This window comes from Apteryx rowi, unplaced genomic scaffold (genome assembly GCF_003343035.1).
Source record: "Apteryx rowi isolate R43461 unplaced genomic scaffold, aptRow1 scaffold_574, whole genome shotgun sequence".
Lineage (NCBI taxonomy): Eukaryota > Metazoa > Chordata > Aves > Apterygiformes > Apterygidae > Apteryx > Apteryx rowi.
This window is the reverse complement of record NW_020450843.1, coordinates 1-72,089: the sequence shown is the minus strand read 5'-3', so window position 1 is coordinate 72,089 and position 72,089 is coordinate 1. Positions and strand designations below refer to the sequence as shown.

The 72,089-nt window shown below is 38.2% G+C and overlaps 2 protein-coding genes and 1 long non-coding RNA gene across 3 annotated transcripts in view; 1 reads left to right on the top strand and 2 right to left on the bottom strand.

The window, feature by feature from the left end:
* MYBPC3 (myosin binding protein C, cardiac) overlaps positions 1-11,895 on the bottom strand; it is a 73,758-nt gene extending 61,863 nt beyond the window's left edge. The window contains exons 1-2 of the mRNA XM_026082398.1: positions 11,752-11,895; positions 1,739-2,005 (exon numbers count right to left, since the gene is read on the bottom strand). Coding sequence (XP_025938183.1) covers positions 1,739-2,005; positions 11,752-11,776 — 292 coding nt within the window. The 5' untranslated portion in view covers positions 11,777-11,895. The remainder of the gene's footprint in view (positions 1-1,738; positions 2,006-11,751) is intronic.
* A 10,948-nt stretch (positions 11,896-22,843) lies between these two features.
* SPI1 (Spi-1 proto-oncogene) lies at positions 22,844-43,024 on the bottom strand. The gene is made up of 5 exons (XM_026082399.1): positions 42,702-43,024; positions 35,854-35,947; positions 28,863-29,050; positions 24,387-24,543; positions 22,844-23,691 (listed from the first exon to the last, which is right to left on the bottom strand). The coding sequence occupies exons 1-5, from the start codon at positions 42,744-42,746 to the stop codon at positions 23,375-23,377; spliced, it is 801 nt and encodes a 266-aa protein (XP_025938184.1). The 5' UTR covers positions 42,747-43,024; the 3' UTR covers positions 22,844-23,374.
* Positions 43,025-43,142: 118 nt separating this feature from the next.
* On the top strand, positions 43,143-58,685 carry LOC112973934. Its single transcript, XR_003256109.1, has 3 exons — positions 43,143-43,179; positions 43,540-43,616; positions 57,761-58,685. It is a non-coding gene; the product is annotated as an uncharacterized LOC112973934 (long non-coding RNA).
* Positions 58,686-72,089: the final 13,404 nt, after the last annotated feature.

Below are 72,089 nucleotides of genomic sequence, written 5' to 3'. Positions count from 1 at the left end.
ATTTGTGAAAATAGTATTGGATAATCCAGTCACTCTTCAACAATCTAGTGGGGTCTGAAATACATGACAGTACCTGTGAATGTACAAATATGAGTTTCCCCACTCTCAGAAAGTTTATGTCTAACTTTTATAACAAACTGTATCTGTGTCTTAAGAGGAAACAGTGTCATTTTATTTTTTTATTTTTTAATACTTAAGCATAAAAATTAGAAGGTATCCCATTGGATCTTGTCCAAACAATTTCAACTCGTTTTTTGCTAGAAAGAACTAAATGTTGCTCTAACTGTGGAGCTGGCATAAGTGCTCCCATAACTTGGGTGCACAGCTGTTTAGGAAAGGCTTATTTTGAAGCATCAATATATAATGTATACAGGAAAGGTATCTATACTTGGGCATTCTGATACCCCTATCACCAAAGTATGGTTTTCAGAAGTGTATTGCTTTGAGACAATGATCACATTTCTGTATTCAGTAACTCTGCTATTTGTAGGCTGGCTACATGTAATGAGCTCTACCTGGAACTAACCTGAAAGACAGTGAGGAAGATATAACTAGGATAATGTGGACCTGTTCACTTTCTGGATGAGAAAGCCAATAAGAATATACTTTATATGCTCTGACAACTATTAAGATTGAAGGGGAAATTTGAAGTGCTAATTGCAAAGCCTTCTGTAGTCCAAAGACAGCCATATTAGGATTGCCCTTTATTTAGGAATTTGTCATGCACTGTTTTTTCTTCTTGAGCAGGATGTCTTGTCTCCTGAAAATTTATTCCTATTACATGTTCATGAGTATCTTTTCAGCTGACCAGAAGATCTCACTAAAGTCATGGTACAGTTGCCAAAACATGCAATGATAGCAATGGGGAGGAGTTGATATAAACAATCTGAGGTTAAAGTCTGTGACCAAAATATAAAGGGAAAATACCAAAAATTAAATACCAAAAATGCTTAATGGACACCAAAAATTTTGGAGGAAAAAAGAGGCATCAGGAAGGTCAAAATATTTCAAAAATAAGTGATTTCATCTATCCTCAGTGTCTTCATACATTTTCCATAAAATATTATTGCAGGAATAGTGATTGCTTAGAGAGTTTAACTCTTTGTGTTTCTTCCCATGAAAAACCTGAGGAAGTGTTTTCATTTTCTATCTAACTGTTTTTTAGTGCATACAAAAGTAATAATAGTAGGTGATAAACAAATAGTACAAAGGTTACTCTTCGTACTGGAGACCTTCTTAAGTATGAGCTTTTATTATCAGGTAATTTTGAGACACTGTGGGAACATAGGAACTCTTTAAACACCATTACAACATAACTTGGATGATGTTGTCACTTTTTTCAATTTTATATTTAAAGAAAATAATCTTAAGCTAGTTCAGGCTAAGTTAGATTAGTTTTGTTTTGCTTTGCTTTGCTTTGCTTTGCAACTCCTCCTGTTTTTACAGAGAAGAGCTTGAGACATAATCTGAGATTTCCTCTGTGATCTTCACTGTGTGGACTACTGTCATGTGGACCAGAATGTCTTATCCACAGTAAATGTATTCCCCAGCTTAATATTAGTGAGTATCTTTCAGAAACCTACTACAGCTTCAAAACATTTGGCAAAACAGACATATTGCTGGTGGAGTAATCTTACAATTTTAAGTTAGGCTAATTTCCATGGGCCTCACTCATGAAATTAGAACAACTAGGACTGGAAATACTGAGGAAATTAAAATTGTTTAGGAAACACTGTACCTGGTTCTTTGACCTTGAGTTCAAATTTGACCTTGGAACTTCCAGCTATTACAGCATATGTCACATCATCATCTTTTCCAACATTATTGATGGTCAGTGAATGCTTGTTTCCTTCTGCCTTGATGACATATTTCTCACTTTCAGTAATTTCCGTGCCAGCTCGCTGCCACTTCACCTTAATGCCAGCCTTTTCTGTCTCCGCTTCAAACACAGCTGTGCTTCCGGCTGTCAGCTCTGTTGTCTTTGGCTTCTTGGTAAATGCAGAAACTAAAACAAAGAGAGAGGACTCACTAAAATCTGTTTTGCAGTTGTGGCATATCTGTTGTAGTCAGTGGTTGTGGCTGCAACAGCTGTCTCCTTTCTCTCCCACCTGCCCATGCAAGATACAAATTACAACACTTTCCACAGAGAAGTTGTGGAATTGTTTTTGTACATGCTGAGTTCTGCCTCTGATTGAGATGACATATCTTCTCCACATTTTCACGAAATAAAATGGAATGGATTGAAAACAGATCGCGCTGTCCCTCTTCTCATTTCTTTCCCACTAATGAGTTCTGATTTTTTCTGAGTGAATGTAGTGATCTATGACAAGATGGTATGATATGTATTCTTATATATAAAGCTCTCTGCAATCATTTATCATGCAGTTTTATTTAGAAAGAGGAGTCTCTCTTTAATTCTGTCCTAACAGTTGCATAATACTGCTGTTAAGCAGATACAACATTGCTTTGCAAGTTTAATAAGGCAATGAAGTATCCCTGCATGTGTGTGTGTCTGTGTACTTGTATTTAGTCTTGAATTACATAATCCTTTGGAAGCGAAAGTCAGCATATGTACATGTCATTACTGATTAAGACCTCCATCAGCAAAGAAGTTTACCATTTACTGATATCAGTGGAAATCAGTGAGGAGCCTAGATAATGATACGGCACTTAGATGCCTTTGAGGGCCTGGACCTAAGCTCCACACCATCCGCTATAGTGGAAGTCATTATGATGGTCTGTTCTGAGGAGAAATCAAGCATCCATACTGTTCACCTTAACCACCGTCTAGTGAAAAGACAAGCTCAATGAGACTTTCCTTTGATGTCAGAGAATACAATCCTGGTTATTTGGTTTAAATAACCAAAGGGAAAAAAAGAAGTTTTACTAGTTTAATAGTTTCTAAAAGTAGTTAAACTTGGAATTCTGGTTATAAAGTTTTATGTCGAAACACCTAGAATTCTAGATTATATGTAACTTTGTGGTTAATTTTTGATGTTTGGGTTTTGAAGGAAAAAAATCTCAAAGTAGCATTTTCTTTCTATGTTGAATATTTAGTTTAATATGTGATTACAATGGCTTGGAGTCTCTTTGGAGATTATCCTTTGCTTACTTAGAGGAAGATGGTTTTTTTTCTGTAGGAAATGGAAGAATTTCCGTAATGCAATAAATCAATGACCTCTGCTTCAGGATCTGCTCCTCCAACAAGACTGCAGTTATTGTAGTAACCTGTGTCCTGATATATTACAATAAATTAATGATTCATCTGTAGCACTTCTGTTTTGGCTAATCAAGGCTTTTGTGGAAAGAGAAGCATATTTTTATGATGGTCGTTTCAATTTTATTCCAGCTAAAATAATATCCAGTGTTGTTTGCATTCATATGTTTAGTTCAGTATTAAAAGCTGTATGTACTTGCCTACATAGAATTCTACAACAACTAGTTTTCTAATTAGTTACAAGATGGATCAAAATATTTCCTCTATGTGTTAAGAAGCACTTGGGCTACTGATGAGAATTAATTAAATGATTAAGATGGGATGAAGAAGTGTAAAGCTTCTGTTTTGACTCCTATATAATCAAAGTAGCACAATAGATGGGAATGTGGAAAGCAAGCCATGTATCCTGATTTTGGCCACTAGTATCCTAATCTTTCTCAGGATCAAGTTTTTCAGAGGTAACTTATTTTACTGAATCCTTTATCCTGATTTCTTTATTTAGACTTTTTAAACTTTATTTTAAAGCAAATTTCCGATTTTATGTTCATATTTTGGCCTTAATGGCATTTGTTATCTTTTTGCTAATTGCCAGAAACAATGTTCATGTACAAAAATACAAGTTATTAACGTTCTGATTCATACACTGAGTGTTTTTTGTGAATCATTATGACATCTTTTTGTTAACTTTCCTCTTCAGAACCATACTTTTATAAAATAACAATAATCCCATCACATTTAATTTAATCTGTCACATCTTTTGCAAATTATCTGTGTCTCTTCTACTTGGGCAGCAATAGTAACTCCCCTAAACACAAGAACAATGGTTATAATTAGCTTTACACTTTTGATACTGCTTTTTAAAAATGAAGGGAACATGGTGTGGAAATATTCTAAAATAAATGGTTTATATTCATGTTCAAACAGGTGCTTTAGTATAAATTTAGTATGAATGTTATATGACTAATAATACCATCTGTCCATTGCACAAAATCTGTATTCCTGTACCATGTCCTCAGATTGCATAACTTAATTGACTTCAGTGGAGTTACACCTGCAAATATTTTGCCTAATGGCCTTCAGACAGTAATGATAGTACAGTACACATTGTCTGTGTTGTTTTGCAAAGGATTCAAAGCTGCTTAAACATTAATGGATTAAAAATGACTTACAAATATTTTTAGAATTTAGTGTGTATTTTATTTTGCCACACTTTGTTGTATAAAAAAGCCTAAAATAGGTTTTCCTCTTTCTCTCCCCCCCCCCCCCATTTTATATATTTGATGAGAAAAGAAAGCTGGTTTGCACCTGGGCCTAATAGGCTTGACTGAGCTCCTATTGTAGTCTTCTGCATGCTTTTCTTCCATGTTTAGATACAAGTGTCTGAATTCTCCTCTGGGAGTGGAATGTCCCTGCATGCTTTTATTTGAGTTTCTTCTACCCTCAGGCCTGGTATCCAAAGTGCTGTAATTGTTTTTAAACAGAGCATAGTCCCTTCTTCTCAGATGCCTGTTATCAGTTGCACATCCTCTGATACAGTATTGTACTTTAGTAAATACCACAGCTTGATACTTTGAGGCAGGGTGTCATGAATAATTGCACAAGAGTTATTGTAGACAGCAACTTTCATGGCTAGAATTCAAAAGACATTTAAAGGCGGCTAGACTATCACACAGTGGGGAGCCAGGTCAGTTTGCAGCCCACTCCTGAATTATCTACCAGCTGGCTCCTCTCCCTTTAGCTCTAGAGATAAAGCAGCAAACAGGCATATTTTTGTCTCTTGAGTGCTATCATCATCACTCTTCTATTTAATCACAAGCGAATCCATAAATAAATTAATTACTTAACAGCAATGTGGCCTGTAAATGTTCCAGCCTACAAATGGCACTGTTTCAAGACATGCATACTTGGAAGTAACTCTGTGATCTGCTGCACACCCTGCAAAGCGATTAGGTTTCTTACATTTACTTTAGGTGACTCAACAAAAACAGATTGTTGGCCAGAACTAAATTCACGGTGAGAAATCTCCACCACCACATCATATTTCTGGCTTTTGGGAAATATAAATTCATATGTAGGAGTTTAAAAGTAAGTTTCTCCATCTTTTTTTCTCTCTCTCTGTTCCCTGGCCAAAAGACTCCTTTCAGCTCCCACTTAAAATGATTGTGAATACATCAACTAAAGCATAAAATTGGACAAGCCCAAAAGCTTCCATGAGAAATAAGACATGCAAGAACAGTTCCTGAGAACCCACTTTCTCACAGGTAAAGGAGATTCTAAGAGTCATTTTCCTGCACTTGAGGTTCAGAGTCAGTGGATGACAGTGTCCAAAGTCGTGGCTCTCTGTATATCCATCTGTATTCCCTTTCATCCTTCACTGTTCGTATTTGAAAAGGAAAAATCAGGGATGCATAACAGGGGACTTTAGAAGAAAGTACTTTGTTGCACAAGAGAGGTTGCTGAACAAGTATGTGAGGAGAATCCCATCATTTTTAGTTCTGGGTGAAAAAATGGGCTCCTTAACAGGAGAAAGAGAAGTGAGAGAAAATATTTAACTCTCTGTCAGGCTGTTAATATTTCAGCTATTCCCAATCTCTTTTCCTTCAGTGTAGCTGCTACTTTGAGTATATACAGGGTCACCATCTATTTTTATTTTCATGCACTCGGTCACACCAGTCTAATGCAGCTGTTTCCCCATTGGGAATGTCTCTAAACACCACCACTCAAAACTTCTTGTCCATCCAGAGAGCCTCACTTTTGCCTGCTTGTGTCAGAAACACATTCCCCGTTTGGAAGTCTCTCTCACTTCAACATTTGGTTTCCACCCAGATACGTCCCTCTGAGTTCCAGATATCCATCCCGTATTCAAAACACTCTTGGACGCTACTGCCACTGTCAGTGTGGAGAATCCAACAACTGCTACGCCTCTCGTGATGTTGTGGAATGTCTTACACCTCTTAGGCACTGACAGATCTCAGGCAGTATCACATGTTCAGCTGGACTCTGGGCAAACGTGCCTTTAGGAGCCATTGCGCTGAAGCACCGGATGACCCAGTAGCCCATGTACTCTGCCCCCCTTTTGTTAACACTCTGCTTCCCCTTCAATTCCAAGCCACGCTGCCTAAGGGGAGAAAGAGGTGACATTATTACTAATATACTATAGCAGTTCTGGGGGCAGGGCAAGGGCACATATGAGCCAGCAGTGCTGCTGATGACAGAAATTATTGAAAAGGTTGGGAGTGATAAGAGCTGTGTGTATGTGGGGAGACTTGGAACTGCTGTGGGGAGTTCATATGGGAAGAGAGGAGGAACATGGAGCTAATGAAAGAAAATGGGGCTAAAGCCGCTTTGTGGATGGCTCTAACCACTCATTTTTCAGCACTCACTTCTCATATCCCAGACTACCCTAAGCACTTCTGGCTTCCATCGTACAAAGAACTTCATATAATTTCTGAATAATGCAAAACACGATTTCTACCCCAGGCAGAACAGGAAGCTGGTGGCATGTGGTCTGAAGTAGTCTTGCAGAAAATATTTCTGTGCCTCATGCTGCTGCTGCTACCCATACTTGTATGTGGTAGCCATCCTTCAAGAGCATTGTAGTAACTGGAGGTGGTTCTGTACACATGAACCAGCCATTTGTGTTTGTAACCTAAGTTACAGCTTCATTAATTATTAATAAAATGCTCTCACTAATTGGAGCTCCATGGGCAGATTGCATTTCAATAATAATTCATTAATGGAGCTATCAATTATGAGGCTGAAGGAATACAAAATACGTATGCTTTTGGCCAGATCAAACTAGAATTAAACCATTTAGGTTCCAAAAACAATTTTCCTAACTTTTCTCCTAAGTGAAGTCATGAAAGTAGTATTCTGCATTCCTACTACTGCCATCTGTTAAATTTTCATACTGAATTTTCATGCTTTTGTGCTTTTTCATATTCATTTTCATGCTTTCTCTCTTACTTTCTGACCTGCTCTGAAGCAGCCTCCTTCTAACATCCACCAGTCTAATTTACTGTTCTCCTCCAAAACTTCCTCCTGCTTTCCTATGCAAAGATGTGGAAAATGGTTAAGCTACTACCCAGGCCACTAGCCATTGTAGGGATCATTGTTTTCTTTGCTCTCTCATTTGCTCTCTCATTGATCTGTCTGTATCCGTTTACTGGGGTGTGTGTGGGGGGTGTGTGGGGGTGTGTGGGGGCGTGTGAGAGAGAAAGAGAGAGAGAAAGAGGCAAGCACTGCTTTTTTGTTGTCTTTGTGCGTTTTAGGAGCATCAAATAGCTCCTAAGTAGCTCCTAAGTACTGTTGTATCCGTAATAAGAATAAAAGTTAGTTTTAAAAACTAGAAGACACACTCCTATTTGATGATTGTCTAGAAAAAAAATGGAAAAGACCTTATATGAAATAATGTTTAAATAACTGGAATCATTTTAATTGCTAGCCACATTCTCTAAATAATTTGGCTTGTTAAGAATCACAAGCATGAGATGGAAACCTTACCTTACAATCACTGAATTTCAAAGTATGTGTGATGTATCTGAAATCAAAGTGAGGAAGTGTGGATTCTACAGGTATTATTTTCATGAGAGTGATAGAGGAGAGCCATTCTGTTTTTTTGTGTTTTTTTTTTTTTTTTTAATTTCATGTTGCTTTTCAGAGTGGTGGCTCCGACTTCAGCACTTCACCATTATTTGGTTTGTTGTGACTGAGATATGTGCATGGAGGAGAGGGATATAAGCACTTTAACTGAATGTGTGTTAGAATAAGGCTTTGAAATGATGTTTCTGCTTTTCTGAAATAAAAAATACTAAAGATTTTTTTTATGAGAATGTCATGTATCTGGTTGAATGCACAGGCTACAAACTCTGGCAGAATTTGTGATGAGTATAATTAGAAAAAAGTAGAAAGTTAAAGTTTTCTCCCACAGAACTGAGTTGGCTTACTGCACATTCAGTGTATTAGGTAGTGAAATATGTATATGGCCAACACATTGAGTTAATATTAAGAAATGAGCTGTTAGCTTTTGAACTTCTTTAATTTGTTAAGGCTTCATGTTGAAAATTTATCTTTACATTAGTACTTATTCTTAGCATCTAGTTTTCCTTTTATACCATTTGCCTTTCCATTGAGTTAAAAGCCAAACTGTGGATAAGCAGACCAGTAATGGAGCTTGTAAATGCCTTGCTCAGGAGCTATATAAAGATGCTGTGCATTCCTTAATCAGGAGCTAAGTGGCTTCTTGCAATTACAAGCTTAATCATTCCTTGATCCAAAAGCTATTGAGCTACTCAGTCTTATCATGCTTTGCCTACTTCAGCAGCTGAGATTGTGAATTCCTGTAACATGAGCAACTGGAGAGAAATAGTTTCACTAACCAGAGTCACCTATCTCTCTATTTGTCCATCATACTTTCTGTAGAATGGGGGTGATAATGTTTGGCTTGTCTTGAGCCTTGAATTACAGAAAATGAAAATATATCTTTATGAATTATTATTTATTTTTGTATTACTGTGGTGCACAGAGGTTCTTTACTGGGCTAGATGCTTACAAATGTAAAATGAGGAGCTTATATTCAAACTAAAATTCTACATCCTACTCGTTATTATGCAATATTGTTTATTACTACAGAATGCCAATAGCTGCTGGGCACTTACAGATAGGCTATTTATAAACCCCTGATAAAATTTCCTAACCTGAACTGCAAAATCTAGACTCCTCAATTTATAAAATATATGAACAAAAATGGACTGATTTTCAGAGATGATGACTAATGCCAGACTTCTGTTTTTCCAGATTTAGTAATGCCCACATTTCCCATTAAGTTGTGTTTATGTACTAAATTTGATGTTTAAAAGGTCAGCTGTTTCCTCTTATTGTCACAAAATATTGTTACAGAAATGGTTGAGGTCTTTTAACCTTTTTTGGCTTTTTCGCAAGATAAAACAGATCAAAACCTTCAAAAAAGTCAGCCTTTGAACAGAGACAACTGTGAAAAGTTTAAATGAGAGAGATAAAAGAACAAAAAGTTTCTGCAACTGAATTCTGCAAAAAGTGCTGGTTTTCAATGTTTGATAGTTTGCTCTGAAACGGAAATGTTGCAGATATTCTAAATGCTGTTGCTGTTGAGGAGTGTATAGATATTCTGGAAAGCCACCCCAATTTTTCTGGTATTCTGTAAAGAAATAGGAAGTGCCTCATCCTGAAGTATTTTAGTTGGGCAATTTGAAGTAAAAGAATGTCTGTTGGGAAATGTTTTACTGTTTTAGTTTAAACATTTACAGATTTTTTTTCTTTTTTACATAGTGAAGGGGTTGTTAAAGAGCAGATATAGATAGAATATCTCTGATCATTCTGTGGCCTGAAGGATTTTCCCTTACTGATACACTGGATGCCCTAATTCCAGTAATACACACTAGAGATCTCATAGAGTTCTTCAGTGTTAAAACTACATGATATGAGAAAGGCAGGAATCATGATTTTTTCAAGAATGAACTGCTTATTCAGCCCTCCTGAGATCATGCTCAGCATTATCCTATCTTGAAATGGTTCAAACTATATAAACAACATGAAATAGAAAACCAAAGGGATTCATATTTCTTGGGAGAATGCAAAGATCCTGTCTAGAAGTTGTGGGGCATGTGACTGGTTCTGTCTCACTGAGTGGGTAATAAGAGCTTTTCCTCCCCCTGCTGTGATAATCACAGTGTTTGGGCTTGTTTGTTCGTAAGAATTGCGTAGGACTAGTGATGTTAGACACCTGTTAGATTTCTTCTCTTTGGAGAAATAAGCTGGAATAATAAGGTCCATTTCTCTTCACCATTAACTAGCAAAGGTGGGCAACTTCACAGTCAGAGAAGCCATTACCTCCCATCCAGAGAAGTGCAAAATGTTAATTTGAAGTTTTTAATCTATGTAAAAGGAATTTACAAAGGCAAAAACTGACTGCTTTATCAAAGGTAGTTAAACCATTAGAAATCAGAAGTAGCAATGCCTAGGAGATTACACTGTCAAATTTCACCTACTCAGTCACACTTCTTTTTGCCATCATTGGCAATCACAAACATTAGATGTTTCAAGAAACCTCAAATATCGTGTGATTTAAAAAATAGAATAAGCCTATGAATATCTTCTGTTTTGTAATTGGTGAGCCTTTACAGCTCATATTTTCAAGGTTTTTTCTATATTCATGAGGTCTGGTATATACTTATTCTTTATATAAGATTCCACTTTCATCTGATTCCAGAAACGGCAGCTCTAAGAACGTCAAATGATGTGATAGTTGTGATAGAAACTGAAGGATTGGTGACACACTGTTGCTTCGGAGTTATATCATAGAAGGGACATAGAGCATTTTGTTGAAATGAGCCATGCTTTAGTGCTTTGCAGTTCTTAGTGAGAGACATGGGTTGGATTTGTGATCTATCTCTGGCAGCCTCTGATTCCAGATATTTGGTCAAAATGAAAGATCTTCCTAACAAATGTAGGCTCTTTTGTTGTGGTAGGCACAGCAGATTTTCCCTTGGACAAGCCTAACAGGAGATCAATGCCTGTTCAGTCTTTTTCAAAGTACACAAAGGCCTACATGACTAAGTATCAACAGCTATTATTGACTAACTCTGGAAAGGGTATGTTGTAAAAAAAACATGTACCTTGTACTGTACATTCAGGTATTAGTGATTCTGAGCACTGGCATCAATGAAATGAGAGTCTGGCTCTAAAAGTGAAGAATCCCAGATTTAGTACAATTTCCTCCATCACTGTGTACTGTATATTCACTTTTCAAACGATCATAATTTACCTTTCGACATCTTTTTTTCAAACTTAATTGTGGACATGGAATGTTCCTGAGGCATCTTTCTCTATCCACACACAAGTGTTCTGCAGGCAAACTCTCCCTAGCTCTGCTTCCCACCGTCTCTTCTTCCTCCTTCTCAGACGCACAGTGTCCTTGCACCTTGCACCCCATTTTATACTTTCTAGGCCTCCCCTTCTGTCCTGTGCATGCATCTTCTGAGTGACTCCTTAGTTCTTAATTTTAAAGAGAATAAGTTCTGAACCAGTTGCCATTAGCTTTAATTTTCTTAGAGATTTCACTACCAAAAAATACAATCAAAGGTTGCTACTGATACTTCTTGGAAAGTATCAGGAAAAAAAAAAAAACAACCAAGAGATATTTATACTGCCCAAAATGCCCAAGAGAGAGACCACAAGCTTCTTTCACAGCGCTGAAGGTGCCTGGGAGAGGAGGTGAGAAACGGAAAGAACCGGAGAATTCAATGTGTATCACCTCTATCCTCTCCCCTCATCCAAAGTCTCTGGAGATAATTTTGTGACTGAGGGTTGCCGAACTAGTTACTGATTTCTCTACAAGATCACTCAACATCTCATTTATAATATGTTTATAAACTATTGTCTGTTTTCTCTATTATTTTGTTATTGAGGAATCTCATTTCTCTAGTGTACAAAAGCTAGCCCAAAGTTTTTGTCTGTCAAGCTGTTCTCAACTTTTGTCTGTCAGTTGTGATCCTTACCTGTTTTCTTTACAGGCTCTGGCATCTTCACTTCGTTTCTGCTGAAGCTCCCAGTTGTATCTAGAAAGCAGGATCTGAGCTGAACAGGAATGAGACTGCAGGGCTTTTGAGACCCCCTAAAGAAACACTGAGTGGAAGCCCCCATCCTGCTCCTCCCCCTTGATCCCCCACTGTTGTCAAGTACAGCACCTTATCAACAGCAGGACACACTTGACAGGCTACATCAGCCAGGATAAATATAGCCAAGTTCCAGGAGCCAGAGAGCTCAAACCACCCAAGACTGGCTACCACTGATCTGTTGGTACAAACCGGAGCACAATCTGATGCTGCTGCATGTGCATAGGATACTTTTTCTGTCCTCACATATATATATAATTCATTAAGAATTCCTCCACTGCTCATGTTTATAGCACATTTTGTAAACTAAATTTGACAATTATATATCCTGTATGCTGGTTCTATACTTACTGTATGTATTTGCTTGCATACTTGCTGCCTGTTTCAGGCTCTGTTATTGTTATAATTGGGTCAGACCTGAACAGCTCTTCAGAGAGCTTTTTTCTTTCTTTTTTTTTTTCTCTTCTACTGAAGGCTGTGTTTGTAGAACTAAATGTGAGCCTTCGGGAAGGAACTTATTTTTTCAGAGACACTGGTACATTACTGACATTTGCAGTCACAACTGGAAAGCATGACACTACTTAAATAGTTTCAGTCATCCCATCCCATCCACCCACTTGTTCTGCAGCATAAATCTCTTGAAAGCTGGCAGGTCTTTTTTTTTTTTTTTTTAAGCACCATTTGAAAAATGGTTCCAGATCTTTATTAGATACCTCTAGAAGTTTTAATTTTGCTGAATTACATAGAAAAGATCTTAGGGTATCTCACCAGGACATTATTCTGATGTTGCCATTTCATGCTCCAGTCATTGCCACTTATTTATTCGTGCATTTAGCATACATCAGAATAGCAACTGTGGACAATCATCCCGTTGTTGACTTTGTGGCATATCCATTTCCTGCCGCTTTTGTCTCTCATTTTGGATTTTGAGCTTTACGAGAGAAACTCTGTAGGCCCCACATTTAGCACATTTTAGCTGCCTTTGGAATTGAAAAAGAAATTTAACTGTGGTTTCAATTGTTCTTGTTGTACTAACCTGTACAAAAATGAATCTACAGGATTTCTGCTTTTCGCAGGGAGCTCAGAATAGATGGGTCTGCATGCAGCCCATCATTCACTGTACTTTGTATCTGTCCTTCACATCTGACTCTCTGGGTAGACTGAGAGGATAAATGTGAACATGCAAGAATGACTGCTGTTTTTCCTCTCCTGATTTTAGGCCAAATACTTCCTCCCCTTGCTTATATAAGGAGTTTTTTACATATGAGTAAGAAAGATGGGCAGGATGTGCCTATGTACATTTTCCATTGCCTCTGTTTCTAAAGGAGCAGAATTTAGTGTGATATGGTTTTGACCTACTATCCTGTGTCTGGGGCATTTTTCTGAGAATCGGGAAATCTAAGCTGTTTTCTTTGGCTTGAACTCTTTCTAAGAGCTTGGGTCCCGGAGTATGAAAAATCTGTCACTTGTCTAGTGAAGATCATTATTATTTTCTTAAATATTTCTCCCTGTTAGAGAGCTGCCATTAACCCCTTCTTCTCTCCAGAGCTGATCCCTATCGCACTGTTGGAACCCCATCAAAATCCCTTCATTAAAGAGAGTTGTCTTCTTACAGCCTTAGACAATGGAGACACAACTAATATGACTTGATAGAGAAAAAAAGAAACAATACAGAGTATCCAGAGATAAACTGTGGTCAGAGGTCAGTTTATTTGCCTCTCTAGTATGTATCCTTGAAATAATGTTTACAAGGAAAATTAGCTGGCTAGAAGCCACCTCTGCAATATTTAAAACCTGAACCTCTTGTAATTGCCATCAGAATGCAATTRTCTTCCTCAGCAATTATATTGCCTAGAGAAGTTAGTTTTGCTACCTCATTCTTTCTCCCTCTGCTATTAGTGAGGAATTATTTTTACTAAAAGCCTATATGCTTATGCCTTAAGTTCTTGACTGATAAAATACATAATATTCTGAAGTTTTTTGCTTGATCTGGATTCAAGAGATTGTTCAGGCATCAAGGTTTTTTACAGTTAGCATCATAAGCCTTTATTAGCACCAACTAAAATAATGTAAGTGGAAATAAAGCCATTTATATGGCTTGAAAGGAAATACATACTTATACACAACATCTTTAAAATACAAGCATGTAGGATTTATCATATTTTCCAAACCTGTATTCTTTCTGTAGGGGTGTCCAGTAAGAGATGCTTTAAAGCAAGAAGTGAGACCCTGGAGTAATGAAGTGGGGGTCAATTCATATCTAACACAGATCTCCTCCTGAATGCTGGTAGGGATTGATTACATCTTGAATATTTCTTTGAAGTTCTTGGAACTCTCAATATTCTTGATTCACCTGAATACTCATTTCTTTCTCAACAGTTTCCTATTGTGGTGATTCCAGTGTCAAAATACATGTTGTAAAAATAGGAATTCCATTGTTGATTCTGAATGTCTTAACTTTTAATTTGAATATCCTGTTCTGGGAGAACAGAAATTATCACTCAGTGTCTGAATGTTGTCTGTACTTTTATCACAGCACCTCCTATTCTTTTAGGACAAAAAATAAAGCTGTGTAGGTCTACATAAAACACTTCAACATCTGATGATGGTGTGTATGTAACAGAGATCGCTGCCTCACTTCCAAAGTGATGTAAGGGTCCTCTAGGGTAGACAGGGAATTAATCCTGCCATCTCATGGCTGATAGAAGAATTGCATGTCAATGTTTCCCTTTGGAAATGTATGGGATGCTCTAAACCATGCTTCCTTTCAAAGGCGATACAATCATACATTAGATTAAATTCTGAGGGTGAGTTATTTATGGATAGTAACTGTTTATAAGCCGTTGTTTCCTAGGGAATTTGAAAGAAGTTTATACTAATCTGAAAAATAAAGTATAATAGGATAATAGGTCACCAAGGATATATAATAAGATGATGAAGTATTCCCACTGTGTATTAGAATGGAAAGCTAAACAATATACTCTGCATTTCTGTATTAATGCTGGGAGTGGAGTGTACAGGAGTTCATCCCTATGGTGCTTTCTGGGAATTTGTAAATAGATTTATTCTGTTCCATAATCTCTCTTGCTTATTTGTGACAGATGCTTAGAAACTTTTTTAGGTTTGAAGAGTTGTGGAGTGTTATAAGTGCCTGGGAACCTTTTCCCAATGCCTTTCATGTTTCCCAACCTATAAATATATATCTCTGTGTTTAAATAGTTATCTCTTACTTAATGTGAGTGTATCATTTTCCTTTTCAGGAATGGATTTTTCACCTACATAAAACACCTGCCATCTTATTTTCTTTGGATCTCTGCTCAGGATTTCATTTAATCTATTCCATATCCTTCTCACTGTAGATTTGATTCTCTTTGTAAACATTTCGTGGGTGTGGTTTTAATTCAGCAAGCTACAGAAGGGCTTGAGGAACTTTAAATGTGGACTTCAATTTGACTACTTTGTGCTCAGAATTAGGCATATTTGATACAAGTATTGTGCTGACTCAGTCCCTTAGCTGGGTATTCTCCCTAGATACTTTCCAGGTTTTAGAATCAAGTTTAATTTTGAGAGGCTATGAGTTACTTCTTCTCTTAGTGAAACAGAGCAACAAGAATTATTTCATCTGAAACAGGGAAACGATCCTATTCCACAGTTATAACTTTACAGTTTTTGTGATTTTAAATATATTACAGTACTTAAAACATGTCAGCTTGTTCAAGGCAGACCAAAATGAATGTTTTCCCTGCTGTTACACTTTTGGTTACCAGGTGGCAGCATTGTAGTGTTAATGAACTTTTTTCTAGTATTTTCTATATTTTGTTTATTTATGTAGCCACTTTTAATAACAAAATTGTTATGCAAATGAAAGATATGATAGGGATTGCTTCACTGTCCCAAAAATAGATCCATGTATGCAGTGGATTGTGATAGCTTCTTATCAGTACACCACAACACTAAACAATTTTTAAGAAAGTATGTGAAGATTCATCCTCTGCTGAAGTGAAACTAATGTGTGAACATGTAAAGAAACATGTAATATATATCTCTGGAGTTTTGCTGGAACAGTAAATGAGAGGGAAAAGGGTGTCCTTTCTTGTCAGAAAAACAATCTTACAAGTCTGAAACTACTGTTCTGTGCCTCAGACAGTGGCTTTCGTCATGTATTTCAGAGTCAAGTTTAAAAAAGACAGTAACAGATGACCTGCAGTGACAGGCTGTGTGATGTATCTTCCTGATTTTGGATAGGTACAGCATGGCTTATACAGAGAAACACAAGGATTTATTATTTATAGACAAAGTTAGCAGCACCTCCTTCTAATAAGACTACCCAACTTCCCGTTAAAAGAATATGTTTTTAGRTGGTTACGACTTTGACCAAATTTAACTATTCAGGCAGAAAATATATATACTGCTTGTCTACTTCAGGCATTTTTAGCTTTTTGTTTCTGTCGCACTGTCTGATTTTTTGTCTCTGTCTGTTTGTCTTTCTGCCTTTTAGGTTTGTTTTGTGAAAATATCACCTCAGCAATGCAGTAGTGTCTGAGGACAAGGTTAGTATAATTAACTTGCAGTTTTCTGGGTTGCCGGTTTACTGGTACAAATGCTGGGATAGCTGAGCTGGCTATGTGCAGAGCACAGGTCTAGCAGGATTCATTTGCTCAAGTGCTGCACCCCATGAAACCAGCTAGACTGTTTCCAGGAAGAACTTGGTGTCTTAGTACTGCGCTTTTGAAACACGAAGCTCTGGGGCATGTGGTGCAAAGGCACTTGACCTCATTGTCAGAACTTGGGTCTCTAAGCACTTACTAGACCTGAGTTAATGCTGATCCTGCTTATTACAGTTTGCTCCCGCACAACCATTTTATATCCCTACACTGTACATCTCTTATTTTGAATCTTTCTGGACATTTGATGCTTAAGTAGCTTTTAGTTCAGGGGTGTACATTTGACTGGCTACATGAAAATCAACCTGAATTGCTCCACATTATAAACTATAGAAAAAAAGGCAGTTTACACATGCTCAGTGAAAACTTCTTAGACATTATCCTCTGAAACTTTTGACTCTATCAGTTGTGGTCCACTATAAGGTTCAGCAGGTTTTTCCCTGCATTTGTCTCGGGGCTGTTGTGGGGCTTGAGTTGAATCCATGCACTTGAACTGAGAGAAAACAGCATATATGTCTTGTGTTCCAAATAACATCTCTTTCAGTCTCAGATAAAATGGAAGGGAAAGCTGTGTGATCTGAAAAAAGGGGGCAAAGAACTGGACCTTCAGGGAGAGAAGGGGACAGGTGTGATAGAGTGGGACAAGGAAATAACAATGTGTGGTTGAAGGTTAAGGGTGGGAAGAAGAAAACTGAGAATAGAGGTTGTGGGAGGGGTTTGAAATATATCTTCAAAGGACAAGGATATTGAGTGGGAAGCTGGGATACAAATGGGAGGGAGGGAAGAGAATTGGGAGTTAGTAGCTGATGAGACTGAAACTGTAAGGGAATGTGAGATGGGAAAACTAGAAATGGCTGAATAAATGTACTGGAACTGAAAACCATTCACATAAAGAGAAGCCAGGAGGAGGCATATGTGAGAAAAGTTGGTATGAGAGGAAGAAATAAGACTAACTGACAAAAGTTGAAAGCTGACTTTGAGGATAAGGCAAGTGGGGTCTAATATGGACATGTCTGGTGGCTGAGTCTAGAGACAAAGAAAAGCTGAGTGAAGACCTGGGAGTGGGTAACTGGGACTGGCTGAAAAAGGAACCAGGAACAGAGTGATGGTGGATGGAAAAAAGTGAAAGACAGAATGTCTAAAAAAGAATTCTATAATTATGTTTCCAAAAGCAAGCACTTAAAACTCAGGAAATTAGTTAGCTAAACCTAAAAGAAACCCAAACTGATTTGTATACGCAAATGCCCAGCTCAGCACCCAAACATTCTTGACTTTGCATAAAGCAGGGGCATCCAAGCATTCTGCACAAAGGTGTCAGTGGTCAAAGGGCTTCTCACAGAAGAGCGCTACTGCTCTGCTGCTGGGGAGCTGAAACAAAAACTCAGAGGGAGCCTTTAAAGCACAGAAACTGCATTCCTTCCTACCACAAAGCCGCTTCCCCAATCCTTTGCATAACCTTGGTCTCCCTAACACCTCCTCCCACCCTTCCTTCTCCTCCACCACCTCCTGCTAAACCTTATCTACTCTACCACATCCTCATTCTTCTCCTCTCCGTAGACTGCTCTGCTCATTCTCACGTACTCCTTTGGCTCCTCAAGAGTAAAAAGTAACCCTGTGGGGAACCAGAAGCATAAAGGAGGGTGTGTGTGGCTGTATGAGTGGAGAGAATGGAAAGAAACACAGAATTGAAAAAGAAGTTGCCCTGAGAAACCTGATCTAATTGGCCCTGCTTTGAGTAGGGGGTTAGATGAAGTGACCTCCAGAGGTGCCTTCCAACTTAAGTTATTCTGTGACTCTGATGTGAGGGGTTGTGAGGGAAATAAATGGGGCTAAAGCAGAAACAGCTGAGTTAAGAGAGAAAATGAGGAAGAGTGTCTGCAGCTCACCGCTGTTTTCATGTTCTTTGGAAGCAGTTCACGTTCCCCAGCTCATGGAACAGGACTGTGATGAGACTTGAGTTATATACAGGCATCCCTCATATCACAGGCGCAACTGAACCAACTGAATTGCAACATGCAAATTTGCTGGAGAGGAAAGGTGCAGCTTAGTGAAGTTAGCTGTGTCATCATGGTCTCCTGGAGCAGAGAGCTTTGTTTACTTGAATTGTAGGATGAGATTGTAGTGGCTTCATTAGAGTTACTTTATTTACTGCAAGATTTTCATTTTTAGTGTTTTAGCTGTATGGATATGTGAAATGATGTACATATGTTTTGAGTATTGCTTAGAACAAGGAAAGGTGAGGGAGCAAGCTAATACACAAAATAAATGAGAAAGAAATGCAAATTCTTGGAAAATGCAGACTGTGCCCGTAGACTAACTGCTGTAGTCTGTGTCATATCACAGTCTCTTTTATCGGTAATCCATACGTTTTAGATTCTTAAGAGTGGGATCCCCAAGGAGAAGATACTGTTCTGGGCTTTGTCAGAGAAAAGTATGAATTTATTGTAATGTCATGAATGATGAAGTCTCTTCTCTAAATTTACAATGTGCAGCTAGATAATAAGCAAAATTAGGGGAATAGATTAAATAAACTGAATTGAATTGTGTCATGTGATATATATACTTGTTATAAAGTTGCAACTGTTAAGGTGAATTAAGCTTGATGATTATGAAGTGATTTTTGTTGTGCAGAGATTTGAATGAGAGAAAAAATCCCTATAGACAGAGATGGCAGAAAGAAAAAAAAAAGACCAAAGGATACAAGTAGAGAAGCTGAGGCAGAAGGTTTACTGAGGCAAAAAAAAGCTGGCAAAGTACAGAGCACAAGCCCTGCTGTAATAGAAAATGGGGACACATTTAGTACAGGGCTCTGGCAGTGTATGGATCTGGAAGTGAGACTATGGAGATAAAATTTGGTCAAGGAGGAGACAAAAAAACAGTAAATATTAGAATATGTGTGTGTGTGTTTTTGAGGGAGTTTTCAGGATGTGATAAATATGGATTATCAGGCAGAAAACAAATGGCTTTAACTGCAGTTCTGTCTGATGCGGATGAGTAGCAACTCATAATTGAAGATGCCTGAAACTTTCTTGGGCTGGGTAGAACTAATAAAGACAGGCTATCTCTGTGTATTATTATGATCCCTCAGTACAGCAAGTGCAATTTTGTTGCCTTCCACACCTCTAATAGCTGGTTGGAGGGAGTCTAAAATACTGTAGGAGTTTCAGTATTTTGGATTTAGTTCTGTAATAGTTTTCTGAATAATATCTTTCTGCAAGGATTGATCAGGAGCTAGTCAGCAGCCAATAAAGCTGGTTTGTGTCTTTAAAGCAGGTTGCAAAAGTCATGTGTAAGTTGAATATACAGCTGTAGTTGAATGCTTACTTTGAGAGAGGGATTGGTGATCTCTAACATCAGTGGGCTACAAAATGTTCCAGCAAGCTTGTACTAATCATGGGTCATCTTTCCAGATAATGACCTGACCTACATTTTTCGAGCACCTCTGCCTGTCTGTGACTGGGCCGTTTCCAGAGAAAATGGTGTTCTTGGTACTCTGTAATTTTCCTGAACTGGTGATTTCATCACATTTATTTTGGTATTTTTCTCTAAAATAGCCAAACAGCTTCTGCTTGCATGTGCAACTGAATGATGATAATTCAGCTTGATTAGACAGCTTACTTTTCAGAACAGTTCAGTTGGATGAGATACAAATGGCACTGTGGCTGAGGAGCATCATCATTTGGTCTCCTTCACAGCTGCAACACATGATTATTCAGACTCTTTATGCCACAGATGAAAAACCTAACCAGAAACAGATGGAGGTGGAATATTTTTAGAAACAGTATTTCAAAGTTAACAAGAGGAAGAGAAAAAGATTTCAACTTTGGAAATAAACACAATTTTAAACCTACTTGTTAAAGTATATTCAATAGGATTTGTAAAAATGTTTTAAATAATGCTGTCCCCAGAAAATTTTTTCCTCAGATTCTTCCATTTCCATTTCCATGTTGCTTGAGGCCAAAACCAGTATTCAATGAAAAGCTTTCAATTCAGGTACAAGCAGCTGCTCTAAAGTAATATTTTAAAATAATGCACAGACTTCAGATCATTCATTTAAAGCTTCTTGATGTTTCTACTTGAGCATTTATTTTAATTTTGTATTATTTTTCCAGCATTTTATTGCTTTCTATGTTGGACTTCCTAGGAAAGCAGGAGACCAGGTCTCTGATATCTAAGAAGGCTCTTTGACAAGCTTGAAATGAGTTATCCTCATATGATATCCTAAATATCTTCACAATTAGCTCACCAATTAGCTGTTTTTAGTCATCATAGTTTTCCTGCAAGAGGAAATGATCCTTCTCCTCTGAATTAATAGTGCCAGAGAATGATTAGTTCTGCTTTTCAAACTGCATTTGTGATAAAGATTTTTTTTTATGAAGAGGGGAATTAATCATCTAGTTTTCTTGAATATCAAATCTGCAAATCTGGTAAGGGCAAATGTCTTTTATCTCTTGCTAGTAGCAAGTCTGTAGGGTAGAGTCATCTTTAAAACCAAGCAGAAAAATCTTGAGATTCTAGCTCAGCATCTTGAGTTTCTAGCTCAGCACTGAAGAAACTCTGTCTATGTCAGGGTTGAGTTGAGTGCTGTTCCCCTCTTCTTCTGAGGGCTGTCTTAGGACCAAAAGAGGTAGCATCTTCACCTTCCATTCTACAATTGCAATATGGATGCATATGGAGTTTATAAGAGTCTGACTTGGTGAGTATTACATTGTATGATATGAGAAGTAGATTGTCATTGTACAATTTTAAAAACAAAATTTCTTCTTTAATAGTTTCTTCTTTAATAGAGCAGTGGGGTTGTAAGATTTTTTATAAGATGGAAAGAAAATTTCTGTTTATTACTGCTGCTTTTGATAGAGAAAGTTCTGAAGTCCTTACCCAGTTTTAATTCTCAGCTGTTTTCTGGCATTGGCTGCTGTATTTATTATGTACATAAATTAGATTTGGGAAGTACCACATTGTGAATTTTTTTTAAGCAGGAGCTTCTTGCTGTTTAGGTCCAAGGAGTCATGGTAGCCCAGTGATGTCACCAGACTTTTAATTCCGCAGTGAGATGGTTAGTGTAGATAAAAGTGATTGCATTTAGATATAACTTAGAGAACTCAGTTCTGCTCATCTTTCCCCTCTTTCTGTGGGGAATACTCCTAGGAGCAGGCTTGGAAAAGCTCCAAGTTACTTAATCCATTTCTTTCACATCATCATATTTGGCATGTTCTGTTACTGTTTAATACTGTTGAACAAAAACCTTCTCTTTATTTCAGACCTGTCTATCTTATTTTGCCTCATATATTTTGGAATTCAGTCTCTCCCAGCTAGCTTACAGATTTTTTTTACAGCTTCCAAAAATACAGTTCTTCTGTTAGTATTGGTCACAAACTATGAATATATGCTGCATGTCGTGAATATAAATAGCTTGTGAATTATTTGTCAGGTACTTCAGATGTGTACTGGAGTTCAGGGTGAATATTGTGTTGGTTTCTTTGATGGTCTGTAACTGTGTAACTACACTGTTGCAATGTACTTGTAGAAATGGCAAAAGAAAGCTTCATTCATTCAGTCATGGTGACATTTCCTGATTTCTGAGTGTTTAACCACAGTCAAGAAAAGTTAAATTAAGTTAAATGTTAAAATGTTAATTTCGTCAGTGTCTTGACTTTGTTTTCTTTTCTGTGTTCAGTTGCACTGGGTAACTTTACCATTGTATCTTAGGTGTTGAATTCGCTCTTATTTTGCATTCTGGGTGTAATTTATAAAATGCAGTTGTTATTAGTGACTATTAATTGCTTTACAGTAGGGCCTAAAATCCACAGTTAAAAACTTAAAAACCTCTGGTGCTAGAATTCTGTAAAGACATGATTAAGGAATAGTTATTTCCCAGAAAGGTTCATCAGCTAAAAGCAAGATATCACTGTGGAGGTAGCAAGCAAGAGGAAAGAACAGGAGCAGGAAAAATAGTGAAACCACAGAAGAAAATGAATTAATAGTTCTATTCTAAAGAGGATAGAGCTCTAAATGCCTTTCTTGGTATAAGAGAACAGAAATTATTCAGTTGGGTAAGTCTTTATTTGCACAGGCAAAAATAACGACAATTTCTATTATATATATAATAAAATTGATTAAGTACTGTGGCCTCTTTTACAGTAATACATCTCACCTATTTATCTTTGCTACTTAGTCCAATAGCACTGGTGATGTTTCTAAGGAAATTTAAAAGTAGGGACAGATGAAATACAGATAAGGCCCCATAGCCCAGTTTGCTTTCTGTCCACATAATGTGTTAGCTATATCTGTATAAATGAAAGCACGCAAGATTTGTTTGTGAAGTAATCATTTATTATGCAAACACCAGGACTTCATTATATCAAATTTTATTAAATATGTACATGTTATTACTATTTAAAAGAACAAGTATCATTCCAAGATCTGCAAACTTCTCTCTAGCTTTGAGAGCTGCGGCAGAGCCTGTATTAATGCTAGTTTGAAAGCTGTAAGCTCATGCAGTGTCACTGTGAATGACACAGCACCACCTTTGAAGGCAAAACTTCATCAGCTGTATTCTTTAGATACAAAACAATCAAAAAATATTTCCTGACAATAATATATTTGTACATTGTTTAAATTTCCCAACTCTGTCCAACTTGTAGGATGGAAGCAAAGAATTCTGTCACCTTTAGGATTCTCAGATGCTGAAGAAGGAAATTCGTACCAGAAACATCTGATGGTAAAGGCCCTTTAAAGGTAGAGAAGAGGGCACAGGAAGCAAAGAGAAAGTTGCGTCCATCTCCTCTGCTGATATCCAGCCAGGAGGTTCTAAAATTTTTCTTGCTCAGGGTCCCGTGGCCTCAGTGAGGATAATGCTTCCTATCATTGACCCCCCTTCCCATTACCTCACCACTAAACTGGTAGGTCAACTTCTTCTTGACCTTCTTGACCTCCCCTGTCTTGCCGTAGTTTCTCAAAGCTCGTGCCATCTTCTGGTAGGTCATTTTCTTGCGATTGCCTTTCTGGATGCCCCAACGATGCGCCAGTGCTTCTTTGTGTTTGGATGAGAACTGGAAAGTACCCTTTTCCTTGTCCACCCACCAGATGCTGTCCTTCATGTCTCCACTGCGAAGAAGGTCCAGAAGGAACTGGTACAGACGGATCTTTTTCTTGCTGCCTGTGTGAGAGTTAGAGGAGAAAGGCAGTGGAACATAAGTGTCAGTGTATAGTCTCTGATGAAACAGGGGAATTGATATAGTTCATATAACTGTTCCAGCTAGCTTGTGAATTCACCTAACTTCTTCAATCTGCAACATTTATAACACTAGACAGTGTTACACTGTGAGGACCTGAAGTGGGTTTGTGTACCAAGAAGAAAAATGATAATAAGGAATTCCAAAGATCTAAACCTTGTTTTGAAGCTAATTTACTAATTTGAAGCTAATTGAAAAACATTGCTAATTTGAAACTAATCTGAAGCTAATTTGGGCAGGTTGTACAGAACCTGACTTTCAGGTACTGAACAAACAGAGCTTAATATTTTTAAAAATCAGTTTCTTGACCTCCTTGCTTTGGTTTTCCCATCTGTTAATGGAAATGGGAGTAGAAATGGCAATAGTGAAAAGGAAGCCTGAATAAGCAAAGCAGAAAAAGGAAGTGGGAATGCTTGAAGAAATGAGATTTGAAATCTAGACACAGTTATGCTCATAAATGATCCTGAAGACAGGAAAGTGCGAGGAGTCAGGGAAAGTGAAGCTTTGGGAGTGGGGCAAAATACTAGCACAGCAGTTCTACAGCTTTATCCATTATCATAATAGTAACATAACAGCTGCTCAACACACAGCTCAGTCAAGTCCTGCAGTTTTTACTGACCTGTTTCTCCATGCATAATTCCAGGCCCAGGGTCCACACCATCAGTCTCCCCATCTGATACCTCCAGTGGGGGGCTCTGCCTTTCTATGTCCTCCTCATCAGAACTGGGCTGTGGTGGAGAGGGGTACGGTAGGCACATCCGGGGCAAATAGGAAACCTTTGGGAGAGAAGAGTAGTAGTGGAGGGAGGAGGTAGTGACAGAGAGTGGGACATCAAAAGAAAAAAGGAGATGTCATGGAATTACAGAGAAAAAGGGGGAGAAAGTAACAGGTATGTGGGATTATTTAGGGTAATAGCTAGTGACTTAGTTGTTGACATTTAAAATAAATACTAGGCAGCTAAGAAACCCATCCAGCTAACAGTTAACGCTTATACATATACAAAGATGCATCTTCAATAAGTCTTTACAAGAGGGAAGGAGGAACAAGGTTGTGAAAGTCAGAACTTTCCCATATGTTACATCCTATGCAAGTGATATTGCCCCCTCCCCCCATAGCTCCCCAGTACAGTAACCTTCTCTTTCTAATTTAGATGGCATTTCCTTTTGTTGGGGGTGGAGATAGCTGTATTGCTTATGTAGGAGAACCCTAGAAGAAGGTGATAACGGTCACACATAGTACCAGATTTCCTAATGGGCTGAGAATCCACTTTTTTTTCTGGTTGAAGACACTGTATTCGTATAACAGGTGCCTTTGCCTGATACATGGATTACTGTATGAACATTCTCCTAAAATGAGATTTTGTAGGCAGGCCTTTTGGGGAAAAAAATGCTATATTGGTAATACTTGCTTTGAAAATATTGTAATTGCTTTCAAAATATTGCAAGATTCCTGCTGTATAGGATTGTATACCAAGACAGCATTTTTCCAATGACTTTCTGATCCCTGTTACCTATCCCCTGTGCAAAACTGCTTTTGACAACAACTTTTTTCTAACATGGACTTTCTGGAAATACTCTTAAATTTGGCAGAGCTGAGCAGCTCTGCCCTAGCATAGCCACTTTGACTGCTTTTGGCTCTATTGTCTTCTTTTTCTTTCTAGGATATAGTACCTTCTGACAGCAGTGAATCCCTATAGCATTGCATCCAGCCCTGGAGCAGGGGTTATGCAGATCTGTCAGCTTCTTGTCTTGAATTCCCTCCTGTGGAGGGGAATAGTTTTCCCACTAAGATAAAGAATACATCATACTGGATCACATTCTCTTTTCCTAAGTGGCTGTCTGAAAATTCCCTGCTGATGGGGATTTCTCATCTGGAAAGCTAGCAAGCCATCTTCTGTGCTAGATTCTCTCACCCTTTTATAGGGGACACATCAGGAGCAATGTGGAATATACTTCCACTCTGTAAATTCTCAGTTTCTTTCTGTTTTGTTAGGGATCATGACTAGTTGCCATGAGTTACTACAGCTCCTTATTGAAGAGTCAGAAACAGATCAGCCTGTGGGAGAGGGGAATAAGGAACCCAATTCCTACATTAAAAAAAACAACAACCCCAAACCCAGGAGCAAATAAAATGTGGTTCTCATGAAATGTCCCAGATCGATAGTCCTAGAAGGCAAACTCCTTTTGAACTGCTCTTCTTCCCTCCATCAAGAAAAAATGCTTTAAGCATGATTCCCTTCACGCAAGCTTAGGCACTGAAGCGGGGAGTGGATGTTCACCTCATGACTCACACTACCCACCCGATATTAGGCCTTGCTGGGTGGTGCTTTTTAGATGAGCTTTGCACCAGTTTAAAATGTCCCAATAAGGAGTGCTCAAAGAGCTGGTTTAGGGGTGCAGCAGCTGGCGGTTAATGAGTTGGCAGATTGGCTGGAGACGAACATGGCAGGAAGGCCAGGATTGGGTAAGAGTGTGTGTAAGCTTCCTGTCAGATCCCCAAGAGTGAAACTTCAGCCCTCACCACAGAGTCACCTTTAGCATTTTACAGTTAAGAAAGCTGTGGCCTCAGAGTTGGGAAGGAAGGGAGAGACATTGCTGGTGGGGGAAGGGAAATGAGATGGTGAGACAATGTCTTATGGGGGAGGGGGACAGAGGTTGGTGCCCCTGGAAAGAAGGTGGTTGTGGAAACTCAGAGTGCGTTGAGGGGTGGGGTGGGAGAAAGGAAAATGATTCCTCCAGGGTGGAGGGTAAGGTGGGAGAGCGCTGTGGAGGAGGGAGGAGGAATGGTGACTCCTGAGCAAAGGAAGGTGCAGATACTGAACTGGGGAGCTGWCTGAGCTTCACCCACAGTCTCTGCTGTCCTTATCTGCTGCATTTTTGGTTACAATTACTTTCCTAATGTCTGAAACTCAGCGTAGGTCAATACATACAGTGTCCTGAGAATGTTACACAAAGAGTTGCAAGGGACCTGCTAGTGTGTTTAAAAGAGCCAGGTTATTAATACAATTCTGGAAAGGGAGAACTTGAAGAAATTGCTAGCTACTTTCCATATTCTGATGCTGTCTCAGCCTCTGTGGCATCTATCTGTGGTTTTCCTCTTTCTATTTCTCATCACAGTTTTCCTACCTTTTCTTTCATTCTCCTGTCAGAATAGCTGTTCCTTCCTTCATTTATTATTTGGTGAGGGCACCTGTGGGCAGGCTATCAAAACTTTTTAAAGAAATCTTGTCCAGGGATAGTTTGAGCCTCAAATTTGATTTTGAAAAATAATGTGATATCAACAGAAAATTGGAGAAATATCTTTGCGTGTTCTTCCTTTATTTGCAAACTGTAGTTCTGATATTGCATGACAGCCAGGGGCGCAGTTAGTAACTGGCAAATTCAGCTGAGGATTAAAGCTTGCTTCCTGCTTCTGTTTCCCTGAAGATGCCTTGAATAATAGTATGTGTTGCCTAGGGTTGTGGCTGAGACACACCAGAGTCCGAACCTCAGAGCATGCTGAGTACCACTTGCATGAGTTGCTATAGGTTAAAGTAAAAACCCAAAGATCCCCAGCTGGTGAGGAAGAGGAGACTAGCGGTGAACTGACTACTCATATCATCTGCAGCTTGGCATGGGGTATGGGAGAGGGAGGGCAGGGCTCTTTATTCTCTATCTTTCATCCTGAAATGAAAGGTAGTAACTGAGTAGCATGAAGTAGGATAAGCAAAACCACCCTTTCTCTTGTTTTCTGGTGATGCTTCCAAAGAAATCCATAATGGGGCTAGTTTTATTCTTGGCCTTGGGTTGGATGTAACGGTTGGTCATTACGTACTAGCAGTTACACTGAGCAACTGAAATGGCTTGAAGCTTCCCACAAACTGCTGTTCCATGAAACATTTTTTATATTTGTAACTTTCTGTTCCTAATTCTTTGTTTGTATCTGCATCTTATATTCTGTTGCTGATTTTTTACTGAGCAAAAGGTGACAAGTTTGAGGGCTTTCAGTAAGTCAGTTTCCTGTTGATAGTGTAACTTAATCACTCAAATTTTTTCCGTATTTGTTGTTTATTAATTATGTATTTGTATACAATTTCAGTTTGCTTTGAACAAAGAAACCCAAAATAACAACTTCATGAAAGCAGTTTCTCTGACAAAGCCTCAGCCATGGCACCATTATAAGCAGCACTGTGATCAGTAAACACCTCTTTCTCTGACCTTGGTCCTACTGTATGTCTTGTATTCAGCAAATTATCAGTAGCTTGCCTGTCCTGGGAAACTCCTTAGCACAACATCACATCGCTTGCTCATTGTTCCCTGTAATGAGTTTGGGCATATTCTTGGGTGCCAATGGTTTAAAAGGGATTCCCACTCCCACTTTGTGCTAGCATATTTGCAGTACCAGGGAACTCCTTATAATTTCAGCTTTAGTGTGTACTCAGTGGCACTTCCATGACTATCTTTATTGAACAGTGGAGTTCATTTTTTTACTGGGAGATGATTGTCTCCATTTAAAAACTGAGTAGTGACAAGGCAGTGTATTGTATCTCATGACTTATCTACTTTTAGGTAGAAACATAAGTAGATTGTCCTCAAAATGGTGGTAAAATTGCCTGTGACTTGTCTTTATTTGTGTTTCATGTAGGATTCTGTGTGTGTGAAATTGTGAGGGCTGCTTGGAAATATTTAAAGCTTTCCTACTATTTTGGGGCTCAGAATACTTCCTAAGAGTCACAGATACCTTCTCTATAACAGTGCACAGCTTCTCAAGTCCAGTCCCTCTGCAGAATTTCAAAACTGCTGATTTTGATTCCAAATTAAACAAAATTTTGAAATTTCAAAACCCCCCACAAAATGGAATTGTCTTTTTATGCACATTTTGAGGAACATGACCCATTGAATAAGGGGCAACCTGTGAACCATCATTCAGATGAAAAGAATGCTTAAACCACACTTTTCCTCAGAATGAAGAGTTTTATATTAAGTACTTGTGCAGTAACAATTCATATAATTCATTTCTTTGACACCTTTGGCATAACAATATGCACTTCCTGATGCACCCTGTTCCCTGCCCTTAACTATCACCATAAATTCTGAGCAAGAACTGGTAACCATACCTGATGGTTGAGTCCAATGTGTGTGGCTGGGATTGCAGAATCCAGGACGTGCATTTGTTCAATCTCCATGTGCCTGTAGAGCTGTTGCAGCTGGGGAGGCTGTACGCTCTGCAGTTCTGTGAAGTGGTTGTCTCCAAAGGTCTCAAACTCACTGTGCATGTGGTGTGGATGATATTCCCAGTAATGATCTAAGGAAAATAAAAACAATTTGTATGTCATTACAAAAGTAAGAAACATTGCATTTATCTGTCCTTCATTGCTTCCTACTCCTGTTACTGTCCTTTCTCCCTGTCACAATCCGTAGATATCCCTATAGAGTTTTCTTTTCCTAATCTGCTAAATGCCTGTGACTCGCAAGTGATACTTAGACAGTTTTCATTAGGAAAATACTCTTAGATGGAACCGTGATAGATTTCAGTGGTAATATAGCATAAAGTGCCAAAGGGGTTAGTGCTGGCACCTTTCGCAACAGGAGACCCTGTCAATCTTACATTTCCCTTCTCGAAGCAGCAAATTCCAGTCTTTTATATATTGTCAGATTGTCATTTGAATCTTCCTCATGGTATAGAAGTGCAGAAAATTACAGCTCTTTCTGCAATTATCTTCATCCTTTGTTTTAATCTGGTACCAAAGTTTCAGGAATGCTGCAGAAAAGGCATGGGACTTTGCTTGATTTTTCCTCTAATTTTGTGTTGTTATGTTACACATTTTTCAGTACCAATATCAGAGAATAAAAAGATAAAAACTGTTGGGAATGTCCTGGGTACACTCTTGTACAGTGGGGCAAATGTCTGATGCAGAATTTTCTCAGCTATTTTTATCTTTTTATTATATTAGAAATGTGTGAGAAATTTAGATTCTTTTCAAAGACATAAAAAAGCACTCAGATAATCGGTGTACTGTCTCCTGATATATTTACTTTGAAACTAAATTCCATACAATTCTCAGTTTTAAATTTCTGTTCTATATAAACCTCTCCTAAATTTTCAAAATTTCATATTTTTTGTTCAAAATTTAAAATCTGTTAGAGGAAATTTGAAGCTTTGCAAACTTCATTTGTCTCATACAGTAGCTGCATGCATAATTATGCACATGTTTGTGTGCACTCTGTTTTTTAAAACCAAAGTCAACATCACGTCCTCTGCTCTGACAGAGCTTGGAACTAGTCTTTCATAATTTAACTTTTCATGCATCATTTTATGCATAGTCAGAAGTTCTTTATGATATTCAGTGTAACATTTCTAATTTTTATCTCATTATTCCTCATTTTCTCCCCTTATATTATTCTAAATTATTTCTGTCTCACCCTTCACATATTTTCAGGTTGCTATCATGTATCCTCACAAACTACACTTAATCCAGTTGTATGTGTTTACCTTCTTAATCTTTCAATATAAATCAGTACATTCAACCCCCTAATCATACTTGTGCTCTTGTCCAAACTCCCTTCCATCTGTTGACATCCTTCTGATAATATGATGGACAGAACTGAACATGTTGTTCCCAGTGCACTTGTACTGAAGATATAAAGGGAGGACTAACTGTCTCATTCTGTAATATGATGCTACTGTGTGTGACATTATCTGGATACTGACATGCTGTGAATATTTTTGTTTTTGAATACCAGTTTCATTCTTTTTMTCAACTTCTGCCTCCTCATCCTTCCCCCATTTATCTTTCAGATATTTAGGCCTAACACACTGAAGATTTTGAAAAGCAGGAAAGTGGTTTTGAATGTGGCTTCTCTCAGAGTGAACCTGATGTCTCAAGATGACATGTTCATAATACAAACTTTTGTATCTGGGAAGTTGTAGGCTCTTTTTGCTGCCTTTAGGGCTCAGGCCTGTAGAAATGTACTTGTTGGAGGCTTTATCAGACCATTTCCACACTAGGGCTTGCTTTTCTGCCCTTCCTACTTTTTTTGTATCATGGATAAACCAAGTCACTGCATGTGAAAGGGATGGAAAGGTGTTTTTAAAAGTGCTCAGGGAGTTGCTGCATTGACTTTGTAATTTCATTGCTTTTTTATATAGTGCTTTCTGTGGACTATATATGGATTTTATAGCCAGAAGTTATAAAGCCTGGTAGCACTTCTTCATGTGTTAATGCTAGAGAGAAATTTTGTTTTCTCTGGGAAAAGAATGGATCTTGCAGGATGCAAAGTATGCAAGTACTTTTACATATTATATTCACATCTTCTCCAACCCAAGGAATGGCAGAGTGTATGTGAGTCTGAATCCACAGGTAGTGTTCTGGTAGGAGGCTTTGGGCTCATTCGGTCTGAAAGATATTTGTGTAATTAGAAGGCTGAGCTGCACTAACTCATGCTTTTGCCAGGTTAAACTACTGCAAATTACTCTACTTAGAACCACCCATGGTGGCAACATATAGTTATTCTTTGGGCCAGTAGACAGCCAGCCCTACATAATAAATTGTTGAGAATGCATCGCAAGAGTACTCTGTACTCCTGTTCCTTAGACTGATCTGTTTGTGCTTCTTGTGCAGAAAATCCTCTTTCAGATGGCAACATTTTTTCTCAAAGACCACTTCTCTTCGGTGATCTACTGCAGCAAATGAGAACCGTAAATAATCTTGAGGATGACCAAGCCCGGATAAAACTCTCTTGAGGCTGGAGAGTGAGTAATGTCAATAACAGTTCTTCAGCTGTGGAGTTTCTTTCTAGTAGTAGCTAAGGTGATCAAGAGACAAGGCAGTACATTTCCAACATGTGTAACCATGAGTATTTGTGCATGCTCCAGTAGTCTGCTTTTGAGTCTTCTTAAATATTTTTACGAGCAGGGATGTTTTTATACTTCAAGATATCTCTTAACTTAGTGGAGCCTGTGACAAGACTCTTGCTGCCTCTAGATTTGTCCTTTTAAACTCTTGCTTGGCCGTATTTACGCTTATTTGTGTTAATCTCTATGTAATAATTAGCCTACTCATTAATGAATTTCTTTTCTATTGTATAATACGTTGCTGAAGTGCTATAATAATACTTTAATACGATAATACTAATAATACACCATTTGGGGACTTAAAGTGACCGCATAATACTTATATGTTACAATGTCAGAAATTACTTCAACACAAACTTACATCCAAATAATCAAGTTGTGACAGGAGAAAAGACCTTATTTCATTCTAAATTATGTATAATTTCAGAGTGATCCTTGGGAAAAAAAAAGTTGCTTTAGTGACTTTAAAAGAGAAATTCCTCATTCTGTCTCCGCAAACCACTCTACAGTTGCACCACCCTGCCTAATTTAGTGCACATCAAAACACAAACAATTTATAAATATCTGCAGGTATTGGAGTTACCAGCTGCATTGCAGCTATTTCCTTCTACCTTCTGTGTTAGTGTGATGTCAGTAATTCGTTGCAGTTCTTTTCACAAAAATGTAAAGGTGGAGGGAAGAGAAAGGAAAGGAGAGAAACATTCTAGAAATGGAAAGTGTCTATTCTTTGGGTCAAGGAAAATGTCACTAAAACCCAACCTATAGCTACACAATGGAGTCATTATGAGAAATTTCATCTGAAGTGAAAGAGGATGTGAAAAAAATCTCTCTTATAGAGACATCGAGATCATGTTTGTTTTGGTCTTGTATGTAGTGAAAGGTTAGAGGAAGGACAGTCATGAGTTCCGAACTCCCTCCCATGACAGAAGGGGTGTTAGCCTGCTGGGAAGCAATAATGGATCTAAAGGCATTGTGTTAATATTCATCATAGAGGTAGATTTGCACTCCAGAAGTTAGAAAACAGCTAAATTTTCTTGGACATTCTCTGTTCAAGAGAAATTTCTTTCCTCTTGTTTTAATAGATAAATAACATCATGACAAGCAGTTAGAATATGAAGTAGGCTTGAGAAAAGTATTAAGTGGAGCAACTGGCTAAATCTGCATCACGCTGTGCAAAACCATGCAGAAATTCATGAGACAGCTCTTGAACCGGAAATGTGATCGCTATGTCAGCACAGCCCTCTGCCTGATCTAAGATCACTGTATTAACATGGCTATACTTTTGAGGTCTGAGCTAGTATCTCTGAATGGTTTTGCTCCTCCATGCCATGCAGATATTCCAACTCATTTTGAACTAAGAGAAGGTTTTTTACACAGTGCCTCACTGCATGGCTTAGATGTTCCCACTGTATTTTACCTGTCTGAAAAAACAAGCCAAGAGAAATCCCATAGAGGAAATGAGAAAAATATCGAAGGACACTGCAAAATCCGTGTCTTGATTCCCTATAGAACCACTCTGTTGAGTGAAATGCCATGTTTCTAGGCAGTACAGCAGTCTTATGCAGAATGACAATAGAATCTCATTAGCTCTCACTTTACTAATTAACAAACTTTATGATTTTAATAATGCCAAATGTTAGAAAATCCATGAGTCAGGCCCCAAGAAATCTTGAGAATGACTTTAAAATAAGGGGATTTTGGAGTTCTTTCTATTTGCCATATGGTATTTAAGGCTAAGGTTCACATGTTTGGATTTTCCTCCACTACTATGTGGGCTAAAATCCTAACAAGGATCTTAAATGGTCGTATTACTACAGGAGGTGGGATGAAAATAAAAACCCAAATCACAAAAACTAATAAGTTTCATGAAACTAGCAACAAAATGAAAAGTGGCCGACATTTAGCTTCATACAAATAGTGATTTTTTTTTACTAAACCAATCATGTTTAGTAATAATTTAGAGACAAAAGTGCAGTGGAATTTTGTAATTACCAAGATTGCATTAGTGTTACAAAATGTGCTACATTACATTTACAGTTTTACTAGCATACAAGCTCAGGGTAGGGCATGAACACTAATACATGAACACTTGAAGTAGCTTCTGCTCACATGCCTGTATCTCTGTTTATTACAGTATTTGCAAAATAGTTAATCTACAATATACAAAATAAATGCAAACAATGCATGTTATGATTTAGCATGTGGATTTTTTACGGTTTATTTTTGTTAGTTAAATTTACAGATTCACTTATTTGCAATGATCTCATAGCTATCAAATTAGTGCCATTCTGCTGCATGCACTTTACTGTCTAGTCAAGTAGATGCTTGACACTCAAGTAGTCACTCCCCTCTGTACTCCTTAGTTTTTCATTGTTCATTAGACTGAGCAATTCAAGAAAGACTATGGCATATAAAATGTTTGGGCATAACCAACTACATTACAGAAATAAAAATTCATAAAAATTCTTAAAAAAAAATTGTAAAAATTCTTCTGTAAGTAAAAATTCAGTTGAAATGTGTAGATTGGGATTAAGTTGCCTCTTCCATAACCACTTGCTGTAGGAGAACTTTAACAACATTTTTGGAGTCTTTTGACTAAATGTAACAAAAGTTTAGGAAAAAAAACAATTATTTTTGTCTTGAATGGCTGTTTAGGTGCCCTCAGCATTCACATTGAATAGAGTACTTAATCTACTTAATCCACATAGGTGGCTTTGAGTTTTCTGGTGTTCATCAGAAAGAGTTAAAACATGCTAGTGATCTGAGCAGCGTACCTTAAGAAGAGCCTTCCAGTAGAAAAATGGACAGTAAGCCAGATTGGACTTCATAAAGTTATGAAGGATAAAGGGGTGTTGTTGCCTGAGGTAGCCTAGATTTGATGACAGAAGAGTTCTTTTCCAGTGCTTTTTCCTTCATGGCATCTTTTATATTTATTGTTTAATTGTCACAATTGTCCTTTGAGATAATAAATGTTATCCTTATTTTATGGATATGGAAGCTGAGGTACAGATTATAATGTAAAAACCCTGAATTTGCGTATGGAAGTTGCTGGGTTTGATCAATGTGACTTGACAGAGGCCATGAAATAACTTATAAAAATGAAATGAATTCTTTGTCTCCAGGCCCTAATAATTTCTTATCTGTTTTTTGAATGCAATGTCGAGAACAAATTTTTTAGTTAAATGTCCAGCCTATTCTGAAACTTGTTGTTCTTTAATATGGATTCTGCTGCCACAGATAAAGCAGTGCTATGCTATGAAGTTGTTAGATGTCTTAAACTAAGCAGTGATGGGTCTAGTTACTGTATCTGTAGGAGTCTCTAAGGGAAACTCCAGGATCTGCCATGACTGCCATGAGTGATACAGCAGAACGGTGCTTTTCCTTCCTGAGTCAATACTGACCCTGATACTTCCTGGGTGGTGTTGCTGGAACATTGTTTTGCACAGGAGAGGAGATTCACAAAGCAGTGTTCTCCCCTCTGCATTGATACAGAGCCTAGTGCCCAGAAGACTTGAAGATACAGAAGACAGCAAAACTTACTTCAATACCAACATTAATTTGAAATCGCATATATAAATTGAAGCAATAAATAATCATACAGTATTTTTATATTGAGCTAGGTTTATATACAAACTGTTACAAGGAAATTTTACATAGATATAAAGAGAGGAAGTACTTGGGTGCATTGCAGGAAGAGTGAAAGTTTAAGCTAGGTGTGGCAGCATGCAAAAGAGATAAAAAGAAAGAGAAATATATGGAGTTGAAAGTGGCCAAATGCCAGAGAAACAGAATAAAAATGCAGGAACAAACAGAGTATTTAGGACCTAAGTCAAAGAAGAATTGGAGATGGCAGCACAAGAAGAGAAGTACAGTATTGCAAATCCATGTCCTCAAAGAGTTCTGAAATAAGCAGAATGCTTTTGATCTGCAGAGAAAAGTTAAAACACAGCAAAGATAGTGAAGGACAGAGATCATGAGATCCCACCTTCTTGGCAATACACTGAATGTCCTGGAAGTTCCTTGCATTATTCAGTGCTTTCTAAAATTCTCTTTCAGAGAGGATTGTGTTGTGGTTGCTGGGTTGGAATGGTGTCACTAAACAGAATGAATTATTGTAGGTTTCTGATTTGAAAGTATGTGCCTATATATTATAGATCAAAACAACATGTTTGTTCTTTTCCTGAATGTCCTAAATCTCTTTCCTGCAATATCCCATGAGACTTTATGCTCCAAGGAAATATTTTTAAACTTACCACCATGACTCTCTCCATCACTGTTGAGATACTGGTAATAGTCATGGGGCTGTCGGTAGAGGTCTGACTCATAGGGTACCATATCTTCAGAGGGCTGTAAAGAGAAGAGGAATTTTTGGAACTGTAAGCTTAGATAAATCCCTTCAAAATCATTCCCATCAGTTAGGAAAGGGGGCGTTGCCAACACATTTTCTATTGCTAAGGGAAAGAATGGGGAGGCTTCAAGATTTATTGAACCAGCAGGAATAAAAAGCTTGACACCAAGCACTGGCTTGCAAAAAAAAGAGAACTCCATCTCCTTAGACCTAATGAGAGAATAGTTTTCTGCTGTCTGTATAGCAGAACTTGTCCTGTGGTATTACACAAGTTCTTGACATCCCACCCCCCAACCTTCTGCAGATGTTAGAGTGCTACCTCAGACATCAGGCCCAGGCCAGGAAGCTGTCACACTAGCACATCAGAGAAACCTTTTCTTTAGTTGTGATGGACATTTACTCTTTTTCTTCCTCCTGTACACAGAAGAGCAAGCAGAAACGTGTCTTGCCCGAGAGTGTTATTCTGAGTGTTTGTAGGTGGTCTCACTAAATGGTGGCAATTTTTAATTGCTAATAAAGGGAGGGTAATGATGACAGAGGGCATGAAAACATTTTATTTCTCAGCTTTTGTACAAGATAAACTAGATAAATTTGCTGGTTCAAATCAGCTGCACAGGGCTGTTAGGTATGCCCAGAGAAGACTTAGAAAGTCCAAGTGATGTGGGGCAGAAATGTGACCTTAGATGCTTAGTGGTAGAATGAAAGTCTTCTCTTACTTCTTAAAACAGGTGACATAGGAAAACTGTCCTGCCTGTGTTCCTCCCTATGCCTAGCAGTCCAATATGAGCAGTTTTTAATTTATTCTGTTGTTTCAATAAAGGTGGTTTATCTTTAGTTGTGCACAACTTTGTTGCTTCATTTAAAGTTTGATTTTGCCTTTTTCCAAAATGAAGAATTAGAACAGCACAATGGTTGTTCACAGGCTTTTCTAAACTTTTCTCCAGTTAAGGTCATTAAAAGATTTTCTTTTGCTATTTGCCAGGACCAGCTCTAACTATTTCAAAATAGTTGTTGTTGCCCCTTCCTACACATGCCATAGTTAACTGTGCCACCCGTTCAGAAGGCACGGTGCAATAAGCTCTAGAAACACATCCCTTTTCATTGACCTGGTCAACTGCCCAGTTTTCTGCAGATGGGCTGTTTTGCCCACCACTGCTATTGAAACCCAAAGGAGAATGCTGGAGACAAAGGAGGCTGTATTCAGAAGGCTAACAGCCACTACCAGAAAGATCATATGAACTCTGAAAGTGCCAATAAAATCTGGGAAAGATAAAAATCTCAAATCCTCATCTCCCTTCATGAATCTGGCTCATTTTTGGAACACAGGATTTTTCTAAGTTTACGCTACGGTGACGGCATGCTAGAAAAGCAGGCAAGCTTCTCTTTTTCTTGCTCTTTTAGTTTCCTTGAGAACATGAAACCTAAGGCAGCAGCTACTGTTAAAATCCAGCTAGAGGTGGAAGATAAGCAGCTGGCAAAAGCAAGAGATTTCTTTTTGGTGAAAACCAGATCAGAGTTGCCATTCCTCATTAATTCTTCTCATTTAATTCTTCCAGTTAACTCCTTCAGTTCATTCTGTTGCAACTGCAGGATTTAAAGATTGTTATTTTCTAGGGATGTCATTTCTATGATGACATTGAAGAAAACAGATCAATAACAGGAAAGAGTTCTTCCCAGACAATTAAGATATCAGAACACAAAAGGATAAAAAATACTCTTAGAAAGTACTTGGAAGCTTTTTAGAACCCCACTGGCAGCTGTGTGCTTTGTTAGCGTATCATGTTAGAATGTACTGGTATGAGTATCTAAAATGTCATCACTTCCAGAATGAATTGAAATGAACACTAAAGAGGTGTCAGATTCTCAAAGCTCCAGGAGCAAACTCTTTGCCTAGCTGTAAGCTCCTGATACATGTGGTGGTAGATAATTGTTCTGCAGAGAACATCAGAAAACGATAACCCACAACAAAGACAATGTAAGAGAAAGACTAGATGAAAGGAGATAATCATCATTTGCTTGTATCCACAGCAGAGTACCAGACTCCTCTTATTTCAGATCTCAAGAGGGAGTAGGTTCAGTCTCTCTTTCCATATCAATATTATTCTAGTAAAATCACCCCTCATCTACACAGGGATTTAATGGAAAGTATAGCCCACTTTCCAGATTTTAGAGAGGTGATCACAGGAGACAGTACAAGCATACTGTCTGTCCAATGCTCCTGTTTTTCCTCTACATATTTTCTTTGTGTTGTTTCTAACCACAGCTTGTCATATGCATTCAGTCATCCTAATTTGTTATACCTGGGGTGTACTTTGATCTCCTCCAATAAAAGGTGCTGAGGCATTCTTCACAGGCCAAATAGGAGGATGAAGTTCTGAATGGAATTTCTAGTTTTCATTATCTTTGCAAATTAAGTAACCCCACTCCCCCATTTCCTTTCCATAAATATATGCTTCCTGTCAAAATCATGTCAGCCTGAAGAATGTATGAAATCTCTGCCTTTAAAGGATATGAGTCTTCATATTCAGAAATTCTAACTTGTCATAGCTCAGAGGAAACCACTCTTGCTCTGTGAAAGGAGAGACCTCAACATCCAAACAGAAAATGCACATCATATAATTTGGGAGAAATGGAGGTAAAAAAGTCATATAAATGTATATCATTTGAAAGAATAATCTTTGTTTCCTTTCAGCTCAAATACTAGAACTTGACTGAAATTGTACAAATTCTCCATATCTAAATGCATCAAAATTTTTAGCTTTGATACATATTTAGCCAAAAGTAAACAAATTTCCAAAGAAATCATTGTCCAGTCAATTTAGGCTTGATTTGCCATGTTTAAAATTTCCACTGCTGCTCCTGTTCATCTACAAAAGCTCTATCACTTTTATATCTTTACAGAACCTTAGCTTGGCAGGCAGGCCAAGTAGCAGTCCCAAAATAGATAAGAAAGGATATCTTACTTTCCTACTTGCATTTTTCCTTAGTTGTCTCTTCTTCCCAGATTTTCCATATTCCCCCATTTCAGTCCAATATACTCACTAACAGCCAATATACTCTCACATGCTGAGAACTGAGAATGAAGTATTTCTACCATTCAGAGATTATTATTAATGGTTCAGATGAGTATTCAATGATCAGAGCTAAAGGAAGATGTGTTAAATAGTTAGACTCTTAAACAAAAGTGATTTCCTTAATATTTACAGATATTGCTAATTGCAGAGTTGCAATACTCAGCATCTAAAAATCAGTCTGCTTTTGTATAGATCACTGTTTTTTACATACTTAGTTTTGAAAGTCTGGGACTTAGAATCTCCTTATGGATTGTGGGGATATTCTTTCTAGAATTTATCTTCTGTTCAGTGATCCACTGGATGAAATACATGTATGTATATCCTTATTAGCTCATGTAACCTTGACCAGTGCATCTCCACAAAGGACTTGAAGTGGCACCACTTTTCATCTTGGTGTCTGATCTGCAATGGTACAGCAACCAATATGGGAAGATTTGTAATATATATTTAAAAGTCTGTGTATCATATTTTCCTTGATTATGCTTATCCTATGAGGGGGTGGGATGTTTTCCTTCGTTCATTAGAGAAACCATATCCAAGCCTGTTTGTAATATGTCTCTCTGATTCTTCTTCCTTTAAGTCTTACTAAAAACTTATTTTTCTCTAGTAGAGAGAAGAGGTTTCACCATGTGCTACTGTTGCCTTTTGCACCAATCATTTCCCACCAGCCCTGTCCTTCTCTGGAACCTCCCCACCCACACATACATTTCACCGTCTTACTTACTTGTAGCACTTCCATGACACTCATTGAACTGTTTTGTTTCCCCAGGAAAAAAGCAACAAATAGATTATGCTACAATTTAGTTGCTTAGCTGATCTTAATGGACATTTATGGACATTGTTCTAGCAATTGTTTTCCTGAAAAAGAGTGACAGGAACCTTTGTTAGAAACTCATGGCTGTGGTCTAAAGTTTTCTCCTTTCCTACATGCCCAGAAGTGCAGTACATCATTATCAAAAATCATGTTCCAGCCTCAAGCAAGAAGTCAGCAAACAAGTCTTTATCTGTCATTGACTGGTAAATGGAGAGTTGTGTCCACCTTCCTTCTTTGTCCTGAAAATCTAGATGAAATCGTTGCAACAAGCAAAAAGCCACAAAACTATTTGGACAGAGCTTAGTTGGCATTGGTTAAGAGAGATACAGGGGATTCAACTGAATAACAATCTGAAAATTCTTATTATTCACCAAGACTTTGTCAGATGATTCCAGGTGATTACAAATTCACTGAATTCTGATCTTTTTTTGTTACCCTGACATAACTATTCATTGGCATGTGATTCAGAAATACTCCACACAGTTTCCAATGATGTGCTGCTGAGACAAGTTTAAAGGCCAAGATTAACCTTATTTCCTTGGAAAAATTTAGAGTATAACTATTTTAGGAGAGATGAGTATAAATATTAACATGGTCACTCATTGCGCCAGCCTCACTGGACCACCTCGGAGATGCAGTCATGTGGAACAGAACACTTCTGAGGTGCATTTTCACTCTCATACAAATATATCTCCATTCAAAGCTGAGTACTACAGGTGGCTACTTAGGGATTCGCAGATAATCTGAAGGCCTCTTTAGATAAAGATGTTTTCTGCTCAGTAGCATGACTAGATCCTATCCTGTATTAAAAGATGGGCCCGGTTTGCAGGACTTTTCCATATTAAGTTCTTAATCTTCAGAGAAAGATGCAGTAACTCTTAAACCATTTGAGCGGCACTTTGCAAACGAAGGTTAAGAGTTTCCTCGCATAGTCAAGAGGAAGGCAGTTACCGACCCACCCTCAACTGAAAGGGGAGGGGCAGAGGAGGGAAGTGTTGCCTCACAGAAACCCTGCGTCTAGAAACAGGCTAATGTTGCCCCTCTGAAACAGGTCCCAGGAGGCCCAGACTTTTATAGTGATGCCATGTGGGGCTCTAACTGTCAGTGCTCAGAGCAAGTAAATGTAAAACAATTTTGAAAGCACAAAAGACAGTTTTCATTTTTGAACATTTTAATCACAAAAAACAAAAACAAATTGCCCTGTCAAGTGTTCCTATAAGATGTAATTGCATTTTCACTGCCTGTTGTCTCATTCACCTGAACAAAGTCAGCCAGAATTCTTATCTGCAACAAAAATTAGAATATGAGCCAGACCGTGTTAGATTTTCACTCCATTTAGTCAATCTATGCACTGAAATTCAAGAGTGAAGAAACAGACCACAGAAGGTGGCTATGAGGAAACGAGTAGAAAGAAAATTAACATTAATAATAAAAATAGTGGGAGATGCTAGTGGGGGACAAGATTTTTTTTTGTTTTTTTTAAGCTCAACAAGTAACATATTCAGAAATCTTTATGTAATTTTTTCATCTTCTCAGTTTCTTTTCAAATTCTTATCTGGACATATTTACAATAGATCCACTGGGTAACCCGAGTATTTAAGAAAGAGAAAGAAGTTTTTTAGGTCTTCTCACCCTTTGGGTGAATAATGGATTTCATAGACACAAGTTGATGGACTGCTAGAATAATGGATTTCATTAAAATAACAGGTATTTTTTCAGTCAATGTGGATACAAAACATGAAAGGAATTCAAAGGGCCATCTTTCTGTAGGGAAAATAAGGAAACATGCCTTTAGCCTTCGTTAGATGGGATAAGATGAAAAGAAAGCATGATACAAATTTTGTTACAGTACTCTTGGAGTTGCATTGTCTCTCATTCTCTTTTCTGAACACACACAGCAAATACCATATGTCATCTATCATGTAAAAAGCCAAGTAAAACACCTTATCTGACATCTTTTCAGCTACTACGGAATTAGCAAATCCTGTTAGGGCCTACTTTACCCATTCTACCTTGAGATTTCCCATTACAGTTTGTCTCTGAACAGCTGGTTAGTGAGATTATATTCTTCACAAATAATAATCCCCAAACTGACCACAATGTAAATTACAGCAGTGTAAAAATGCTTCAGAGTTAAAGAAAGAACAGAAACAGCCATATAATTGTACAGAAAATTTGTAACTGAGAGAAGAGATTGAAAGACCCAATTAAGGGCCATGTTATTTCCCCCTGCCCCACTTCACCACTTGCTTTTTACAGCCTGAAATAGGAAAGTTTTCAACTGCATCCATATGTGTTCAAAATAATTTAAGGTTATTTCCTGGCTTATATTTTAAATAAAAGTCACAAAATATAAAGTGTAAAATATGATAGAGAGAAGCTGAAGCTAGAGACTAGAATTTTGTCATTACAAAGAACACAAAGACCTGAAGTCTGCAAAATGTAAAAGCAGCGTTCGGCAACTCTTCTCTCATAGATTGGTACATATTTAATACATAAACTATGTCCGAGTCTCAAGACTAATTAATAATTACAACCTGAAGCAAGACTCAGCCTTATACCACAAAGGCGGTACGGAAGAAAAAATTTTACTGACTTGCTGTACATATACCCTACAAAAATACCATGAGTTTAATCTTTGAAAACAACTGGAGATCAAAATCAGATACAAGTTTAGGGAGGAAATGTTAATTTCCCGTTCATTGCAATGTTGTCACTAGTTTTATATATTGACCTGAGCCCAACTTCCTGGCAATACAAATACAGACCAACAGAGAGACATTCTCAAATAATAAAGCCGAGTTTACTTTGTCTTTTGCTACTGAGCCCAATCATCCATATTAGGAATAAACCCCAGATACTCACAGGGGGAATGAGGGGAAATCCTTCCATTTTGCAAGCTTGCAACATTCAGCCAACTTCTGAGTGAATTTTTCTTAATTCAGTTTTCAAACATCCAGAATAACTGACTTTTTAAAAATCACATGAAACAAACAAACAAAAAAACACAACAAAAGTGAGACCCTTGGACTCTGTGAAGTCCCCTTGCAGTAAAGGATCTCAGGATTGGAGAAAGACCCTAACAAGTTTTCATAGTTTGCCCTAATAGGCTCTGAGGTGAACTTCTTCCCGAGTTGTATCTGAAGTTCCTGATTTTATCAAATGTCTGTAGAAGGGAGATAGCCCTTGGGTCTATCAGTGCGCTGTGACATCACAGCGTTTAGCCGGTTTGCATAAATCTCATTTCAAGGAGCTGTGGCTCTGTAACAGGAAGTCTGCCCTTAGCCAGATCTGCCATGGGCAGGTGCTATAATCAGCAACGCAGAGCCCAGGCCTGCTACCAGTAAGCAAACATATGGGTACAGTGTTCTTACTGACTGTGGAAGACTATGTGCTTCCCACTGGAGACGAACCATACTGATGTCGCTGCTCTCTGGTTTAATGATGTATCATAGAGCTACAGTCCTGACAGCTGCTGTGAGGATATGCACTGGCATAGACTTGGTTTAATGATAGTCTTGTGCTGGAATTAAGTGGCAATAAATAGCAGAAGGGAAAAAAGAGTATACAGTCTCGGTTATAACAGTCTTAGGTTTCTACAGGAAATTAAAGCTGTGCCAATGAGACTTTCTTCACAAACTTTTTTATAGAGTGAAACAATTCAGTGAAAGCCACCGAATCCTCTTATTTGTTGCTTTTCTAGGTCCTGCAAGGAGAAAGCAAGTGGGCAACAAGTCCCATGTCATGGCCTCTACTTCTCCTGGAAGAGTTTCTTTAACAGTGAGTAGAAAACAGAGTTGTAGACATCTATCTCAAAAGTCGGATGCTGAAATTTCTTTTTCTTCTGCTCTTCTTCTTATGTGGTGTTTTCGCATCTCCTTATCCCACTGTTTCACTTGCATTTAGCTGCACTGAACACGTGCCCTTCTTATGAATGGTTCTGGCAGAGGCGTGAGTGAGTGGGCCACAGTGCAGGATTGGCAGGGTGGGGCCTTGCAACAAGGGAAGAACTCTCTCACTCTGCAAAATGCCTTTTTGCTTTGCAGTTAGTTACTAATATTTTGGAAAAGTGAAGTTTCTTTGTCTGGGTTGTTCCTCTTCAATCTATGCCCGTGTGCCACAGGTTCTGCTTTTGAAAGTAGCCTGTTCACCACTCACCTGGGTCTATGTCTGAGGGGGAATTTCAGCCACTACAAACTTCCTCCCTCATACACTGGTAAAACCAAAGGCCACTCACAAGTTCCTCTCGTTCCCCACCCTGAGGAACCCCACAAGCAAACCATATTAGCAATGGGATAAGATTGAGAACATGATGGGAGATTAACTCTTGAAGCCCCAGACTGAATTTCATCGGCATTAGTTGATCAGCATTTCAGTCTTATTTTACTGGTGCCAAAAATCTTGACATTAGCCTCAAAATGAATAAACTGCTAAACAGTCCACTTTTGTCTCTGAGATGATTCTCAAGTCTCTCTTTTGCTACCAGCCTAGCAGTTACCAGGTCTACCTGGGGGAATAGGAGAGAAACAAAATAATACAATCCTGACAATAAAATTGAGTAAAAACAGAGCAGAAGGGAGTGAACAATAGCATACGTAAATCTTAAAATGGGTAATTGGATAACAGATGATAAAAGTAATTGTGGCAATTGTATGTATATTAAAAAATGTATTCTGAACAGAGAAGATATGCTGTCTAACTCTTAATACACTGAAATGTACCTTAAACAGCTACTGGAAGGTATAAAAATGTAGTGTTTTCCAGAGAGGGTCTTCTATTAAAGTGTAACGTAACTATATTTAATACACTGGAGGATATTTTAGTGCTGTCTCTTAGCACAGGAAATTACCTAATAAGGATACATATTTTGCACCAGCCTTACTGTACTCAGGGAGTGCTAGATTACCAACTTTACCAACATTAATGACCAGGAGTAATCTTAGCATACCAAAGTTATCTACATAAATAATCAAGTTGATTCTCTGTGTAATGAATTAGAAGAAAATAAGATACCATAAAGCTTGAGGAACAGCAGGAAGTCCAGAAGTTGACTAAGTTTCCTACGAAGGAGAGTATCTCCCTAAATGAAAATGCTAAGAGTTAAGTAAAATGCTTGTTTACAGTATTATATCTGTATAGGAACAGTACTAGTAACAATCTTGCTAAAATTCAACCTAGATTTAACTGGGGTTTTATCCCATGTTTGTCATCATAGAATTTTCTCACTCTTAAAAGAATGCCTATTAAAGGAAATACTTTTGGCCCAGATCCTTGCAGTGCTCTATTTGATGATTTACACATAGAACAACAGATGAAATTACCAAATTATTATATAGTAGAGAGCGGCTTTTCAGATAGAGCTATAATATATCCTTGAACTACAGAATCTCAAAGAATAATTTCACTGTTGTCTATCAAAATGCTCATCAAAGATATCCGAGTGCATATGAATAATTACTAAACTTTTTATATATCTCTTTTTTAACCTATCTCAAGTCTTTTTATCACTTTTTTTCCTCTCTTAATACCTTATGTCTGAAATTACATTAATAATGTCTATTGTTTACCCAATGCCTAGCAGTTCACAAACCAATATAGTTCCTATCCTGAGATGCTGTAAGGTTTTACTTAAAAAATAATATTGAAAAAAAATATGGAAAATATTCAAACAGGTAAATGAAGGAGAGTGTTTATGCAAATGCATTCATCACTTACTGCAGCGAGATGCTTCCAGATTTGTTTGTTGTAATTTTAAATACTTACCTTTATTCTAAAACATTTTGGTATGGCTTCAATGGGGGGCAGATTAAAGAGGCAGATACTGATTTAAGGAATTACAACATGTGCAATAAAGTTGCATGGAAAACAGTGTTAGTGATGCTGATTCAGGCAATAAGAAGGTCTGACAGAAAGCACAAAGGTATTTACAGGCGATGAATGATGGCAGAGCATGTAGAGCAAGAAATAAATGACATTCAGAGATGAAGAGAACTGTGTAGAGCCTTGAAGATGAGGACCAGTAGTCTAAACTTGATGTCAAAGCAGAATGGGAGCCAATGGAAATACTCAGAAAGGAAGGTGGCAGAAGATGAGTTTAACAATAGTGTTTTGAATAAGCAGGAGGCAAAAGTAATTCTACCCAAGATACATGGATTTCTAAGCTATACTCTGTATCATGTTGCTGCTGCTCACAGAGTGCAATCTGACCTTCAAAAAGGCTTTTAAAGTAGGCTAAGGATCCTTTTCCATGATGTGAATTTGGGGGCCTGGAGAAAATCCTGCTGAGCTGAAAGATTAAATTTCTGAAAACATTTAACATTCATTTTAATCTGAGATATTCTCCCCCTAAACATCACCTCACTGTGTGCCTGAGATACTTTTAAAGGCTGTTTTTCCCCTACCTCTACCGATTTATTCTTCAAACTATTTCTAACCACAAGCTACCAAAGCAAAAGGGTTTCAACTCGAAGCCACATCACAAAGAGGTCCCTTTACCTCAAACCTTGTTTGGTGCTCACAAGGTAATTTTTCTCCCTACTGAAACCACATACAACATCACTCATCCTGAAGCCTCTTAATCAGAAACAGGTGTTTGCACAGACTCTGCTACTGAGTTTGCTTGTAACAGGAAGACAAGACCTCTAAACAAGAGATCCCCTTATATCTTGCACATTCTTCCCAGGACCGTTAGCTATTGAACTTGTTTTATCCAGAGATGGCATGGCTTGTGGGTCTTAGATATCATTCTTTAACCTTAATATCCACTCAGATGCCATGGGGGGTTTGCCCTCTTCTCTTTAGGGCCTATGGGTGTCTCTCACTGTGGAACCAGTGGAGTCAGAGGCACAGTCCTCTGCATTTAACTCTTTGTTACATATACCACTATTGAATTGGAAGACATGAGTTGAAATATCTTTGTTGCATATTTCCATAATAAGAGAGTAGGAACTAGAAAGGAGCTGCTGCAAGCTACCAGCTGATGAGAATTTTTTACGAATTGTTCCCACATGGAGCTTTACTTTAGGATCTTTAACAGTCTGAATGTAGTCTCCACTTTAATATGTACTCCCCTTTTCCATGTGATAGGTTATCATTCACTGATGTTCCTTTGTGAGACCTACAGGTTTATTACTGTGACTACACTTGAACAAAGACTTTTCCTGGCTATATGAGATTCCCTCCTGGGGTTGATGCAGTTTGTAGTAGCAAAAAAGTGCTTTTGACATTCTGCCATGTATGGATTCCCAAATTTGATGTAACTGCATCTATACAAGAACTTTAGCCAGTGGGAAATGTCATAAAAATGTCATTAAAATATCACAGTCTTAACTAATTTTACTATTGGCAAAGATTTCAAGTGTAGACTGGACTAAATCTATATCAGAATGAAGATACTTGTTTTCTTTGGAAGGAAGAAGAATAACTTGGGTAAGTACTAATCCATAAAGCTTCATGGATTTTTTAGGAACCACATTATGATAACCAATCTCTTACAGTAATGAAAAATACTTCCTTTATCATTTTATTAGTAAGTTTTAAACTGTCTGTAGAGCAGAATTAAGCAAAGAAGAAAATCTCCCTTTGGGCAATTCATACGGCTTCAAGATCTGCTTGTATCACAGCTATATTTGATTGTTTACTGTATTTGGAAAGACTTGTTTTGGCTTTAAGGCATGTTCAAATAGCTATATGATTTGGTGTCAGTTTTTAATGGTCTTCTGCATTCTGCAGACAACAGAATTTCAGGACCAGTTTATACATTGCTGTCATTCAGTCTCTCAAAACTTTTATATTTATTCCATTTCAAGCAATTAATGTAGAAGAATGTTATTATGCCATCTGCTCTTGATATCTACATCTGAGAGTCAGTAGTGTCACTAAGATGCAAGCAGTAGTATCTAACATCCCTTCATATAGTTGTACCTTGATCCTACAATCCAATCTCTCATTTCCATTTAAATTAATCTGTCAATTTACTTGAGGTTTTTCCTCCCAAGTCAGATACTTTAATAGTCAAAATAAAACTATAAGGATGAGGTGCATTTGAGATGATTTGATATGAAATCACATAATAAATAGTTTTCTCTGTTACTTGGATTTCTGGTGGGGATAGTAACTTCTCTTCAGATGCATTTCGGACAGATCAAACATGAAATACAAACTGCAGACTTGGTGTGTCAATGTATCTTAAGCTATGTCTACATTAACAAACAATACGGCCCAGTAAGAGCATATTTGTAAACAGAAGCTTGTTGATGCTGAAGACTCAGCAACCATCCTGTACTTTCTTTTTTGGGAGGAAGGGGGGTCACTTCAGACTGATTCCAGTCTGGTCCCATGGACTGAAATCCCATTTGAAGTTGGAGCCCTGAAGTGCATCATCTGGTTCAGTTTCATTTGAAAAGAATCCAGTTTGTTCGCTTTAAAACTACTCTGTAATGCAAATTGAAGTACAGTAAGTGGGGAGGATTAAGAGATTAATTTTAGAAGTGCACTTATGTTTTTAAACTAAATTGCTGATCTAAACCCACCCTTAGAAAGGATCCATTCCCAGGGTCCGTAGTGGCCTCCACAGGCTGTGTCAGAAATATTTCTGCTATGTGGAATTTGATTTGGGTGTTTAGGCAACAGTTCTTTCTTGAGAGGGCAGCTGTATCTAGGCGGAAGCCTTGCTCTCCTAATGCAAATAATGCTTTTCACACATACATTTTACTAGGATTATATCTGTTAGTGATCTCCCAGAATTCAAAAGAGAAAAACACTATTCATAAATAAGTTCTTTAAGTGGTCTGTGGGTGTTCAGCTGGACTTCCCGTTCTCTGCCATTGCTTTCACAAGGACTTTGTGTCTGGAATTTTGCATAAACAAGAGGAACTAAAGTGTTGGAAGTCAAGGCTCTTTACACAATCTCACAGTATACATTTGGCCGTATAAGAGATGAAGCATGCATGCAAGCCCCATGTTACAGCCTTATCGGTGTGTAAGACTTGTGTATGACAAACTGTAGCATATTATTTATATTGATATTTTCTTACAAAAGTAGTTACTGGTAAGAAAAATTGCCTTTGAATTAGTTTACTTTAGCTTCCTTTGTAACCTTAAACCATCTCTAAGAAATTAAGTTGGATGTGATTATGTTCTTTTGTCTCCATTTTTGCTTTCTTGCCTGTAGGTTTTTCAGTTACCTTGAAATCTGCAGTGATTGGTAAAAATCTGGCATCATTCATTAAGCTTATGGTAGAAAAATTGAAATAGTCTAGAGATAAGTAGCTCCATCTTAAACTGTTCAGTTTTTTAGGACCACCATTTGCTTAACGCTTTGGCAAATTTTACATCAGTCATGTAAAGACTTCAGGCCCATTGAAAGGAATTATCTTTTCTTTTGGTTGCAATTGTTTTGCTCAGTATTTTGGCACGTTATTTTTTATAAAGTTGTGCTGCTAACAATATATGGGATGGAACTTTATTTCCTCCCTCCTGTTGCTCCCCTGGGTTCATGTATTGGTTTCTTCTAGCCTTGCAATTTTTTTTTAATGCAAACAATTTTCTGTACGGCAGTTCAGTATTTATCTCAAACTTCTGGTTATGCCAGAAGAACTATATAATAATACATTAAACTAACAAGTACTAGGGAGGACCAGTTTTGTGAAGGGTCTTAAAAGAACAAGAAACTTGTTTTTGATGTGGTAGCTGACAGGAATTTAGTGGAGAAATATTAAAGAGAGTGTTTGAACACTGTTTTGATCCCCCCTTAGACTGGAGGAAGGTGAAAGGGAAACGACTCTCTGAAGCCAGCAAGGGTAGTGAGAAGGAGACTGCCATAGTTCAGGTCACTGGTGAGTGATACTTTTGGCAATGAAAAGAAAGTGAAAAAGTTTCATCGTACAGGTGTCCTGCGAAAGGAAACTGCATATCCCAAAGCCTGCTGGTGTTGATTGGCATGGTGTCAATGACAACTTAGTGTGAGGATAACAAGAATAGTTATGCTAAAACAAGGAGGTAGAAGGGAAAGAAAAAAGAGAAATTTTCTTTGACTATGTTAAATTAGTGGTAGCAGTGAAACAATTTAGAGAATGTTACGGAAGAATAAGCCAAGAGGTATTTATGTATCTCAGAAGATGGAATTATCTTCCCATTCTAGGAGAAGAAACCTCCACAAATAAGGCCTAGTTAACCCTGTGGAGGGCCTAAGATTTCATGACTAGGAAGACGTCCTTCCAGTGCCAGATGTGTGTGTGAGAGTGTAAAAGAACAGAATGCTTTGGATGTTAACTGTTTGTATATGGTTGAAAGGGAAAAAGGGAAAGAGGAACTTGGGGTATCTTAGCATGGAGGGCTGGATCAATTCACAATAATTCCCAGAAGGAGTTAAACATTTTCTGGGGTTAAAGTGAATCAGAATCTGCATACCGTGTGCTGGAAATTCCCTAAATGATTTCAGTGGTCATTAAGAAAAGGGAAATGGTTCTTTTCTGAGTAGGAGATGGTAGGAGACGGAGGAGTAGACACCAAAGCAGGGCTACAGCTGAGTATTTATAACTTGGCTGACTCTGTCCCCAGATTGCAGGATTCCTACCAGCTAAGAAAGGGACAGACTTTCCCTATGGCTTTATCTGCTGAGAGAGGTCTTGTTAGTAACCACTGAGTGATAATACAGTGGTTTGAGATAATTACAGTTCTATTAGCAATACTATGTGCAGTTACCTACAACATGTGCAAATATAGATAAAACTGCTGATAAAATGTGCTCCACTGCTAAATAGAGCTTCATCTCTTCTCCAGTCACCTTATTCCCATTCCTATACCTCTTSGCTTACTCATGTTTGTTGTCTCTTCAATCCTGGACCTCACCTACATATGAAGCCTTCATTGTTTAATTACAATTTATTCAAATACTGGACTGTATATTTAAAACAGTGCAAACTTCTAACTGACTAAATTTAACAGTTTACAATTGCAGTGTATTGTTACCAATGTTGGTTTTGTGCAGTTCAGTAATACATAAAATAAGCTTAATTTAACTAATACAAATACTATGTTTAGACCTACATTTTCAAGTCATGACTTTTCAATTCATGGTTTGTAGGCCTCTGCAAGTCCATGAAGTACTTTTGAGGGATCTAAAAAAAAACTCAAAACCCAGACCTGTTGTCAGTGGGCTTAAATTCACTCTGTAGGAACTTGCACTTGAATGGAAACATTTTGGAGATCTGCAAATAAAAAAGTTTTTGAACTTTTGATCTAGAGGAAGCAACGGACTTTCTTTTTTTTTTTTTTGTATAGCTTTTCTTCCAAGTACCATTTGCCTCCAGCCAAGATCTTGCCCGCAGCCCCCAATCCCTAACTGGCTGTAGGATTTCTGCTATGGTGAAAAGAAATATAAAATGTCTGCCCCAAGTTAGTAACCAAATTTCTCTCCACTGAACCTACAGAGTAAAGACCTCAGGAGTGCAGATGCTGTTCATCGCACCATCCTAACCCATAGAGTTTCCTCAGTCCTGGTCCTGTTCGTCCCCATTGTTACATCTACCTACTTTCCTAGTAATCTCTCCTTGATGCTATGGCTAGATGTAGCTTTTTCACTCTTTTTTTCCTGATTATTCATGTAACTATAATCTTTCTAGACAGCACTGTACTCACCCATCCTCTCTGTCTCAGGTGTTAAAGGTGTCTGAGGTATGTAGAGGATTCCTCTACAAATGAAGGTCTTCTCAGTATTACTTTTTGATTCACAATAATGTTCTGGTCATAATATCTCTTTGCATGCTCAGTGCAGATTACTGTCAACCTAGAATAACTCCATTACTGACTGCCCTGCCATGATTTAACCTTCCAGAGGCCATTACTCCGATGTGCATTGTGCAAAAGTTCTTTACTGCTTATTTACAGATGTGTGACTGCATTTCCACTTCTAGTTTATGCTACTTTAACTGTGTATGTTTAGTTCAAAACTCTGCTTCATACTGTGTATTTTTGAATATGCAGACTTTTTTGAGTGTTTTGGAATGAAAATGATGGTGGTGGGTACAGAATTTAAAGCAAATCCGGTCTGCAATTAAACACAAACCCACAGCAGTAGCTGCTGGACCGAGCTCACCATGTAGTTTCCAAACAAGCTGACAGCAGTAGGAATCGTGGTTTATAAAAAGCTGCCAGCAGTGCTGAGCTGGTGAAGAGAAAGAGGAAGCTACAACGGGAAAGAGAAAAAAAAAAGCACAACCAAAGGCAACCTCACTTCTCTGCCTTTACTGTTTTTAAATAGATTTGGCTCTAAGTTGCTGTTGGCAGTGCTGTGAAGAACAGTGATAACCTTGTAGGCTGAGCGCCTTACAATATTTGTGCCTTTCTGAACACCACCTGCAAATTGTCTTCCAGCTCTACGGAATGTCTGTGTGTGTTTATGCGTATATGTAAGAATCTGCGTATGTATGTATGTATGAATATACACCATGTTACCAAAGCTATTGCCCAACAGCATGCCAGTAAACACAAATTTACTAGAACAGCGTTTGCCATGTTACTCCTCCTTTGCACGGTATGATGAGATGGTTTTCTGAGCTTGTTTCCTGATGTTCCCATCCACTTTAGGCTGTGAATTTCACTTGGTTAATCCTTCTTGTCCTATGAAAAGTGGAAGATTGCTTCTCATCCTCAAACTACCAGTAGGAGAAATGATCTGAGGCACTATTGACTGAATCATCTTGTACTGGGTGTTGGAATTATGGTAAGGTGATCTTGAAGATCTCAGTTGGGAACTGAGGCACAGACTGACTCCTCTCACCTGGGGAAAGAAGTCTAGCTGATCAGAGGTTCTCTAGCCAGAAGGCAAGTCTCCTATTAGGTTATTTGAGTGCATCTTGGATCTTATTACATGTAGTAAGCCAGGCAATGGACGATATGCTGCACAAAAGGAATAGTGTAACTGGATAGTGAACCCAGAAAGCAGAGAGAGAAATAATGTGAGAGAGGCTGACAGTTAAAATTATTTGGATTAGAATCTCCTTTATTTTGTGTCATTCTGAGATCACAGCTTTGATCCCTTGCACTGTAGTTGAGACGAGATTAACTTTCTGTAGATCTGATAAGCAGGCTTCAGGAAGAAGAAGACATTGCAGAGGGAGAGACCTCTGGGACTCTGCAGATTAACTGCATTTTGTGTTACATTGTATGGTTAGTTCCCTGAAAGAAGGACATGGCAGAGAGTCCCTCAAGAACCAAGGACTGAGCCTGGGGTTCATGGCTCTGCATCTGAATACAAAAATTCTTTTATCAAAATGAAAATCTTACAAAGATGCCATAATCTTTTTCAGTAGCTATGCTGGTCCTAGGAACAGGGCTGCCATGGGCCATAAAAGAATTGGGCATGATCCTTGAGGATAAACTGAAGAGCTGTTTAATCTGCCCTAGCTATAACAATAAACCTGTATTGTTGCAGTGTAAATCTCAACACTAGCCAATCCTCATCTGTAAGTGGGAGGCAAAAGGTAAGTTGCGGAACACATGAATCCCATGAGTTTCCTGGCAGCTAGAATACTGATTGTAGCTGGAAATAGTTGTTCAAGCACCCAAGCTTTATAATACTGGTTTCTTTCCCTTTATGGCACTTTTTGGCACCAAAACCTATTAGCAAATTTGCTCTTAGTGTCTGAGATATCTGTATATACCAAGGTGTCCTCAGCTCTGTCACCAGAGCCTTTTATATTTAGCAAATAGCTATTAGTTGGTAGTGGGATCTGCAGTGCTTTTTTTTTTCTTTCTGAAACTTTATAACATCAAACATTCAAGAGAGACAAGGCTTGTTTCGTTCCACATGTTACTCTTTGGCAGTGAGAGAATGGCCTGATGGATATCTATTCTTCCTCAGAATCTCCAGCAGAGAACATTCCCCATTCTTTCCCATTCCTATTTTGCATGAAGTGAGAAGAGACCAGGCTTGTCTTCATGGTCAGCACGTGTAGGCTTGGAGAAACATTGTGTAGCTCCATTTCCATCCAACAGCAAATACAGTAAGTTCTTTTGCAATGTGCACAAGCTTGGGATCTCTCCCAGCTCCCTTTTTGCTATCATGGAAAAAAAGTTTCCTAAATATTTTTCTGTTTATTCTCCTGATCCAAACAATCCTTAGAAAGATCAAAACTTGATGCAGCTATTGTAGCAGTAGTCATAAAACCATGATTCCTGAAACAGGACTTGTGAACAGATCCTCAACACCTTCATATTCAGTCATTATCAAAGGGTCTAGATCTGCTTTCACAGAAACAAGGACAGATTTTTCACCTTGACCCCCAAGCACTACCTCTAGAAACTTGGGTGTTGGGAACATAAATGATGAAAGATGCTTGACTGGAGAATAAAACATAACCCAAATCAGGAAGCCATTAACTTGCTGTTTGCACATAATTAAATGGAAACCATTTTCTGTGAGCTTCTGAGCAAAGTCTTGACCCATACCACATTCATCTTCTAAAATCTTTAATCTTTACATTCTTGAAACAATCAAGATTTAACTTTTGAAGTTAGATATGTTAGCCTGTAATCCTCCTTTGTGAGTGTACAAGGCATTATATTCTTAAGTTTGATTCATGTTTATTTTCCTATACAGAATCACCTCCATTTTGGAAACCCAAAGATCTGATGAATCAAATTTTGTCAAATCTGTGATAGTCTGTTTATTTACCACCTTTTCATCAAGAACTATTTATTGTGGCCATCACTTCAAAAAAGGAGAGCTGCCTGAAAATAAGCTTTCTTAGCAGATCATCCTTGTAGGGTGATCTTGTGGCATTAAAACCTTGTATAAGATTAACTGAAGTAGCTGGTAATTTAAATGTCAGTAACTTTATAATCTCTTCTTTATAATAAAGAAAAGGATTTTTTCCCTAAGCTTCATTCTTATGTGTTATGATGCTAAACACACACCTTATACATCCTGAGGGCCGCCTTCTATTCTCAGAATAATAATAAACAGTTTAGAGGGCCATAGTAGGACTATCCACACTGCAGAGTGCAGCAGTATCTTCAAGATCCTTCAGGCAAGTTGGTACACCTACTTAGTAAGGCACTAAGCTGAAACTTAGGCTCAGCCATGGGTCTGGCCATACCATTGGCTGTCACATAGGAATCAATTTGAAGATCTCTACATAGTAATACATTAGTCAGGATAGAGATGCTCCACGACAGGTCATAGCACAAAGAAAACACCATCCCCTGAAAATCTGTCTGAAATCTAGACAATCAGCAGGGCCTTCCTCTTATTTTAGCATTTTAGCATGCTCCACTGAGGCTAAAACTGTTTTCCCAGTCAGTCTTAGACGTATCTTATAAGGGCTTAGAAGGAACATGGTACAGACTTCAGTGCATTTGTATTACATTACTGTGTTACCTGATGGACAGGTGAGATGCCAGATTTGGGAGAACTCTCCTACAGTCTGTAGCGAGGTCTCTGGTCTTCTTCCTAGCAGTCAGAAATTACTAACTTGTCATTAAATCCACTTGAAACCAATAAAAACAAAATATTTGAAGCAGTTTTAAAGTGGCAATGCACTTCTGCAGTTTATGGTTCTTCTGTTTTTATGCACATGGATCCCCAAGCCACTTTCTCCCTTCACATTTGTTGTATGACTTTTACCAGCGAGATGTTGGATCTGTTGTGGAACTATGTGGCTATTAGGACTAGGTTCCACTTTTCTTTTTTCTTTCCAACTGTATAAGGATAGAGGGCACACATCCAGCACAGTGCATACTATTTGACAAAAGGTTTAAGCCCATATATATGTGCCACAAGTAGGATCCATGTTCACCAGCTTTGCACAGGTGAGGAACTTTATTTCTTTCTTACAACAGAGCCACTCCTTCTCTGGGTACTGATAAATCCAGAGATTGCGTATCCCTGGAGTTTGTGTATATGTTTCAAGGGAGCATGGTTATTTTCTTTGGACTGGACTGGAAATGCAAAGTGTTTCAGGAAAGTATTTCTTTAGTTAGGTTTCCCTTAGTTCCAGTTTCCTCAAATTATACATAAAACTGTTTTTAAAACAGTTAGAAAATGTACTTTGGATCAGTTTACTGCTGAGCATTGCTATTCCTTTCATGTATTGCAGTGGCGTTGGATGCACTTGTCTCCAGCCTACAGTTATGCTCATACGTATCTATGTAGAAAGGAGTGAAAGAGATTCAACCCAGGCTAGGAGGTATTTTTTTACTAGTTTCTTATTACAGTGTTGAGAGCATACTACTTGTTCTCTGCAAAACCCAGTTTGATTAGGAAAGAAACCTGAAGAGCAAGAGTGAAAACAAGACAAAGAAAGGGACTTCTATTTTTAAAGTAATATTATCTTCTTATGGGTGTCTCATATAAACACAGAAACTCTTGCTCTTCTTGCATATTCCCTACCATTTTTTGCCAAATTTGGAAACTTCTATGTTTGATACTCACATATGCTGTTGGTCCTGAGTAAAGAAAAGAGGATACCCGGAAAATGAGAATTGGGCCCTGAATTCCTAACTACTTCTTTCTGAATTGTCATCCAGCTCAGCTTCTCACAAATATGTTCTTTTACGCAGTGATAAGAATTTGTTAAATTCTGGGAAATTCTGTCACCACAACTTTTCCTCTTTAACAGACTTAAGATATATCTAACTGATAGTTACAAGTTCAAGCTTGTATTCATGCCTATGCCACATGATCATCTGAAGTGAAAATCCCAGCGTTATGTCAAAGGACAAGACTGCAGACTAGCAGTGTCCGAGTGGACACTGTTTATGACTATCTCTATGTGAAACAACAAGGTTCCAAATTGCCCAACTTTGTATATGCCAGGTTTTCTTAAAAGTCCCACATCCTGCACTTTTCTAGTGCTATCCACACTGGTATTCATCCATCTCTACTTATCAAGCCATCTCTACTTATCAAGAAGTGAGGAGTAAGATTTTTTACAGTTAAAATTTTCACTGGCTCCTGCTGGAGTGCAAACTGTAGACACAGTGCATCATCAGTAATCTTAATGCAATTTAGAGGCTCCGTCTGTAAAAGCCTGCTGTTATTTCACGTACACTCTTGTTGCTGATAATCAGTGGATAAACAACTTTCATAACAACACTGCAACTCCCTCTCCCCCGCCTAGCAGTCTGACAGTTGACTTGATGGTTAGCCACGGACTTGTAGCAGCCTTGGGTAGCCAATTTCCAGATAGCAACCTGCTTCTCTGGTTGTTATGGGCTCTGTCAGTCATGGGATGTGGTTCTAAAGGGCTGGGACAGACTTATCACACAGGTCTGTGAAGGCCTGCTTCCTCTTGCAGAAGTTGTGGAGCCACTGTTGGACAGTGATGTGATTTGATCCTCTATGTTAGTTCAGTTCTGGAAAATGCTGATATACATTTTGGGAAAGTTAGCATAATTGATCATGTCATCCAAAACTGGTGTGTCTTCCATGTTACCACCCTCCATGTCTTTTAGCATTGCATTTCCCCCCAAGTTCCAAAAACTGGTCTGTATCTCTCTACGCTGCTTCTTGAATTTGTGAACACCTCAGCTACAGTTATAAGGAATTGCCCTGCAAGAACCATGGTAGTGCCACACTGCTACAAACTGGGCAGTGTGCCAGATTGTCAAAGATGTATGTGGTTCAGGACTGCAATAATTACGATTTTAGAGCTAAGAAAGAAAAAAGAAGTTACCTTACAACACCTCATAGACTGATTCTCAGAAAGGTTTTGCTCATTGGTGTACTAGGGAAAATCGGATGTGCCCTTTCTTTTTCTAGTGTTTTATATGAGAAATCCAGTGTAGATATGGCTAAGCAGGCTTGGTGAAAATTACAGAAAAGAATGTGGGTAAAGAAATGGAAGCTTGGTGGCCAAATCGCTTAGCCAGATCATGAAGATATCTAATGATGTGTCCCTATTTCTTGCATTCCCCAGCAGAGCCAGTGCCTTCATCCTATGAACTGGGAAATCAGGAACCCTGCACTTGAGCTCGGAGAGCTTCAGATCAAGTCAGTGGGTGAAAAGAGAAGAAAGTGAAACAAATGCAATGCGGAGAGAGGAACCAAAGCTCTTTCGTATTCACTTCTCTGTGAAAAGAGTCATGACAAAGTCCATGACAACAGTTCAGAAAGGCAAGGAATATTCATCCATATTAATTATTTGTGTAAAGCACAGTCTAAGAATATGGGGGACTGGGGAAGAGCAGGAAGGTGCAAAGGTCCAGAAAGTGGAAAATGATGTGCAAATATTTGGGAGTATTTTAGAAAATGACAGTGCAGCATGTGGTACAAACAGATTGTTAGAATCAAGGGTGTAGGCAGCTGGGTAATAGAATGTAGAAGGCATTCTCTTTTATGTGTTAAATGTATCCAGCACAATGTTTAAATTTGGCAGTCAGCTGGATTGAACATACCATCACTTTGAGGCATGAGACTTAAAGTATAAGATCAAGGAGTAACAGAACTATTTGGTTTAAGTAGCAGTCTCTGTTCCTCTCTGGGCTGACCCCAAATGCTAGGAGTGACCACACATTCCTTCCCAGCAGGGTCCCACCAATCCTTCCTTTTATCACTGCTCCTTCCACCCAGAAGAATGAGGTCTTCTCTCTTATTTTCTCACTTTCTCCTTTTTTTTATCGATCCTGTCTCCAAAATGTAGACCTGTGCTGCTTTGGTCATGGTCATGAAGACAACAGCAGTGAGTCAAGGCTTTATTTGTGAGCCTCCCTGGAGCAGGCTGAGGAGCTTGGGTCTGAACTGAAACAGGTTCAAAAGATGTCATGTTAGTTTGTTGGAAAAGTCTAGTGCTGTGATGGTTAAGTTAAAGCATAGAGGGAAGCCTAATATTTAATTCAGTGAGCTTAGTGCATGGTAAAATGCACACCGCCTTGTCTATGCAAGATTTCTCAAGCATATTTATTAGCATATGCTAACTAACAGGTGTTAGCCTCAAATTTCTAGACAATCTAGGGGCCAATGTGATTCTGAAGCTCAAAGTCCGGTATGAATTTAACTGCTTTTCTTTTTCCCTTTTTTTTTTTTTTTGGGGGGGGGGGAGCACTTCTAAGCAGGTGCTTCAAATATTCATTTTAGTTTTGAGGATATCCTGCTCAGGGTAGAATTTATTGTAAACCTGGTTATATTGTAGTTATTTGTAAATAGGTATGGAGAATATCTCATACTGATACCAAATTTTTAATAATAATAACTGGAGGAAATTGCAACAAGATAGCTTTATTCTGCATCTTTTATCCTACATCAGAGGATTTTTTGTGAACTCCTTTTCCCTTCCTTTTCTGTCTTTTACCAAAAAAAGTTCCCTTCTTTTACCAACAAACTGAATTTAGCATATCCTTGAACCCTCCAATGTTAGAATGATTATTGGTCTGTGGAAAGGTCTGTGGAAAGGCAGTTCTGTGTCTCAGTAACAACCTGCCTGTCCATCCACTGTTACCAACTTGTGTTTTAATTAAAAGCCTTGTAATACTTGGTGGTTTTCATATTAAAAAAGTGAAGAAAAGATTTCTTGTTTTCGTTGCAGAGAATGGCCTCTGTCTCAAAGAATGGAAGACAAATAAAATGAACAGACAAACTCTTTTCCAAAAGTTGTATGAATTTTGAACCAATCTCATGATCTTTTGTCGCCTGGCTCTTGACTTTTGACTGTTTGGAGTTGGCGGGCTTTCCCCACCCTTTTCTTAATGCACGAGCAGGTAGTCCGGCGCTACCAGAGTTAGAGTTCCAACTTTGGAAAGATTCGGGATTTTTCTGTAAGGATGGGATGGTGATTCATTCTGAGCTCTCACAAGACAATCATGCAGCTGCCTCTGTTTCAAAATCAGCAGCCCCACCAGCTTGTCTCCATCAGCCTTGAGAAAACAGGAAGCACAACGGCCACCACAGGAAGTGGTGCGTTCTTACACCCACCCCAAAAAACTTAGCTGCTGAACCTATTGCAAAACCTTAACAGAACACTGCAGGGTACACAGAGAAAGAGATGAGAAATCTGCTGACCTTTGGGTGCCTGTGCAATTCCTGGCTTCAGTTTCTCAGGCCTGTAACTTAACCCAGTCATTAACAGCCAGTGTCCTGCGTTTCCCAGTCATTATAGCTTAAATCCCCTACAGTGGGAGTTAGTCTTAGTAGAGTTTGGAGACTGTTATTATACTTGATTATTTTGTATCATCCCAACAATTTGTACAGAAATTCAGTAAGACGGCTTCTTGCCTGAAGGACTGACAGACTGGAAGATAGAAATAGAGAAGATGGGGAGGATTGTGTTTTGTTCATAATGATTAACTATGTACTCATTTCCTTGGTAACACGGGAGAAACGGGTGTTTTTAGGGTGGAGATATATATGTATATCTTGTGATGTGGGTGTTTTTCATATTAAATAAGAAAAAATATTTCTCACTCTCATGGTTGCAGAGAAAAGACTGTATCATAAGATTTCAGAGAATAGAGATGTCCTATGCATATAAAAGGAGGAGCACAGTGAATTGCACTGAGTAGGAAATACCGTTCTGTGGGGATGCTGTGGGAAATGGAATAGAACTAGGAATGGCTGAAGGAGATGAATGGCACAATCTGCGACAAGGAAAAGAGGCAAGAGAGATACAATAGGCAAAAAGATTTGAAATTTGAGAAGGCTTTTTGTTGTGCTTGGATCCTGAAAATGATCTTGAAAATTTGTTTTGCAAAGTCAAAGAGCAATAAATGCAAGTTTATATGCTGGGTGATGGGCAAATAAAATTTTAATATGGGCTTTTGAATTAAGCGAGCAAGATTTGTGAGTTGGAGAAGCTACTGCAAAAGAAATGCAATAATAGAAGAGACAGGAGAGGATCAGGAATGAAAGACTGTGTTAGCTGTTGAGACTAGATCTGGGCATTATTTTTTTGTCAGATGTTTCATTTGTCCAATAAATGGTGATTTGGGCCCATCAAAACTATTCGTAAATTCTTGTTAAATTCACTGGATTGTTTTGGCCAGAGTTGGAGCTTTGAAAGCTGAGATTTTTTATTATTTCAAAATTTATCAAAGTTTAAAGTGGAAAGGTACATAATTATGGTTTGAAAGAAATGTTTCATCCAACTCATGATTAAATGTCAGGGGATTTCCATTTCAGTAAGAAAACTGTAAAAATATTTTAGGGTTAAAATGAATTTCCTATACTTCCTTTATTTATTTATTTATTTTTGATTCAGCCAGTAAAAGTCAATTAATCCTACAGCTCTAACCAGGCAGAGAAAGGTCAGATTCCTGAAATGGTCTGGAGGAAAAAATGTTGGGATATGCACATAGCTTGGATGCAAGAAACAGGAAAAGGAAAAAAACGAAGCTCAGATTAGTCTCTGTGACAAAAAAAATGGTAGTCTCCAACAGTACTGGAAGACAGAGACTATTAAGAGCTTTATTGTAAGAGATCTGAAAGTCCTATACAGAAAGAAAGCATAGACTTGAAGTCAATGTCACTAGATCACTGGAGAAAGATCCCTAGGAAAATGGCTTGATTTTACTCAGGCAGCAAAGTTGCATGCAAAATCTTTAAGCAATCTTGCCTGGATGTGGATTACTGAGAAATATCTTATTCAGCAGAATGAATAAATGACATATCGCTTCATCCCTCAGCTCTGGCTCCTGTCCCATTTCAATTGATCTTATTCTATGGTGAATGGAAATGCAGTTCTACGGTAAATTGAATATTTTATCTGATTTTGTTAATATGGGGAGTCCTCTGTCCAGCTTTCTGTTCTCCAGGTTATGTTTAGAATGCTGTTTATGACACTTTTAGCACAGGTTACTTATGTAAATATTTAATCTGAAATAAAAACTTCATAATGTTTCATTTTGAAGTAATTCATTTTATACAGATTGTTTCCGTTTTGCACAGTCATTCAGCGGGCGACTTCAGTTTGTCTTGTAACTCCCCTCATTACGTTAACTCTCTTAACAGCACATGCTTTGGAATTTTTCTAAAGCTCATAACTGTTTTTTTTTTTCCCTGCCATGAAATACATTTTCATTTCAAGTGTGCACAGAGATTAGCAACATGACTAGTTCCAATATTAACATGTCCATATTCTCTTCATTTTGATCTAACACCTCTCTCTTCCTACTGGTTATTCTGTCTGTTAGTTATTTTCAGAGATCTAAAAGCATTCATAAAATCATGAGGTTTACTGGATAGAATACTGCTCTGCAAAGTCTGAACATTCTTTATGTTTTGAGCTCCTATATGATCTCTCATGAAAAAAAGGTCTCAGCTTTGCCCTGATTGTCCATGTCTTTTCTCCTGAAAACTGAGATGCAGTTACCCTTTCCTCTTGGTGGCAAACTAGACAAAATATATTCTGATCCTAGTCAGCATTACTGGCCTCCTGTTTGTTTCTAGTGAAATCTCCCAGTTCACACATTTGTCACAGGTTTTTCTTGGAGATCTTCATTGATTATATTTATGTGGACAAATTAGCACATCGTTTAACTCCAAATTTATCTTACCACTCTGCATCCACACACAAAAAATCACTAGCTCACTCTAAACTTGAGGTCTGCATCAAATTCTGGCCCTTTGGGAATATTGGACCTGTACTTAAAATTGGACTTCTGGGACTCCATATCATGGCTATGTAAATGTGAAAAATAGCCTGACCTGAGCAAGGGAGAGATCCTTATCATGCTTGTTCATGTGAAAATCAGTCCTGGAAACGAAACATTCAGAAACAAACTCTTCCACCAGTTCTTCCTCATTTACTTTATTCAACTTTGACCACAACTCACAACTAGCTTCCAGATATTTTCCAGAGGTCTGATGATTCTTTTCAATCTGTTTCTAGCTTACCACGATTTTCTCCTTGTGACCTATCCAAAGTGAGAAGTTAATAACTTCTGCAGATAGATAGAAATTTAAGTTGTCAGAGGACAAATCACAAATTATCATTCATTTTCATAACACTAACATACAAAGCCAGTGAAGATAATCAGGGAAACCAGGAGTTTTCAGTCCTCTTAACCTTTGTGTGCTTGTTGGAATTGTACACGCTCTCTGAAATTTTTAACATATTAGTGGTCTCCAAGAATGCAGTATGAAAATAATCTAATGTGTGAGGCAAGAAATAGAAGGGAAAGGGTGCATTTTATGCAAATGTACTCAGAAAGTGTTCAGGACTAGTGATTTTTAAGTGCTTAGGAAGCTGAGAGAATCTTGTAGTTAAAAAGAGTTTTTTCCGTGCCTCTCCGCAGAGAAAGCATTGATTGGTTGGTCTGGTATAGTACTTTGCATGTCAAGTAGGTACAAAACTGTCTTTAAGGCTAGAAAATCACCCTCTGTGTACTTAGGCATAATTTGTAATAAACTGTATCATGTGAGGGCAGATTTGAAAATGGAGAGCAGTGTTAAGAATGTGGACGTGCCCAGTGTTTTTTTTAAGAGCCAGATCTGTGCTATAGAAGACTAAGTTGGTTACATTTGATTACATTTTGTTCAATTATTCCTTCCTATTTTTTTCAGAGAGAACTTTTTCAAAATGCCAAGCTGCTGTTATCTCTCCTAACTATGGCTCTACCTGGCCAGTCTCTGAACTGGCTCTTCTACCTTTTCTTTCAGCTGTTCTTGCCAAGATTATAGAAGGCCTCAGGTAAGCATCATAAATGCATAGCTTTCTAGGCCTTCACAAAGAAATAAGGACAACAGGAAACATCATTTCTCCAGTAGCCATTCTATCATACACATTGATTTCTTCAACTCTATTTGTTTTTATTTTTTTAATTTGAAAATTACTCTTCAGACTTTACTCTGTATTTCCATTTGTTCTCTCCAATTCACTGGTCAGGTAATCACTCCGATTGCTCTCAACCCTATATTACATTTTTAGTAGTCAGCAGCTTCTTTTAACCCCTCATAACCTCATTTTGCTAAGCTGCAACTCTTTAGAACTCATTTTGTGAAATATGGTTCATGTTTATATGCTTATTTTGTTGCTTGGTTGTTTGTGTTGACAGACAAAAAAGGGATTGGGGCAATGGAGAAAGAGAAAAAAGAGATGAAGACTAAAAGTTCAAAATATAAAAGCAGTCTCATCACTTTCAAACTAATCTGGTAACATATATATTCCAGTCCATCAATTTCTTGATTCAGCCTTAGGTCAAAATGTATTATATTTTATAACATTCATTGAAGCATAATTCTATTTAATTTAGAGGTAGGATTAACAACAGGGAAAAAAAACCCAACTGATATGCAAGGATGGATATGTCTGTGATGAGTTGGGTAGTAGGACCTAGTAGGGCATTTGAAACATTGACTGTGTTCAGTTTCTACAATGTGTAAGGGAAATAGTTTGTTCTCTCCTTAGACACTTAGACTAGATTTTCATAGGTCCTGAATTCTCTTGATTTAAACTGCAGTTGTTGGAACATTTAGGCTACTAGGTATTTTAACAATAAATAATCTAATTCTTCTCAGAGCTGAATCTGATCTATAAAATATAAAATCAGCAGTACTTTTGCAGCTAAACCAGTGCAGAAAAATACTTTCCATGATGTAATCAGAACTTAAGAAAAAGTGAATCATTAACTTTATGTATTGCTTAAAGCAAATGTTTTACCTTTGCTTTAACAAAATCAGTACCTAAAATATGCAAATTGTGTCTTGTGAATGACAGAGGATTTCTACCTACCAATTCCATTCTGGCTACACCAACTTTTCTTACAGTGAACAACCTCCTTATGCCAGGATTATGTGATAGAGCTGAACTCAGGGTAAGAGCAGAGTTTTCCTCTCTTTGTGAATTTTGTGCAGTTTTAGCCTCATTTAAAATTATGCTTGTCCCATGTTTCAGTTATGCAGATGCTTACAGTATTTTTTTCCCTTTGAGCTGACAGCTTGAGTCTGAATCAGATGACACAATGGTTGCAAACACCCTGCTCTGGGCATTGCTTAGGGAGAGACTGCAGCTGTCATAGACCTCCCTGGTAAATCCACACTTGCTTATTCTATAGCCTTCAGGAACTTAAGAACCTTCCTTACTGCATAAAACTTCAGAAGATCAGGTAGAAGATTTTCTGAAAATGGGTTAAGGACCACTCTGAGGAGGAGATCAGCTCAGATCTCTGTTTTTTCAGTGCTTCCTGAGTTAAGGAGTTAAGGAGTAATTTTGGTGCAGCATCTTCCAGAACCATTAGTCTCAAGTCTCCAGCTTTCAGAACCATCAGTCTCAGTCTCTAGGACTATGTGCAGTGAAGCTGAACTTCGTTTTGGATTTGTAGTCCCAGAAGCAAGCGACTCCAGCCAGGTGCCTCCACAACTCCATTAGGGGTAGACCTCTACTCTAAGCCAGAAAGTTTCCTCCAGAGCAGAGCCATGCAAAAGCCAGTGTGTGGGCAGGGTGGGTAATCAGAGAGCTAACATGACAGTATAGGTATAACCTATATAATTCCAGTCCTGAGCAGCACCATTAACCTCAGCAATGACGGTTAACTTCTCTGCCAGTTAATGCCACCGTTTGTTTCACAGAGGATACTGTTTTTGTCAGGGGAAAGAGAAATAACTTATTTTAGAAAGTCTCTTTCCTCCTACATCTCACCTTTTATGGCAGAAATGTCATAGGGCTGAACCATAACACTCCAGCACTAAAAAATGGATAATGGAACAGGCCATAAACAAAGTCTTTATTTTCACACACATATACACAACACCCTTCTGATTTTCTTCACTTTTTGGTGAAGTAGAAGGAAGAAAAATAATCAAGGCTTGCACAGAGGAAAAAAAAAAGATAAAGCAACTAGACCATTTCTACCCTGCATTTGTTCCATTTGGTGATAAGCTTGACTGTATCTCTCCCCCACCCATGCAAAGATTGAGCTTTGTTTCTTTAGGTCATAAATGGCATGATTTTGCATTTCTGCCTGCTAGTCTGGTTTGAGTGAAGTAAAGCAGTGGGGCTTTGCAGAGTGGGACAGCTGGGTGAACTGCTTCTTGCTCTCTGATTCTTTCTTTCTCTTTCAAAGTGAGTTGCACTAGTCCTTGTGGGAAGGAAGGAGAAGATGGTGGTTTTGCACAAACATTCTCAGTGACTTTTCTTTTCTGAGGCAATCTTGGAATTTCCCAGAAGGCTTTTGTTTCCTTCAGCTCCTCTGATATTTTTTTTTATTCAATTACTGGCCCATTTTCTTTTCCAAGTCTCTGAGCCCCAACCAAAGACTTTGTTGCTCTCTTTTACTACTATAATGGAAAAATAACCTTTGATCATCTGGACATTTTGGAATGTCAGGGCAGTAATAACTCCAAAAAGATGTAGAGGTAGGGCTGCTTGTCGCCGCTGGTAGATAGATTTTATCAGAAGAGTGCTGATTTGTATCACTCAGCCACACCAAGGTTATACAAAGAGCAGCGAAGCCCCAGGAGCATAACAGTCGGTCTGCTCTTAACCTCAACCTTTATCTCTCACAGCCAGCTTCCTTCCCACACCACAAGCACCACGTGTTATTTTACACTGAAGCAACACTAAGCAACTCAGGTCTATCTGCCCAAAGAATGAAGACGGAAAAGGAGGATGACATGAACACAAGATCAGTGTGCAGTGTGAGGACTAACAATTATGGAGCAATGCTCTTGTAAACCAGTGCCAAACTACTACATGCTAGGGTTTGTGGGCTTTGGAGAGGTGGAGGTAGACTTTTCATCAGTCATTTCTTTTTTGTCGGGCTGTTACCTTCACCTCTACATGATGAGAAATGAATTTGACTAACACCTGCTGAATGAAATGAGAGAAAGCTGAGGGAATCAGGGGTTGATAGCACCTGCTTTAGTCTGTCTGAAGGCACCCATGACTAAAACCAATGCCCCCATGTGCCCCAGGGGGATATATTCATGGTACCTGGTTGGTGGTAGCTCCCATAAGGTTCCATCACTAAAAGGTCACATCACTTCACTCCCTCCTGATTAGAAATTTGTTGAATGGAGTGAATAAAGTAGGAAAACTGTGATTATTTCCTTTTATGCATATCCTATAAATCATCCCTGCAGGGGAAGTGTGGTGCTTAGTGGAGTTCCTGAGGGGCAAGGCCTTCTAAAGCCTTTGGCTTGGCTTGGAAGATAAATTCTGGAGCATGTGTGCCTAGAAAACAAACAGAAAACAAAGGAAAACCTAAAGCCCAAGGGGAAAAGTCTGTCTGAGTAAGAATGTGCTGGTGTTTCTTATAGAATTACCAACAAATGTGACAGAGATATTTGGTTGTTGAGGATTTTATGCTCATAATGGGGGGAAAATGTTACAGAAATCATAGTAGTATTTCTTACTCTTCATCTCCTTGATCTGCAACACAAAATGATAAGCCGTTTATAAACATGAGATGGGGTAGGCAAAAAAACACACTGAGACAGCTGCACAGACCAACAGCTGTGACACACACAGGAAATTTGGATGGAAAGAACCATTAGTGCATTGAGACCATCTCTTCGCCTGTTAGCAGGGCCAGCCCCCTTTCAGCAGACTTTGCAAAAGCAGCTCCTTCATGACAGATCTGAGTGCTTTTAAGATTTTGTGCTTTTTAAATACCCTCAGGGAAATAGCCTTTTCAGAGATTAGTTTCTTCCTCACCTTTTCTAATTTAAATTTTTGTCCATTGTGCAATAGACGTAGGCCTATACTCTGTATTTGTAGGACCTATCAAACTACCATTTTGCTCCTAAAAAGTATCTGAACTTTGTGCTTTTCTTGGATCTGTATTATCCAAAAAATGATTTTTCCTTTATTGTTCCACAGCCTGTTCAATTAAATGACAAAGACCATCCTAGGACAGGCATATGACAACTAGGAACAGCTATTTTGCAGCCAATGTGTTGAGTGATGAATATGTGTCTTAATTCTTACAGGAAATAAATAGCAGGCAAGACTGTACATGTCTCTTGGCGCATCTTTTATCAAGCCTCAAATATTCTAGTTTTGCTTTGCAGTCCATCTGCTTATCCTCTCAATCCCTTCAGAATGGAGTGGATTACAAGGTTGATAAACACAAGTTCAAAATTTAGAGCCTATGTGGCAAGTCTGCACCTGGGTCATCTTGATTCCAGGTTTTCCACTGGTAAGCTAAGCCATTTCAAATTAATCCCAAGGATAAAATCCAAAATAAATGTTCCACGTGTAGCTGGATAAATCTCATGGCCATTCAGTGTCCAAAAATATTCTATCCAAAAATTAAAACCCTTTATTTTATCTTATTACAAACTATTAAAGATACTTGATGGAAGTTCTTTTTGAAGAGCCATAGCTGGAAAATTACTAATTGTGCTGGCAAAATAAGAGATCTGAAGTCTTGTCTGGCTTTTAAGCCAAGTTTATCCTCTTCGCTATCTTGCCAAAGATAGAAAACCATGTGTCTTCTGTCAAAGTCCCACAGCAAACCATGTGGAAAACAAAAAGCTATAATTAAATCCTCCCCAACATGAAAGGTGACTAATTTGCTGCTTCCAATAATATCACCCTACAAACCCCAGACATTTTGCTTTGCCCTCACCTATCTTTGTACAAAAGCCACATTGTAGTGCTCTTTTCCCAACTACCTCTCTCTTGATGTCTCATGCTACTACATTTGTTGCTTTCTTTCAATCCTCAAATAATTGCAAAAATGTCATTTTAGTTACCTTTAATGTCCCAGTTACTTTTGCAAAAGGTAGATTTCATAAAAGAAAATGGAATTGAAAATGCTAATATAGGAGTGCATGATCCTCTGTTTGGGGTCTGGTTTGTAATCTGGGATACTGAGTTAATGTCCCAGCTCCTGGACTCATTAACCAGTCACTTGCCCCCTGCCATGCCTTCATTTTCCCTGTCAGTCACAGGAGGATACATGTTCCGTGCTTTGTTTGAAGTAAAATACTGTGTCTAAAGAAGAGTAAAATGTTTTGAGATCTGTTGATGAAAAAAAGCACTAAATGCTACTATCAAAAAGAAAAGAGATAGCTGAAACTGTGCAACAGAGCTTGAAATCCGTATGGGTCTGGAAGAGGACAGTGAAGGAACTCCTCCAGCTCTCACTGCTGTCACTCACCTGGTATCAGTTACCATGGCATAAATCACCCGCTCATTCATGAGTTTGCCCTTTTCTTACATTTAATGGAAATAGGTGCTAAAACTCGTGTTGTCTTGGTAAGTATAGGCTAAAGATTTCAAAGGGGGAATAGTTCCACAGCCTATGAAGTTATAGCGTAATTCTGTATATCTTCATATAGTGATGGTACAAAAGGATGTTTTCTGAATAGAATTGGAATGGTTGTATGTGAAACTGAGATACATAAAGTATGTGATAGGAAAGTTTATGCAGAGTTTTAAAGTTTGGTTTTAATTAACTGTTTAGTAATGAATATGTGAGTATTTTTACTTTGGTACTGTGTTTTGGCATGCTATAAGCAAAACAATGACGGCCAAACTGAACAAGAGAGCATGTTTGTTGTTAAAAAAGAAAATTTTCACAACACCTGAATAATGCAGTTGATGCAAGTTGCTGACCATAGCTTTTTAATTTATTTTCTTTTTCTCTCCAACCATTCATCCTATGGTTTGTGTCATTCACTTGTTGCATTTGATTTCAAGTTAGGTTACGAGACATTGGGGACCAAGGGTCTTCTTTTTTGCACGCCTGTCATTTTCATCGTAATGTTATTCTCATCTACTCCTACCATATTAATCGCAACAATAACAAATTTTGTTCTGTACTGGAAACAAATGATTTGTGTCAGATACAGCATTTCATAATTCCAGAGTAGTTTGTTACAGTATTTTGAATTTACCATGTATTTTGATAATCCTAGGATGAGTCATAGTTAGTAGAGAAGGACTGTCAATTTGTGAAGAACTGGCTGAAATCTTTACTATTTTTCCATATTTTCCTTTTGGCTAAGGCTTTGTCTGTTAGCTTGTTGCAAAATAAGAATTTAGAAGATAAGGCAGAAGAGCCCAATTTCCTAAAGAAATTATACTTTAGCTCATTTTATCTGTGAATTTTCCTAGATTTTTCTAATTGATATCACAATTTTTAATTGAATTTGTGCACAAGATCTATAGGCACCTTTTCTTGATAAATTTATTTAGACAGTCAAAGTCTGGAATTTTTCCCTGCATAATTTAGCAAAACTATAGGAGGTTTATGTATTAGTTTAAAATAGGGAAGTTATACCTCATTGGGCTAGGAAAACATGATTCAGAAAAGCATTTATCTGCACATAAAAATGTTAAATGCTTATGACTTTATATGCAGAAAATGTGTATTGTTAGAAGTTGTTTGAATGGCTTGGTTTAATCTCTGCCTTTCCCTGTTTTTTGCCAGGCCTCTTAGGCTTCTTCCATTCTTTGACATAACTTACTCTCTTTCTCTGCATATTCTTAACATGTTTCATTTCTCCATAAGTTCTTGTCTCTGAACCTGTGTCTTGCTGACTATATCCGTGACTCCCCCTGCCTCTTTCTCCTCTTTTCTGTGCCCCTGTGTCTTTCTAACTTGTCTAATGCTTTCCAAGTCCTTCTGTTCCATGCATCCCTTTCCATGTACTACTCTGTTTTCTTTCCTCAATGTTCTCAAAACTGGGTTGTTAGGAATCCAGTTACAATGCTGTAAAGCCAAACCATAGTTCAGTTCCATCTACAAGCTTAGGAATAAAGCATGTTGTAACTAAGCACCCCAACAAAATATTTCTGCAGTGCAAATAGGTTTTCTGTGTGGGAGGCCAACTTTCAAATGTGCAGTGTATCATTTGAAGAATTCCCTTGGGGCTCTGACCTTGTCAGACAAGTGTCTCAGAAACTGGTGCCAAATGGGTGTTCATGGTAAACTGTCCAGTCACTGTATGGTCATCAAGGATATCTTTTAGAAGACCGGTGCAGGATGGCATCAAATCTGGGTTGTGTCTGAATGTTTATTTCATCTGTGCCTGAATGAGGAGAACTCAGCCTGCTTCACCCAAAGTGCCAGAGCAGGAGCTAGGACAAAAATCAGTGGCTCCATTTTGACATAGGCAGGAATTAATGAGAGGGAGGGGGCCTTGTTTCTTCAGCATAAATAACATTTTTGTGACTCTCGTAACATGATTCAGCAGCTCTGATGTCAATTTACAGTAACAAAGGAGACGGGAGATGGTCTGTGTGGGAAGGAGTGTTGACAAAAGCATCTTGTACAACTTCCTCTGGGCTCCTCAGCTGTGTTATCAGGGGTGGGCAGCTGTGTAGGACAAGCCCAGCATTAGAGGAGCCAAGTCCCAGACTGCTGAGAAGAGGTCTGTGGCAATAGCAAGAAATGGGAGTGGTAAGATAAGCTTTCAACCTCAGGATCTGTGATCCTTGTGTGGCCACTGGCTTTGCCAACCAGCCATTAGTAAGTGGATCATTTGCTCAGTGTGAGTAAATGCCTGTTCTGGAAAAAAATGCACTGAGCACTGTTCAGGGCATAGCCTATTTCTTACAGTGCATTTGTGAAGCTCCAAGATACAGGATGAACCTAAAAATGTTGTGGTTGGTTAAAACATCTGTAGATCTTTGCAATATCAGTTTGGGATTCTCTTTTTTGTATTCTGATTTTTCAGTTCTGGAGGTTTCAGGTTTTCAAATTTTTCAAGCTGCCCAACCATGACGATAAAAAAAAACTTTTGAAAGAAAGAGAAACTGAGATTCCGCAGGGACTCTCATTATGCCAAGAGGTAGGGCTTCTGGGAACACAAAGCAAAAGATAAAATACAAAACACTTAGTGTGAAGTTGTGGGAAAAAAAGATTTGGCAGCACTGTTTCTCTCTTGACTTTTCTCAGCTATCTTTTCTCTATCACAATTATATCTGATACTTTCCTTATCAGTTTTCTGGACCTCGTCTTTGAGATCCTATGCCTGACTCCCCATTTTCTCCTCCTAAGCCTTTCTTTGAGTTGGTCCCTACATAGACTTTCTTCTCCCAGGTGCTTAGTTCCTTCTTCCAATTCTTCCTCTTGATGTCTCTGCTAAATTTACTTCTGCCTGCAACTTTTTATCACTGATTATAGCACCAGGAAAGCATTGCTCTGTACTGGATTGCTCATCTTGGATGTTGCATGTGAATTGTTCTGTTTATTTAGCCAAAACTTCAGGTTTCTCAGATGACTGTGTAACAATGAATGCTAGCTGAACTTCAGTGGCAATTCTCTTGCTAGTCTTTTTTTCAACCCGGCTCTGTGATTATGCCTGCCACTAAGTTTCAGTCTTGCACTTCAACTGTTGCTTCAGTCCTGGGCTTTTTTGCCAACAAG

Excerpts from the sequence above, each read along its gene's own strand:
- SPI1 (XM_026082399.1), bottom strand. The coding sequence starts at position 42,746 with ATGTTGCAAGCTTGCAAAATGGAAGGATTTCCCCTCATTCCCCCT. Across the intron at positions 29,051-35,853 it reads TGATGGAGAGAGTCATGGTG|ATCATTACTGGGAATATCAT; the intron begins GTAAGTTTAAAA and ends TATTTTCCTTAG. Across the intron at positions 24,544-28,862 it reads ACATTGGACTCAACCATCAG|GTTTCCTATTTGCCCCGGAT; the intron begins GTATGGTTACCA and ends TCTCTCCCAAAG.